At 34.8% G+C, this 57,705-nt stretch overlaps 1 protein-coding gene and 1 long non-coding RNA gene across 2 annotated transcripts in view; both read left to right on the forward strand.

Moving 5' to 3' along the window:
• The window catches only part of LOC129924065 (macrophage mannose receptor 1-like), a 13,616-nt gene extending 3,347 nt beyond the window's left edge, over nucleotides 1-10,269 (forward strand). Inside the window, exons 2-4 of the mRNA XM_056017826.1 lie at nucleotides 6,321-6,485; nucleotides 7,203-7,382; nucleotides 10,054-10,269. Of these exons, the coding sequence (XP_055873801.1) occupies nucleotides 6,321-6,485; nucleotides 7,203-7,382; nucleotides 10,054-10,181 (473 nt within the window). The 3' untranslated portion in view covers nucleotides 10,182-10,269. The remainder of the gene's footprint in view (nucleotides 1-6,320; nucleotides 6,486-7,202; nucleotides 7,383-10,053) is intronic.
• Nucleotides 10,270-23,425: 13,156 nt separating this feature from the next.
• On the forward strand, nucleotides 23,426-32,739 carry LOC129924067 (uncharacterized). The gene is made up of 2 exons (XR_008775982.1): nucleotides 23,426-23,595; nucleotides 32,124-32,739. It is a non-coding gene; the product is annotated as an uncharacterized LOC129924067 (long non-coding RNA).
• The last annotated feature ends 24,966 nt before the right edge of the window (nucleotides 32,740-57,705 follow it).

Genomic DNA, 57,705 nt, shown 5'->3' on the forward strand with positions numbered 1-57,705 from the left:
AATATCTCTTGTAGGTATTTTGTCAACTATACGTAGCAGTTGGTCATAAAATGTATTTTTGTCGGTATCACTTGAAGGTTCAAAAGGAGGATGGCACATAATGATGTGAACATTTTTAAACTTAGACAAACATTCGGTCTAATATTCTTTCTGAAACTGGTTTCCATTCTAAAAGACTTTTAAAAGCTTCCTTGTTTAGAAGAATAGCATCACTATTTTCATGGAAATCTTGTTCTTTTTCTTTTCCTAAGAAGAGAAGGGTTTCTCCTGATTGTAGTCTTGTTTCTCCAAAAAGTTCCATCGAACTTCTTACATTCCCAAGATCTGTAGTTTGTAATTGGACATTTCCTTGGCAACGTGTGCACATCTACCTGGTTACAGCACATACATTCAATGTTCCCAAGTTTAATGATGCCTTCTGAATAAGGAAGTGTTTCTCTTTCATTGGTTTAGTGGAGTGGTTGGCCTTACAGGATTCGTTCGACTTTCCCTGCACAGCTTCATAAGTCTCCATTGTGGAGCTCTACTTTCGCCTCTGACTATGTTTAGTGTTTGTTATTTTGCAATGGTTTCTGTAACAGTATTTTTTTCCAAGAGCAGGTTTCTGTCCCGGTAAGGGTGATGCACCTTTTGTCTGGCCCCTTTCCTAACAGACCTGCCTGGCTTGGTAGTACCTGCCAGGAGCGATGAGCTCCCACCCGTATAGCTCTGAGGGTCATTGAGGCTCGCAAGATGTCACACGGTTTGTGCATCAGGTGACTGAGAAACGATTTGGTCTACAATTATTTTGGTGGCATCCAGGTTTATTATTCTGGTAGTACCTGTTTTGAGGCGCGGTGGTTGAGCGGTAAAGCGCTTGGCTTCTGAACCGAGGTCCCGGGTTCGAATCCTGCTGAAGACTGGGATTTTAAATTTAGGGATCTCTGGGCGCCTCTGAGTCCACCAAGCCCTAATAGGTACCTGACATTAATTGGGGAAAAGTAAAGACGCTTGGTCGTTGTGCTGACCACATGACACCCTCGTTAACTGTAGGCCACAGAAACAGATGACCTTTACATCATCTGCCCTATCGACCACAATGTCTGAAAGGGGAACCTTACCTTACCTTACTTTAGTACCTGTTTTGTCTATCATTATTATAATAGTGTCATCCTTAATTAGGACTATAAATAAATACAATCTCTTGACTGATGACTGTTTCTTTTGCTATTCTTTTGTTATTCCAATTATTTTTAGACCTTCTAATTGAGGTAATGATAGATGTACATTCTCTTTTTAATAGTATTACACTTTGGTTTGTTCTGTGTTCTGGTCTTGAAGAAATTGCAGTGGAAAATGTACGTTACTTGGAGAGCTGACTGTGAAATTGCATCAATTCTGCCACTAACTACGCTGTCAATCACAAACAAGTCCAAAAATTATTTTGTATCTTGGATATCAATTTCAGCGTCCTGAAGCCAACGAAGAAGACTAGAATATGATATTATAGGAATCTTTGCTTTTATCCAGGCGAAATGAATGAAAAGTAAGCAGTGGCCATCTTCAGATGTGCCAAACAAATTATATCAATTTATTTCTGAGACATGAGTTATCTTTCCTCTTCTTTTCATTCACACGAGATATTATATTACAATTTTTCTCTATCATTGTCACCGCAAAAAGAACAAATGCAAGCTGTTACGTGCTCAGCACAGCGTGAATGTGGAATGGTGCGGGTGCGTGTTTAAAGGGTAAGATACTAAGAAATCCGAAAATGGTGTAATGTAAACAAAGTTATTATTGATTTATTATTAATTGTTACTCAAGATTATATATAAGGCTGTTGGTGTATAATTAGAGTCTCACCTACTCGTAACACAAGCAAATGGCACTTCACCAGTAAGTTTCGGGAAAGAGGAGCTTGCTATTTTTGGCTGGTTACCCAAATATTAGAAGGATCATTCTGAATTTAAAATCTCTGCTGTGGTGAGGCAGAATCTGCATCGCAATGTATCTAAAACTAACGGATATTAGCCGTACTTATGGATACCTCGGCTGTTTAGAGAGAGAGGGGGGAGGGTAACTCTTTCTGCGTGTCTCACCGTTCCGACCATAAGTAACGCCCAGGCTTTCAGCTCATTCGGTTCGCTCTACGCCACCACCCATCGTTACGTTACGACTGAAGGAGACTATGAATTTGAAGAATATTTCGCATAGCAAATTTTGAGTAATTCTGTGTGGAGAAGTAGACGTGAGACATCCAAAACCACCTCATAGACGTATGTAAGTAAAGTAAAAAGTAAAGTTCTCTTTTCAGATTTGAATTCTAAAGGGCAGAAAATGTAAAGGTCATTTGTTTTTTTAACTGACGAATACGAGGATGTCATGTGGCCAGCACAACAACCAACCCCCTTTACTTTCCCCAACTAATGTCAGGTACCCATTAGAGTTGGTTGGATGGTCTCAGGGGTGTCCTAAATATCCCAAAATTCAAAATCCCAGCCTTCACCTAGATTCAAACCCGGGTAGACTCGGTTCGAAAACCAAGCACTTTACCACTCAGGCTGAATCAGCCACCACGCCTCATGTAGATGTTTCTATAAACATAATAACACAAGAGAGTCCAAAAACCATGTTCGCATAGTGTCATGACTTTGAATTTATTTTTAATTAATAATTATTAAGTTGTCTAGTCATTGAAAAATATATTTTGGATTGCAATGTCCGTGTGTTTTATAATAAATTTATAATTTCTTATTACTTAATAAATATATCAGTCCCAAGGTTCAGCTTAACAGACACACCAGTAGGTTTCTGTCCCGAGAAGGGTGATGCACTTTTTGTCGACACACCAAACACACCATACACACCATACACACCAAGCACACCATACACACCATGCACACCATACACACCATGCACACCATGCACACCATGCACACACCATACACACCATACACATCATACACACCAAGCACACACCATACACACCATGCACACCATGCACACACCATGCACACACCATACACACCATGCACACCATACACACCATGCACACCATACACACTATACACACCATACACATCATACACACCATACACACACTATACACACCATGCACACCATACACACCATGCACACCATACACACCATACAAACCAAACACACCATGCACACCATACACACCATGCACACCATACACACCATGCACACCATACATACCATACACATCATACACACCATACACACCATACACACCAAGCACACCATACACACCATACACACCATGCACACCATACACATCATACACACTATACACACCATGTACATCATACACACCATACACACCATGCACAACATACAAACCATGCACACCATACACATCATACTCACCATACACACCATACAAACCATACACACCATGCACACCATGCACACAATACACACCATAAACACCATGCACACCATACACACCATACACATCATACACATCATACACATCATACACACCATGCACCATGGGCGTAGCCAGGGGGGGTTCTTGGGGTTCAAACCCCCCCCCCCCCCACCCCGAAATGAAATCCCCCCCCCTTGCAAGGGGGGGCGGAATTAAGTGACTGATTTTGCTTTCATTTTGTTTATTTTAGGTGAGATTTTAATACTAAATCATCACTTACCACAGCACAGCCGAGGGGGTTTTGAGTTAAAAACCCTCTACAGATGATTTGTCGAAAAAACTTTCCTTTTCGATATAAAATCTAAAGCAAAATACAGGCATGTAATTCCAAGAGCGTAGTAAGAAAGGTTACCAATTTCTACCAGTGGCCTGGGCTCCATTAATAGGCCTAAAGTGTGAATAGTCTTCTGCCGAAATTGAAAAACATTAAATGTGGCTCAACAAAGACAGATTTTAGGAGTCAGTTATAGAGATCGGGTCTAAATCAAAGAAATTATATGCCGAACTGTGAGTCGAATCCTTAGTAAGGTTGTGACAGATCGTCGCATGAGGTTTTGCGGGACATGTTCTCCGACAAAATGAATTACGCAAAATAAAAATTGCGGAAACAGCTTGCCGGAAAATGCGCCGAACCGTGCGAGAGGGTCTAAGTCAGTAAGAATAGCACATTAGGTTTTTGAAATAAAACTTTTTAATAGCAAGATAATGCAGTGTAGATACCTTAGATTATGCATTTTGTTGGCTTTCAATACCAGAAAAAGTGCTCAGCGGCGGGGCGGGGAGTCTACAATAAACAATAAACGTCTTCCGAAAGGGTCAGAATGTAATAAAGATTAATTATGTACACACACACATATATATTTTTTTCCGCGGGGGGGGGGGGGGGGGGAGCGGGGCGAATCACCCCCCCCCCAAAACCCCTCCCGAAAAAAAATCCTGGCTACGCCCATGCCATGCACACAATACACACCATACACATCATACACACCATGCACACACCATACACACCATACACACCATGCACACCCAGTTGTACATACATTAATAAACGATGTATGATGATTTATAATTAAACTATAAATTTATTCCAATGATATTTATATAATAAAATAACAAATGACTAATGAGAATGAAAATGAATACAAGTACATATAGCATGATGTGAAAAATTAATAATTCATAGTACAGTTCAATTAAATACTTAAATAGTATTTAAAACAAAATAACCCACTTAAAGTGTGATCTCCAAAAAATATATTTCTCAACAATATTTCATTGCAAGCCAAAGATTCTATGATAGGTTCAGTTCACTTCATATAAAAAAAAATGTTCATGGTAACACAAGTATCTTCCAGCCAAGACGAATGTTCACCAACGATGAAGATAACTAAAGTTCATAGTAGCACTAAAACTCACAAAATTACAATGTAACACCAAAACTGAACTCTGAAACCTGAACTCTGAAATCTGAAATCCACAACCGGAAACCCTATATATAGAAAGATTCTTCTAATCTTCTAATCTAACTACAAAATACAAATACGACCGAACCCATATTAAAATAACTTTACAATTGGAAATAAAACTCACCCTTAACAGGGGTCAAATAGTCATTCAAGAAAATAACCAAGGCAATCGCTAAGGCTGTCCAGTAACGTAAAGCAAATGGAAAATTCAGGAACTCAAAAGATACAGCTTGGCTCTGTAGTGCAAGATGAATGCACCAAACGTACAAGAAGAAACAAGATTACAAAGACAGTTTGTGTCGAAACACAAACTCAAAATCGGCCCCCGAAGTGATTCACACAGGCAGGTATAAAATGCCGGTATCAATATTTTCAAAAAGAATATCATAATTGAACTCTATCAAAATCAAATGACAGAGAAGAATGGAGAAAGAAGGTTGACAGATCTTGTGTGGTGCCCCAGCGGTCCAGCAGACCAAAGGATAGGTGAAAGTGAATGTGAAATTAAATGCGAACCTGGCCTAACTGATGTTTTGTAATGAATATCTAATCGATCTAATTGTTTTGTAAAGGGTCCATCTCTAATTCAAATCCTCAGAAAAAGAAAAACAACATTGTCGTGGAAAAGAATAAACCTTTAGTTAAGTGTCATTTCGCTTAAATGTAGCACTGCAGTTCAGGAGATACTATGAAAACCTACTTATTAATTGTTGTTTTAAATTATCTTAAACATTATTTTTGGGTAAACTATGTAGTTAGTAGGACAGAACTTACAAAACGTAGCAATACAAATGTAAAAAAAAAAAGAAAAAAAAAATTAACAAAAGTCTAAAACTATTAGCATAAATATGTTACAATTATAATATAGTAACATCATCCCTACTAAAGAGCCTCGCGTATCTATAAGTATTAATAGTGAAGCGGCACTATTAGATTGTGTACAGTTTAATCACATAGCTAACTAGCTGTGACATATAGTATTGCTTTAATACACTGAATGACTACACAACACACATCTGTAACATTTCGTGAACACATACTCACAGACGAGTTACAGGCACATGTAAACATAAGAACCACAACCGATACAGTAAATATTTTTTATAACAGACTTATGTATGAGCTTTAAACATACGAGTTTCAATTTTTGAATCCTCTTTTCTCCAGTCATTAATCTCAATTTATTTTAAATAATCCTGTTTTGAATTTCTAAATCTTTTGTTCTTGCCCTTGACTTTCCACTCGTGTCCCATTTTAGAAACCTCGCAAGTAGTGTAATTGAAAGCAACTTCATCATTAGACATGCTTTACAATTAATTAAACATATTCTATAATAACTGCACTTATTGTTTCATCACGCAACTGTTTTAAGAGAACAAAAAAAAAAGATAAATTCACAAAGCATTTCACTTTTTCAGGCAAGTGTAGCATTGACCATGTGAATGTAGTCCCAAAGAAAGATATTTACATTCCTTGTGAGTTCGACAAAGGTTTTCAATTCGTCACAATTGGAGGTGCAAGAGAATGTCTTTCAGTGTCCACAAAGAAATATGATTACATCAGGGCCAGGGATGACTGTAGAAGTAAGTAAATCTAATTACATATTGGCCGTCATATGATACATGACTGTAGATTTGTTTTAATTTAATTACCTAATAACCAAATATATCTAGACATATGTAAATCTGAATAAATGAAGGCCAGGAATAATAAACCGTATTAAGTGATGGTCATTGATGATTATCAATGTAAGTAATCTGTTTACATAATGGCTTTTGATGACTGGTGTACACATAGGTTAATCTGATTACTGAGACATGTACATATTTAATTGTAAATATATGTAAATTCATACAAAATATCTAGATTCAGCTGTAAATCAAAGTTAACCAAATTACATTATGGCCAAAGATGACTTCTGTAAAGGTAAATACATCTGATTGCATAATGGCTAAATATGAAAGTCATGTGACTTTGATTCCATAATATTCAGGGGGAAAGCTAGGTTGAAGATAATCTCATTTTGTAATGAAGAAATAGACGGATATGTATGTACATTAGACTACGAGAAGGACTTCAACGATCGTCAGTTATGTAACTTTGATTGCATAATGTTAATTGATGACTTGAAATATTGAGGATAACAATTCCTAAATACAAGACAAATATGTTCAAGTTTGTTTTTTTAGCTTAAATTTATCTTCAACTAAAACATGTTATCGACTAACACTGCAGTATGTCAATTGGATCATTCAAGTACATTTGAAAAGTTATATCTTGAAAATTCTGTTCTTATCTAGGTAAATCATCTAATCTTTACACCATACATAATTTGTCTAAACTCACCTGGTTGCAACGTACATTTGGTAACACCTACTTCTGGGTGGGACTCAATGATATCGATGTGGAGAACACTTTTAGATGGGAAGACGACAACTCTGTGATAAGTGATTTCCTCAAGAGTTCCACATTCGCTCCAGGCAAGTTGACTTGTTACAAAACTTATAGCAACTAACTCTTGTCTGTCTGCACTAGGGGTGCACCGGATAGTACTTTTTGATATTCGGCGGGAGCCAGATATGACCGGATAGTAAAATTTTATATTGGGACGAAGCCGGAGCCGGATACCTACATAACTTAAACAGCTCATTCTAAAGGAAGATTGTGTAAATCTTCGAAATAACATACCTATATTTATATTAATTGTTGTTTCTTTTATTTACCTTCTTGTTTAAACTCTATTACTGATTGATAAATTCCATTTAAAAATGATTTATTAACACATATGCCTATGATAAACTAATATTTGTAGCATATGAGATGGTGTGTGTGTTTATGCATGAGACTCCCGAAGATCACAAAATTAAAAATCCCAGTCTTCAACACGATTCTATCCACGGAGCCCGGTTCGGAAACCAAGCGCTTTACCGCTCAGCCACTGCGCCTCCGAAATAAATAAATAAATAAAATAATTAGATATCAATAAAAGAAAATTTTTTGCTACATCTAGATCAAGAATCTATTTTGTTTTAGTTTAGAATAAGTTCTCTTTTTTTTAAGTTGTTTAAATTCTGAGGCCAGCGTTTCTCAAATTCCCCCCCCCCCAGACACACACTTTCTAGGGTGCTGACAAAGGGGCGCGAAGTTGGTTTAATTTATTTTTTTAAGACAAAAAATGTTGTAGTTATAATTCAAATATCAGTATATCAGTCAAGTAAAAATGATTATTATTATCATTGCTTAAAAATAAATTATTACATTAAGTGAAGTCGTATTATCTACTTATTAGGACCTTTCATACTGTTTATGTGAGAAGCGTGTGCAACAAGATCAATTCAAAAAGATCTTTGAAAGAAGACTAACATTTTAGTGAGCAGGCCTTCTTTCTTACATGCCACTGTGATGTGCCATCGTTCAGTTGACACTTTTTTAACGCAATTAGGCACGCCACAAGACATCGTTCTAAACGCAAGTATGATCTTTCGATCAAGCCCACTAGCAATGTACGAGATCGAATGCATAGAATATATCTTACAATTCAGTATCAACCTGTCCCAAGCTTCACTTTGACTGTGATTCGCTTTTCGTCCAAAGAGTAAAGTGTGGTATAGACCAAAACATAATGAATTTCGAAAGCTTACAATGCAGGATGCTTATAATGCAGGATGGTTACAATGCAGAAAGCTTACAATGCAGAAAGCTTACAATGCAGGAAGGTTACAATGCAGGATGCTTACAATGCTTACAATGCAGGAAGCTTACAATGCAGGATGCTTACAATGCAGGAAGCATACAATGCAGGAAACTTACAATGCAGGATGCTTACAATGCAGGAAGCTTACAATGCAGGATGCTTACAATGCAGGAAGCTTACAATGCAGGAAACATACAATGCAGGATGCTTACAGACTTATTAACTGGATACGGGGGGAATCGAAAACGTATTTTGTAGGCGGGTGGAGGCAGTTGTGGTAAAGCTACAATTAAAAACTATGAGAAACTTCTTTTTAGGTTTGTGCTCTTCTTACTTGCTCTTCTTAGTTATGCACCAATTACAAATAATGATTTTTTTTCATAGTTCTTAATTGATCTCAGATATGTAATATGAAATCAGAACTGTATCATCATACTAGTGTGATCTACAGCTTATTAATGAACTATGATAGGAAATTACATAGGTTTTGTGAAGTACTGTTAGGTATTTCCGCTAGGTATTTTTATAGTGGAATGTAGATTGTGCAGATCAAAACGACTCTTTAGGCGTAATGGAGATACTGTAAGCGCTATAAATTTCAACTCAGGTGCCATTTTGCCCTCACTGGCAAAGAGAAAAGTAGCTGGCAGCAGATGGCCTCTAACAGAAACAGTTGGAGGGCTCACACGAAGGCGCGGGACACTCATTTAGTCCCCCCCCCCAAAAAAAAATGCCCTTGTACAAGACAGGCGCAGAAGACGGAAAGAAAACTTAAATAGACCACTAGCGGACAACGGCCCTCGAAAGCTGTGACCTCTAGAGAGCGTCAATACGCTGACATTAAACCTACGTTTATCGTATTTAACTTGTGGTCATGCTTATAAAGAAAACTCAATGTGATGGACTAAACAAATAAAAAGGGGTGGAAGCTGTTCATCTCTACCTCTAGAGATATACCCGCACAGCTAGACAGACGTCAAGGAATGTAGCATTTTAACATGTTAACTTACCTACTCAAAGGTCAAGACAAATTGAAAAAGTGCCAGCCATTGCTGCTCTGTATGTAAAGCGCATTTATGATGTAAAGTTTCATTTTTATTTATATTAAGTTATGAACACGCCTTGTTTTTATAATAAACGATGTTTGGTGCATAATGGCTCTATTTTTAAGCCCATTATTTTGATTTAATATAAACTTTCTACAACAGACATTAATGGAACGAGGTCAACTTTATGCATATTAAATAGGTGTACTTTTAACTATCCGGTTTGCTATCTGGTAGTGATATCCTGCCGGAGCCGAATATCACCGGATGGTAAAAAATGCCGGATATTCGGCAGAGGCCGATGCCGGAGCGACTATCCGGTATATATATATATATGTATATTAAGTATTCCGCCTTACATTTTAACACCATGTCGCCATATTTAACTATATTATTAATGAAACTTTACAGGTGAACCAAACAATGGAAGGGATGGTAACTGTATGATCTATTATAATTATTACCAGCTTCTCTACGACAATACTTGTAACTCTAATTTTTCGTATGTTTGTGAAAAGCTTCTATTCAACTTTCAATGATAGCGACTGTTGAAATTTCTTAGTTAGCGATCGCAAGATCAAAAACTGAATAGGAAAAGAAATATCAATAAATCAATACTTGATACTTAATTTTGAGTTTTCGTTGGTGTGTTGTTGTTTTTTTATGTTACTTTCGTCAATCACATTTAATTAGATACAAACCATTGCCAAACAGATTAACTTACATAAATGAATCGATACGATAAAATTCAGAAAATGTTTTATTTTAGTAAGAGACTGTAGTAAAGTCATTGAAAGTGTTTAAAATGCATAAAATATGAACATAAAGTGGTAGGACTCAAATGTGTCTAAAGATCTGAATTATTTTTGTAATACTAAAAAACTGTCTATATGTTACTATGTCATTATACTTTAACGTCTGTTTTTAGTAGTATTTATGAAATATAAAACAAAGCAGTAACACTTCATTGACATCCTGTGGAGAGATACGCGACCTTTAAAATGTTATGTCATTCTATAAATACTTAAGTCTTATTAATATTTCCAAAACCCAAGTTTTTTTTTGATTATTAGAACCACAAGAACCATCACCTTTAATATATCTTATATCGGTTTTTAAAATGATTGCTTACAATCATATTGCAATCGTTTAAATTGTACACACCAGCTACGACTGTTGTTTTGTTCCCTGAAGATCACAATATGCTGTTGTTTCAGAATGTCGCAAAACATGGCCTGTTTAAAAGTAAACCCCAAAATGTTGGCCCAATTAAAGAACGGGTACCGACATTAGTTGGCAAAAGTAAAGTGGTTTGTCGTTTTGCTTGTTACATGATATTCTCATTAAATGAAAACATAGAAACAGATGCTCTTTACAACATGTGCCCCTATAAAGAGCAAGGTCTTAAAGGAGAACTTTACTTCTCTATACATTAAACAAGAAGAGTAAAAAAAAATGTGTACTATAGTTCAAGTTATAAGGCAAACAGAACAAAGGTGTTTATTATTACATAGGAGTACATTCAATCAGAGTAGCCAAACAGCTCAATATATTTATTTCAAACAATTCTCTTACAAATGACATGGGTACAAAAATTCAAATCATGGTCTCCTTTTGGTTGTCTAAAGTCTGAATTAATAAAGATGCAAATAATTATTATTTACATTGAAGAAAAATCTGAAAAAAAAAAAACTAATTATATACAAGATTAAAAAAAGAGTTTGTGTTATCACACAAACTCAGAGGCGGCCCCCGTAGGAGTCGGATCCCTGTCGGATCGGCCTATCCGCAAGGAATATTCAAGACTCCATTTAGGTTTGATTGTCAAAAGTAAACATGTTTCAAAGATTCATTTGACGTTGTAAAAAAGGTTTTTCTTCTGTAAAATGTTTTACAAGTTTTGAATGTTCCTTCAAACTTAAAGATAAATTACTTCCTTATCCAAATCTCCCTCTGGACGACAAGGGATGTCGGCGAGCAGGGTATGAAACCGGTACCGTCAAGATAATCAGTCCAGCGCGCTAACTGCACGACCAGGCATTGCTGTTAACTTAATAACAAACTAAAAGCCTATTATTGATAAAAAGATATATTACACATTACAACTACTGGATATGTACAATATGTTAGACAAGCGATTTTAGATAATCTTTTGATATTGATTTGTACTTCGAAAAAAAAAAAGAAAAGAACAAGGCATCGAGCTTGTACTTCGGCAACGTCTGCTCGACGTCCCAGCACAGTTACCAACAGAGCTATTGGCATTTTCCTTAAATGGAACTAGAATGAGGATGTAGATCTACCTAAATTAAACTTCTGATTTAGCACTCTTAAGATCTATATCAACAAGATCTAGATTTAAAATATAAATTTGGAATAATGTAGATGTAATTTAGATTAGATTTATGTAAACAAAAAATTAGATAATCTATTAATAGACTGAATACAATGTTAAATTTAAAAATAGTAGATTAGTTTTAGTATTTTATTACTTTGCAATATTGATCTAGACATTTGGAAATAAAATTCTACACTTTAAGTCTAGAAATTGAAATTATAGATCTTGATCTAATCTAAATCATGGCTACCTGGTCGTACAATTTGATTGCTGGACAGTCGTTCGGATTTATCGATGGTCCCCCAGGTTCAAACCCTGCCCGCTACCATCCCCCATCGTCATGCGGGAGGTTTGGACTAGGTAGTAAACAACTTCAACTCTGAAGAAACATCCGAAACATGTAAAACAACAAACATTCTAAACTAGATCAAAAAATTCTAGATCTAGAATCTACAATGATTTAATTAGAATCTAAATCTAGTTTAAAAAATCTAGCTCTAATGTAAAAAAAAAATCTAGGTCTAGTGTAACAAATATAGCTCTAATGTAAAAAAATCTAAATATAGTGCAAATAAATCTAGATTTGATCTAAATCTAGATATTATGTCTTTTTTAAATACGAGTCAGATAACGAGGTTTAATAAACATTACTATACCGAGTTGTTTTAGCAATTCATTTGAAGAATTTATTTCACATGACGCCAAAGGAAAAAAAATCCACTACGTCACATTGTCAACTTAGACTAAAATGTCTTCATCAATACGAGCAAGTTTTCGTGGGTTTATAGACATTAAAGAATTAACTACATATTACGTCAAAGGAAACAATCCATTACGTTACAATGATACGTTATGTTACGTTAGATTAAATATGTATGTATGTATATATATATATATATATGCATATATATAAGGATTAAAGACGCATTTTTGGGCGTTTTGACTGTCAGTCTGTCTGTCCGTCATGTTAATATCGAAAAAAACAACAACTAAAAACTATTGAAAATCTGATTAAAATTTAATTTTCCTTTCTAAACATCGCAATCAATTTAATTATCTATAATAGATTGTTCCGAATGTTTGTATATATAGTAAGAGAAAAAGAGAATCCTAGATAAATCTAATACCGTTAATTAAATTTTGGGATGGTCTCGTATGAAAATTAGATGTAAAACAGCCTTGTGGAGAGATTTTCAAACCATACTTTAGAGTTAGGAAGTTGTTTTCCTTAAAAATCAGAACATTATATGAACGATAATTAGATTTTGTTACGTTTTAGCTAGAAAATTAAATGTAGTATTTAATAGGAGTGTGATTTTACATAAATAAAGTTAAAAACCTTTTTATAAAAAATCCGGAACAACCAATTTTCGTAAATGAGAAGAAGATTATTTGTTTTATTAATAAGAAGAGGAATTTCAAACAGTTATTTTGCGTTAGTAGATTTTTATTTTTCATATAAAATTCAGAAAATTTTGTAAGAAAATTAAGGTAAAGTAGGTCGATTTCTTTTTCTTCAAAATCCGGAACATTTGTTACCGATAAAACAGCTTTTGTTAAGTTTCGGCAAGAAAATTAACTGTAAAATAAGTCTAAAAAGTGTTTTTTTTAATAATCGTTGCTAGTAATAAATTACTTTCTTATTTTAAAACCCTTAACAACCTATTGTCGATATTTTTGAAAAAAAAAATTAAGTAATTTGACATAAATTTGTTTTAAGTTGCAAATACGAACAATTTGATATCGATAAATAAACTATTGTGACGTATTGTCAAAGAATATAAGTGTAATATTAGTCAATTATGAAATTTCAAACAATCATTTGACATAATTTATTTTTTATAAAAATAAGTCCAGAACAACTTTATAGTTAATGAAATATATGTCAGTAAAGAGATTTTGATTTAGCATTTACATGCAATTTACATTAAAAAACCAAAACAACATATATTGATCATGTGTTTTTGCAACGCTTAAGCAAATTAAATGTAATATAAGTTAGAAGAGCAAACAAACATTGGTTGGCATTGATTTTATTTTCACAAAAACATTCGGAACAATCTATTATATATACTTAAAACTTTTGAGATGTTTCGGAAAGAAACATTAAAGGTTAAATAAGATTTTCTAAACATTTTAGAGTTTTTTTGTTTTGTTTTTTTTGTTGTTGTTTTTGTTATCTAAACCTGACAGACAGACCGACCGGCAAACAAAACGCACACAAATAAGCGTCTTTTATCCTGATGTGGGCACTAAACAAAAAATAAATAAAATCTGATTATTTAAAAATTTTGAGGAAACTGATTAGTACCATGTTTTCCCGCTACTTGTTACGCTACTGCACGAAAGTCGCTGCACAACAAGTCCGTTAAAAAAAATGTGCGTGATATTTAAAAACAAAGTACATTCTTAGCTTTTATAAACAAACATAAATGTTTTCTTTTAATTTTAACAGATAGTTGATCAGAAAAAACACCTTTAACTAAGATTTATATTTGTTGTGAACATTTCTTGTACATTTTATAAATATATTTGACTTTGTGATACTGAAAATACACAAAAAATAGTCTTTCTTTAGTAACATATTGTAACATTACCTCTCTTACATTTATGTAATTGTTTTACAATTGGTGTGTTTTTATGAAAAAAATCGCTTGCATAATTAATTTTATAAATAAAACGGTTTGCTTTTAGAAAACCAAAAGTAGCCGTTGCACCTAAACTTTTTAAGCTGCATCGCATGTTGAAAAAATATTTCTCATCTAGTTTTCGAGATATGAATGGTACAGACGAATAGACGGACAGACTGACATTTTGCACAAACCTAATAGCGGCTTTTTCCCTTACGGGGGCCGCTGAAAATGAAAAGAAAACTAAAAATCAAATATCGATTTCAGAATATCTATTGACTTTGTTTTTAATTTCAAATTGAATTGATCATGCAAAAAATCTCACTTTTGTTCACTGCAACAATCATCGAGATCTAGAGCCACACTTTCAGGGGAGAAAACAACAAACATTAAGATCTATAGCCTCACTTTCAGAAGAGTCAAAAACAAACATCGAGATCTAGAGCCATACTTTCAGGGAAGCCCATCCACAAACATAGAGGGGAGATATAGAGATCTAGAGCAACAGTTTCAGGGGAGCCAGCAACAAACATCAAGATCTAGAGCCATACTTTTAGGGAAGCCCATCCACAAACATAGAGGGGAGATATAGAGATCTAGAGCAACAGTTTCAGGGGAGCCAGCAACAAACATCAAGATCTAGAGCCATACTTTCAGGGAAGCCCATCCACAAACATAGAGGGGAGATATAGAGATCTAGAGCAACAGTTTCAGGGGAGCCAGCAACAAACATCAAGATCTAGAGTCACACTTTCAGGGGAGCTCAGTAACAAACATAGAGGGGAGATATAGAGATCTAGAGCAACAGTTTCAGGGGAGCCAGCAACAAACATCAAGATCTAGAGCCACACTTTCAGGGAAGCAAAAACAATATCGAAATCTAGAGCCACACTTTCAGGGGAGCTCAGTAACAAACATTGAGATCTAGAGTCACACTTTCAGGGAAGCCCATCCACAAACATAAAGGGGAGATATACAGATCTAGAGCAACACTTTCAGGGGAGCTCAGTAACAAACATCAAGATCTAGAGCCACACTTTCAGGGGAGCTCAGTAACAAACATCAAGATCTAGAGCCACACTTTCAGGGAAGCCCATCCACAAACATAGAGGAGAGATATACAGATCTAGAGCAACACTTTCAGGGGAGCCAGCAACAAACATCAAGATCTAGAGCCACACTTTCAGGGAAGCAAAAACAATATCGAAATCTAGAGCCACACTTTCAGGGGAGCTCAGTAACAAACATTGAGATCTAGAGTCACACTTTCAGGGGAGCTCAGTAACAAACATTGAGATCTAGAGCCATACTTTAAGGGGAGCCAGCAACAAACATGAAAATCTAGAGCCATACTTTTAAGGAAGCAAGCAAAAACATCAAGATCTAGAGCCACACTTTCAGGGGAGCCAGCAACAAACATCGAGATCTAGAGCCATACTTTCAATGGAGCCCAGTAACAAACATCGAGATCTAGAGCCATACTTTCAGGGGAGCCCAGTAACAAACATCGAGATCTAGAGCCACACTTTCAGGGGAGCCAGCAACAAACATAGAGATCTAGAGTCATACTTTCAGGGGAGCCCTGTAACAAACATAGAGATCTAGAGCCACACTTTCAGGGAATCAGCAATATTCATCGAGATCCCTAAGTCACTAATCAAGACTTATCTCTTTGATGAGATAAAAGAAATAACATGATATTTTTAGGACAAAATTCAGAAGCTATCAAGTACAAACTACCTTATAAAAATAGACGCGTACATGATGAAAGTGTTGCCAAAGTGATTATATATTCGTGCTGGCAGACATTGTTTTATTATTATTTGAATATTAGAGTGTTAATATTCTTAAGTATGATTCATTGTCAGCATAAAATTTTAAAAAATTGAGAAAGGATCATCGAATTAAAGCTTGAGCTACAACTAAATGGCCAAAAACCTTTTTGTTTTAGAAAAAGTGGGATGTGTGTGTGTGGTTGAGACGCATAAACGAATTGGCAGCCTATCAAGATGCTCAAGTCTGAAACTTGACTTGATCTAAATTGTTTTTGCTTAGTCCCTAGTGCAGAAGGGTAAGCTTCTCTCAGATACCCCTCTGTCCCACAAAAGAGATTGAACCAATTCGCACGAAACATGCCATAAGCTTGAAAGTTGCTATACCCAAAAGCACTTTTAAAACAAGGTTACAAAGACAGTTGTGTGGAAACACAAAATGAAAATCGGCGCCTGAAGTGGACTACCCAGGCTGGTAAAAAGGCAGGTTTCAATATTATCAGAATGAAATTCTATCAAAGACAAATGACAGAAAATAATGGAGAAAAAAAGTTTTGATCAATAAGAATATTTGAAAACATTTTCGACAAAAAAATCTACAACCATTTGCATAAATGCGTTAAAAATATGGTAAATAGTCACCTCCCCTAATAGAGAGACTCAAGTGTTTGTTACTATTAATAGTGAATAGTTATAATAGTAGTGTATATTTATGAAAAAAATGCTTGCATTAGTGATTTTAAAAAATATATTTTTCAATTTCAGAAAAGAAAAAAAAGTAGCCGTTGCATTAAAACTTTGAATGGTCTAAAATATTGTGATGTCGGATTTTTACTATCATTTCTAGGTTACGAGATCTAAACGGGACGGACGGACAGACGGACAGACAGGCCACACAGAACTAATGGCGTTTTTTCCCCTTTCGGGGGCCGCTAAAAACACCTAATAATGTTTTTTCGACGTTCGAAAGACGTAAAAGAAGAACGTATTAATGAAAATACTTTGCAACATTATGAAAGAAACAACATACAGAAATCTGAACTCCAGTAAGAAAGAATGTTTCTTTTAACTGAGAGTTACTGTCCTGAGAGCTGACGTTACCGAACTTGTAAAGCCAATATTACATAAAACCCAGTTGAAGTCTCACATTTCACTCCAACTACAAACGTAGATACAACGATGGCGTCAGTACAATGTTTAATAATGAAGTAAATTGACTGAATGATACTGAACTCAACACTGCTCCCAGCGATTTGTCACTTGGGCTGCGCCAGAAAGCGTTCTGCCTTTCGTTTCATTCTGTTATTCTTTTGACATTCGATAAAAAACCAGTGAAACTTATTCTTAAACGTAGAAGAGTACTCAACATTGCTTAGTAATAACAATATTAGTAATGATATAGTAGAGCATTTATTATTTTTTATATTGTATCATCTGAAAGGTGACCATTTTTATTCAGACTGGTAGACAGCACATTTTGATTTAAAATATAACTGGTCATTGGTCACTGGTCATTGGTCACTAGTTACTGGTCAATACTAAAACGTGTTCAGTCCAATGAAGAAAAGCTTTTTAGGCTTTATTCAACACTGAAAGTTAAAGTTTCAAAGAACCGATTATGGGCCATGTGTCGTTATTTTATGCATCACTGTAAGTAAAGAATATTATTATCTTAATAAAAAATACCAGGTGACCAAGCCTCGATCGGTTGAATTATTTCTTAAGGATCGACATATACCCAAAGTCGTTTTGGGAATATTTTTGTAATTACGAAAATGAACGATCGGGTAAAGACTACCAATCTAAAGAGTTGCTTTAGTGTTCCGTTAGTTCTAAATGTAATTGTACATGGCGATTGAAATAGAAAGTTTCTTAAGTCACCCCAACAGCGTAGAAAAAAACGCAGCTCACAGAGTGTGATGTTAGATTTTCAGAAGTTCAGACATAACGCAGTAAGCACATCATTCCCAGAGACCAGACAGGTCATGTATTATTCCATCATGGACAAAGTCTCTGGCGTAAAGAAGAAGATACAACTGTTGCTGTTACATATCGTGAGTACGCATGTTTATCAAGATGCTATTAGTTCTTTTATTTAATCCTCATGCAAAGTAAATCACCTCTTCGAAATATTAAATAATGCTCGGTCAGATGTTGTAAAGAAATTCGTATAACTACTAGGAGGACAACTACATTGGTCGCGCATGGTCGAAACCACTGACTGACTCCAAGATTTCCGACAGCATTATAGAAATTTAGATATAGAGTACAGGATAATCTACCAGAAACAAACAATTCAGTGGAGGGATGGTATGTTCCAAGCTAGCAAGTATCGTGTGTATTTAAATAAACTCGATACTAGATTGGCTCTAACATGTACTATATAGATTACTTATCATTGAGTCTTATAAAATCTATATATTGATGTGGTGCGATGTTCTTACACTATAGAACACATCTAGGTAGACTAAAGACTCCTTAATAATTAAATATGCCTTTACTGGGACATGCCGAATAAAAATGGCCCAACTCTGGAAGCTCACTCGGACTAAAATGTAGAGATATACTTTGCACTGAGGTGTAGGCGGCGACCACGCAGAATATGTTATCTTAATCATCCTCTTCTCTCTCTACAACTTTAGGAATAAAGTTTTCACAAAGGGAAATGCTTGATTAATAATTGTAAGGCTTTGAGACATCAATTGTAACCAATTTTTATAAGATACTCCAAATACGCGTATGACGTTACACTTCAAGGCATTCAATATCTCCAATAACTGTCCCTAGTAAGACTTCATTTAGAGTCCTTGTTTTTTCTGTACTTGTCATTGATCAACTCAAACATTTATGTCAAGGGTACACCAAATTAAAAACAATTTCTACATTTCATTTCTACGATTCATTCACCATTAACCAATTTAGTTCAAAACTTTTGTATGGATATTTAATCATGTGTATCTTTCTGCACCAAACTCTAAATCCACATAATCACACTTTATCATTTAATTTCCAAGACGTTTATGACATTAAAATAGCTTGAAGGGATTGCGGCATCGGAACAGTTAAACATCAATGAAAAAATTCATTGATGGCGCTATCATGAAATGTCAGATTAGATTATAATGCTTATAAACAAAAAACAAATTTTCAATTGTATAATTTTATGCCTCATGTAATCTTGTCGTGTCGTCATGAGTCACAAACTACTATTCGTTAAACCAATATAAATTTCCCAAAAAATCTATTTTTTTTTCTTATTTCGCCCAAGGCTTCTAATCGGTTTAATTTTTGAAAGATTTAGTTGACGAAAATCTATTACGAAAAAGTAAAAGTCTCATTAAAACACAGTATAAAGTAATCTGAAATGTTTATATCTAACTAAAGACGCATTCCTTTGTTGTTGCTTTTGCTTTGTCTTCACGTTATAACTTTCAATTCAAAATAGTAATAATAGGGCGAGAAATAAGTTGATCCACTCTGTAACTTATAAAATTTCTCTTTAGTTCTATTTTAAATGAGACTGTATTTACGTTGACAAAACTAAATACATACTTATAATGGAGAATGATACTTTAGCTTTACATTTGGACACGACCACCACAGACAACTTGGCCTTGTTTATTTGTGGACTGGTGAGACCGAACAATGCCAAGTATAAATTTTTCCACGTATTTTTCTGTTACATCAACCCGATAGTGGCAATAGCTGGCTTGATCTTTAATACGATTAGCCTGGAGATCCTTCGGTGTAGTGGACTTAACAAGCCTTCTACCATTCTCTTATTCAGCCTGGTCCTAACAGACAGCTTACACCTTTTAATCACTTTGAATTTCTCAAAATTTGTTCTTTATTTCGGACCCAAGGGTGAAGCAGGCTACGATCGTTGCTACTACATTTATGGACTGGAGTTAAACTATTTTTTAGCTTTTTCATCCAACTTATTTGAGTTTCTAGGTTCCTGGGGTCGCAACGTTGGATCATGTATTCCCTTGTTCATTACAATAGAAAGAATTCTGGCCATTTTTAAGCCAATAACATTTAAAAGTTTTGTAACACCAAAACGAAGCATCATTGTGGTGATCGCTCTATTTCTATTTTGGTTGCCTTATTCAATTGTGATTGCCTGTTACTATAAGATATTACCGGAAACCTTTAACGGCGTCAGCTATGTCAGTCTATATTATAACGACTTTCTCTTGGAGAATTTGGCCTTAATTGAAGATGTCCAGCATTGGGTTGCTGATCCCTTGTTGTCATGGTTTCCACTGACTTTTGTCACGCTTGGCTGCACTGCTTTAATCATCAAAATCAGACTGGCGTTGTGAAAGAGACGATCCTTGACCTCGACCCAAAAGTCGGTCACGTGGTCTCCTCGAACGACCAGAACGTTACTTCTGACGTGTCTTATCTTTGCGACAACTCATTCCGTTGCATCGTTCTTTTTGTACTTCTACTACCAACCTGGACAACTGGCCATTGATCTCTATAATCGAAATAATCTTATTTTCTTCTTTCTCAACGTGAACGCCTCCAGCAATTTGATTGTGTACATCTCATCGAACCGGAAGTTATTTCTCATCATGCTTAATATATTTCACATAAGAAAGAAAACCAAAAGTCTTAAAGAATGATTATAAGTCAAATGGTTTTATGGGAAAAGCTGGTCGCATCAAGGTCGCAAGAGATGTGTAAACGGGAAATTTATTTACACTTAGCTTTGGAAAATATTTCAGCCTCTAAAAAGAATACTGGAGAATGAACAAGAAAACATTAAAAATACTTTTTTATATTAATAACCATACCTCTTTTATGCTATTGTTTTTGTTTTTTTTTTGTATTCTTTTTTTTTAATGAATGAATGTTGGATTACAAAACAATGGAAATGTTTTTTTCTACTATGCCCTTTCCTCCTTTTCGTCGAGATCTAATAAACTTATAAATATTCCAACAATAAGTATTTAGAATTTTAGATACAGGACTGCCAACACTAAGGGTAACTAAGCATAAGTTTCGTTCAACTCCACAATGTGAGACGAGGTACTTCCGGTATACACTTATTTTATGACATTCCCGATGTTTGAATGATGATGCCAACTTGGATAATATATTTCTCTTTTCATCACATTTGACAATTTCTTTTTACATTGTTATCTATTAATATGAGTTAAATAAGCGGTTAATGTTTTAAGAGTGTCATTTATTACTTAAGTAGCCTATTGGCCTATAATGGGTGATAGAAGTTAAGTCTGTGAGTGAGTCAGTCTAAAAAAAAACAATAGTGAGTCCCTGAGCCTACACACTGACATCTTTACCAACTTTTATTTACATCTAGATTCTATACCTATTTTTTTTAAATTTATTTGTAGTTTTTTTAAAGATAGCATGCAGTATTCATTATATATATATTAATATATTTATATTGTTACGAATCTCACTATGCAGGCTCTCTGCAAACTGCACCATACACCACCAACTTAAAGAACTTGACAACTCAGGGCTCCAAAGTAACGTAACACTTTAATAGTTGAATAAATAACAGCCAATACTGTACAATTGGCAACACGTACACTGTACAAATATCTCTCTAATAACACCGTTCCGCTGTATCAATTCTTGCACTGGTCTCTCCGTCTCGTTCCGGGCTTGCACTGGGTTCAACAATCCAGGACTGACTTCACACACTAGGCTCGTTGCGTCGGACTCGATCGCAGAGCAAGATCAAGACGCCAGTCGTCTCAACTGTACTTGACAGTACTCCGCACTGAACCGTCGTAATGCTCCGTACAGAACCACACCGTTGAACTCTTATCTTCTTCTTATATAATACAGACGTTACTTCAAAAAAGAAGATGATTACGTCCTACGCGTCATGCATTTAGTCATGCATATTAACCAATGACTTAAATTCTGCCAAGTCACTGGTTTTCCTGGCTAGCTCAGTGCTGAACTGTAGTTGACCGTGTTCTGAGCCCCTGTCGTGAACCACTTTTCTGAACCGTCTTGACTGCGACACCTCCGCTCTTATATAGGGTCCCTACTGGCCTTCTCGAACCGGACAGAACGCCGCTCGGCTTTTCTAGGTGGTCAGATGACTACAACTCTCGTGACGCCCTGAGCTCTGTTCACGACGGCGATCCTTCCGTAACCGTCCTGTTGACACTCGACTCGGCTGACCGTCGTAACTCGTCACGGTTGACCGCTGGTCTAGCGCTGGTTGACTACACACACACCACCACCCCCATATGTGCCACCACCAGGTATATAACAATATATATATATATATATATATATATATTAATGGAGAATGATGCCATTAAAAATTACAAGCAATCGTGTATTTATGACTAATTGAAAAATATGCATAAAACTTTCAGCTCTGCAAGTTATTAATTTTTTTAACTAATTAAATCCTTGATAACATCCAATTAATCTAAAAGCCATAAAAAAATGATTGTTCCAAATTTTTCTTCACCTAATAGAATTCTAGAATCATTGTTTCTACTTCAATAAAAATTAATTGTACACGTAGTAAACATGTCAACTTTGACCCAGACTTAGTGACCTACGGCTATAAACTATATCTACATATACGACCATACAGACTACTATAATTTGTTTTTGTAAAAAAAAGTGCTTAATGGGTTTTTAATTATATATATCAACTAGTTAGAACACTATCTATGTAAATGCTCTTTTTTAAAGTTGGTAAATCAGATTTTGTTGTTATAAAAATCTGGCTATGTCTATCGCACTGCTACCAAAATTATGACTAAGAAATATTTTGAACGTAGTGTTTATCTTTAGTGATGGTTTCTTTCTATAGTAAACTAATTCACCGGAAGTTATTCTTCTAACACTACACTGCAACCAAGGACGCCTCGGTGTACGGGACTTATTTAATTGAATAATATAGGCGTGGAGCGCACAGTTGGCAGTTCTGTATATATATATAGTCTCTTTGATCTAGACCTAGAAGACGATGCGCAAAATTTTCCTGAACAAAAAGTAATGAACTCAGAACAGCCTTGCATTCGGAAATTCCCGAAAGCTACTGTCATTTAAAGAACGCGATACTCCTTTCAAAACAAATTTTGGATCTAGACCTTTAGATCAAGATGTCTAACCAAATTTAAATTTATTTCATTTTTAACTTGAAAAATTATAATGGTCAAACTAGAGTGCTCCTCTCTGGCCAGCGAGCTAGTAAACCTTGGTAGGTCTAAATGATTTCACGGGTCAGCCATCTTTGTTATTGTTTTGACTGTAATCTTAAATCTTGGGCTTTCTCTCAGACTTGGTTGTTTTTTTTTTAGTTGCTAAAAAAATAGGCTAGATCTAGATATACCGGTATCAGCTTGTCTTAAGTCTATTAATTAGACTCGGAATATAACTGTGAGAACTAATTTATTTATTGATATGACAAGGTAATTAAATGTCAATTTTGATAATAAACTAGCTGTGCTGATATATATTGTATGTGCATGTAGCGAAATTTAGATTATCTATAACCTATGTATATTGTATAGTTTTATTTAATAGTTACTTATATTGTTAAGTGATCTGACACAGTGGCGTAGCTAGGGTGGGGGAGTGGGGGAGGTGAAGGGAGTTGAGAATCCCCCAAATCCCAAAATGAATGTTTTTTTACATTAAAAAATTAAATATTTGCAAAAAACAGGATCCCCCCAAAAGGTCAAGCACTTAAGACCCCAAAAGATGGGAAATTCTAGCCATGCCCCTGGTATTACAAATTATTTACTTAGCACTGAAAATTCTAAAAAGTATCTATATACTAAGAAAAAAAAACAGATAATTAAACTTGTTGATATGTGAACAGGAACTAATAAAAGTTTCAATTTTATAGTTTATAATAAACGACTTTGTTTTTTTTTTCTTCTCTTTAATGTAGTTATAATTACAGGGTGAGTAGCACTTTTCCATGACAAAGTTTTAGGAGATATCGGAGTTTTTGAAGGATGAAATGTATGATGTGTGTGTATATATGTGTATATATATGTTGTGGCATTTAGCACAGCTGCGGTCGCATACGTATATACATATATATGTGCGTGTGTGTCCCGTCCGTTTGTGTGATACATTTAGAATACATTCACAAAACTATGCACTGATATGCATTTATCAAATCAATTATTGTTACTTGAATTTGGGAATAATAAAAAAAAATATCTTGCCATCATCCCACTCAGAACAGAAACAACGCCATCAGTTGTGGTATGTCCAAAACCTCAACTTTTTTTGTCAAAGATTTATTAAAGAACATTACAAATGGTTGCTATTAAATTAAAAAAAAAAAAAGAAACATTCTTAGAGATGTCTTCATAATGTATATTTTCTCTGTGGTGGAAAGGTACTTTTTTAGTTCCAATTTGTATCTTATAGGCCTAGATACTAGAGTCATAGTGTGCATATGAGGTAATGTTTTATTCTTTTACTAACTGTGCTTAAATCCACCTCATAAACAGAGAATGTAATATGCAGGACTATTTGTATGTTTACTATACTAAATAATGACTTTTAGATTGGGGGTGTGGGGTATTAGACTTATTAGCGTTTTTTTTTCAAACACAATTTCTATTTCATCTATGAAGTTTTCCTGGTTTTTATGGTCGAAATAACTTTTACGACTTTTCACAGCTGTGTGCGAAACATTTTGATTGTATCTACAGTAGATCTAGAATCGTGATATGTCACTAAAGTTCACGGACTTTTCAAGGTGTTTGAGATGTATCTTCATTAAATTTACAGTAGATCTAAAGTATAGTCAATAAAATTCGGGGATTTTTACGGCTGTGAGAGAATTATCTTCATTAGATTCAAGTGATTTTTATCGTAAATCTAGTCTAGATCTAAGTCACTAAATCTGCGTATTCTTCACGGCTGTGTGCGAGTTATCTTCACTGAATCTACCGTAAATCTAGACTGTAGATCCAAGTACTTAAATTTGCAGACATTTCGCGTCTGTTTGCAAATTATTTTCATTAGATTCTAGGGATTTCGCGTAAATTTAGAATCTAGCGTATTTCTAGAGTAATGTAGACATTAGACTATCGAGATCATTAAATTGATTAAAATTTATGGAGTTTTCAGGTTAGGTGCGAATTATCTTCACTAAATCTAACTTAGATCCAAATTTATATACTATTTCTAACTAGATGATTTACGGACTTTCTACGCGAAGTTATTTTTACTGTTACTACTTAGTACAACAAGAAGATTGTAGGTGAGGGCACGTAAGGTTGTAGTCTACACATTAGGCTGGTAATTGTTCTAATTATAGACAATAGTCACTACAGACTAGATCTAGCGCTAATTCAGTCGTAACAAGAAAGAAAACAACCATTTCTACGCTAGCTTAAGGTGACATGCTTGCTTGAGCCAAGGTCATATTCAATCACGAGGTCTTGCTTCATAAGTGGCTGAAAGGCGGTGAAAACGCGTCACAGGTCAGCTCATTAACACAGCCAGCCCGTAACGTCACGCGATCAGAATGCCTAGTTACGCTGTTGTTTTTCCCCTTATTTGTTTAGCAAGAAATAAGCACAATTTTATTTTTTAAAATATATCGGCGTCGCACTCTGTGCCAGAGTGTATTAAAAATATTTTTAAAATGCAAACATTTGTTGAAAACAACTAAGCTAACAACATATATATTAGATCTATACATATATAGATCTAGATCGAAATTTATACATCTTTACATTTAGATATTATGAATCGTTTCAAAAGACATAGATAAAGGAAGGTACAAACACATCAATCGTACTTTTTTAAAAAAAGGAAAATAGTGGTAAAAAAAATCAGAATAGACAATATATATATATATATATATATCATGGGCGTAGCCAGGATTTTTTTTCAGGGGTTGGTGTTTGGGGGTGATTTTTGTCTCTCCCCCCCCCCCCCCCCGCGAAAACATTTTTATATGTATGTATGTGTGTGTGTGTGTGCATAATCTTTATAACATTCTGACCTTTCATTCTTTTGGAAGACGTTTATTGTGCCCTAGAATAGGCTCTTCCTGGAGTTAGTGGAAAAATTTTTGACTCTACGCCATAGCTAGGAAGGGGGTCTGGGGGAGCGTTAGGAGGTCCCCCAGCGCGGGGCGAAGCCCCGCCGCCAAACACTATTTCTGGTATTAAAAGCCAACAAAATGCATATTCTGCGGTATCTACAGTGCATTTTCCTGTTAATACAAAGTTTTATTGCAAAATTTAATTTGCTATTCTTACTGACTTAGACCCTCCCGCGCTGTTCGGCGACTTTTCCGTCAAGCTTTCTCCACAAAAATCTGTCACTGGTAATGCCTGAAGCCTCTTCCCACCTGCTCTGAGGACCTCCATGAATGTGTGGCGCCAAGTTGTACTAGGATGTCATCCCATTTCTTTTTGTCGGAGAACATGTCCCGCAAACCTCATGCGACGCTCTGTCACAATCTTACCAAGGGGTCGACTCCCAGTTCGTCATAGGATGTCCTTGATTTAGACCCAATCTTTATAACTGACTCCAAAAATCTGTCTTAGCCATCTTTGTTGAGCCACATTTAGTGTTTTTCAATTTCGGCAGATGACTATTCACTGAAGTTTAATAATGGAGCTCGGCCACTGGTAGAAATGTGTAACCTCTCTTGAATACGCTCTTAGAATTATGTGACTGTAGTTTTTTTTAGATTTTATTTCGAAAAAAGATGTTTTATCGTCAAAATCATCTGTTGGGGGTTTTAAACTAAAAAATCTCTGGAGTTATTGTATTTTTTTAAAATTCAAAACCCCATTTAGCTACGGTCATAGAATTAGGTAACTGTAGTTTGCTTTAGAATAATACTGAAGATAGAGGTTTTCTACCTCAAAACGTTCTAAAAGGGGATTTTAAACTCAAAACCATCTGGAGGGGTTTTAAACTTAAAAAAAACATCTATTGGAGATGGGTTTAAACTCAAAACCCCCAATTGGCTTGGCTACACTCAAATAATTTTAGTGTGTAATTTGCTTTTTTTTTTATATTGAAGAGGTATTTTTTAGCATCAAATCCCTCTGAAGGGGGTTTAAACTCAAAACCCCTTTTGGAACGCTCATAGCATTTTGAGTGCGTAGTTTATATATATATATATATATATATATATATATATATATATATATATATATATATATATATATATATATATATATATATATATATATATATATATATATATATATAGATAGATAGATAGATAGAGAGAGAGAGAGAGAGAGAGAGACAATAGTCACTACAGACTAGATCTAGCGCGTCTTCAGTCGTAACAAGAAAGAAAACAACCATTTCTATATCTATATAAACAACTAAAATGAAAACAAAATAACATGAAACGTATTTTATTGACACCAAATCAAAATTAAAAGAAAATACATTGCTTTGAAAAAACGGAAGTAATGTTAATTCTTGGCATTTTTTAGACACTAACTTGGGATTTCTTTGGAACATAAACAATAACAAAATAGTAACAAAGATTGCTGACCCGTGAATTCCTTCAGAATTACCTAAACCTTTTCTAAGCGATACAAATCAACTGTAAATTTCTGGATACATTTTTTGTTTAATAGAATAAACAGCTAATGAAAGCCAATTTAGTATCATCCAACTAATTAATTGACACCTATTGTTGACCCGAAATCAAATGTTTTAGAAGGGCTGAACACTTAGCTGCTAAGTGAAAACTTTCTACAGGTTTCTACATCGCAAGTCAGATTTCCAGCCTTCTATAAAGTTTGGTCTCAGTTCCACACTGTCATGGTGTGTCTTTTATTAAGAATTTCTCCGAAAGATTGCATTTCTGAATATTGTTCTAAAGAATATTATATGGATAAGACAAAACTAGAAGCCTCTTCATCGTTTGCACTTAAAATAGCAACTGAAGCGTTTGAACAAATATTTTTTTTGTTTTTGCATGCAACTGAAGAACATTTGTAGTCGGATACCATTGCTTAAATTTTGACTGTCAAATTTTCCTTCGGTCAATGAGTCTTGAGGCAGGGTAGAGGTTCGGTTGACATGATCTTTGTAGTCCCCAACTCTAAGAAAAATAATGTAGACCGCATACATTCAAATTTCTATATTGCATTCATAGATTTGAACAAAACTTTTCCTAACGTCATTCGTGAAGATTTTTGACAAATCATGACCAAATAGGGCTGCCCAGATTAATTAATAACAATGATGCCCCAATGTCATGATGACATGCAAGCAATAGTTCAAGATAATAGAGTCTACTTCAAGCTTTTGTCCTGTCTCAAAAGGCGTGAAGCGCTGTTGTGTGTTGGGTACAATGTATTTTGAAAACTTTAAAAAGAAAAAAAAAAGCTGCGCGCTGGGATTCCCATGGGTTTTTCTGTACGTGCCGACTCCCCCTCATGTCTTGAATTTTCGCGGGCTTTTTGCAATATTGGTTTTGAGTCGAATAGGCGCCCTCTAATTGGATCTAGATCTAGACTCTAGTTCCTAGTAAGTAGAAAGTCAACATTAAAATATTGTCACTTTTATTTCAGATGGCTGTTAGTTGAGAGTAGAATATATTTTGCCGATTAGAGAGTGTAGATATATATCTACAATAAGTTCATTTGTGTTCTAGTTTAAATAAATTTTAATTATCTTCTATTAAGTGATTTATTTTTAAAAAATTGTGAAGTATTCCATATTGGAATATTATCAGTGGCGTAGCAAGGGTGGGGGAGGAGGGGGGAGAAATGTAAAATCCCCCCCGGGTCCCCATTTGAGGGGGGCCCAAAAGAGTGTTTTTTTACAATAAATATTCAATATTACGCAAAATGCAGGGGCCTCCAAAGAGGTCCAGCCCCTCCCAGGCCCCCAAATGATGAAAAATTCCTAGCTACGCCCATGAATATTTTTACTATTATTCTGTTTTGCATTATTGATCATCAGTATTTTTAATGCAGCGTTTCTCAAACTTTGGGTCCTCCCAGGTGGGTGGGGATGGCGAGTACCTTGAATTGGGGGATGGGGAGACGCAACTCCTGACAAAAAGGGGTGTCATAGAGTGTGTGTGTGTGTTTCCTGGTGGCGGTAAGAAGAGGTTAAGCGATTGATTGGTGTTTATGCATTGAGGATGATGAAATTAGCGTAATGCAAATGTGAAGCGGCAGACAATCTTGAGACATGAAAGAGTTAAGACGTTGTTTAGTGATGAGCTAGATTTTGTTTAAATATCAGTATATTTCATTAATATTACATCTCTATCTCAAGCTAAATATGAGAATATTGTAATAACAATTAGGCTATATTGAATTGTTCACATACGAAATTTATTCTAAAGCGAATTCAACGTGGGCTGCCTCTGAGATAACACAAACTATCTTTGTAATATTGTTTCAAATATGTTTATCTTCAGTTTAACATTGCACAGTTTGAAAGTTTGAAACACATCTTTGTTGTAATTTCTTTATAATGTTCTTTTCGTTAGGAAAACATTTTCTACAATGTAAGTGTGACGATACATAAACGCTTGCATATAAAAGTTTCATTTGTGCTTTAAAAACGTTTGGGAGAAAAGTTTGCTGTTAGAATTTTTTTTTTTCTTTTTATTACCCATCCCCTGACCAACTTGTCCAGGAGTATTAAAGTGATAAAAGTCATCCAGTGTGACCTTCGTCCAACTAACTATCCCCTCCCCGCGTCTAGCGAGCTGAGCGTCTGCTCTGTCCCATTCTCCTCAGGCACATCCGCCCATAAAAAGAATAACAATAGAGTCAGGTAGTGACATCTTCCCGTCCAAGCAGTTACTGGGGAAAATATAACTTTCCAAATTGCCATCTTAGTAACTCCTGACCTGATCACAAGTTAGATAGGGCCTTTGGGTTAGATTAATACAAATTCAAAGTTCAATTCTACTGGTCTCGGGTAACTTAGAAATTTAGAAGCTTTAATCCCATTGGGTCAAGCATGAATGTTATTTTAAAATAAAATTCAAAATACCCCGAATCCATTGGCCCGGCACGACTGACTATGCTAATGAGTTCAAGTCCCAATCTATAAGAGTGGACTTAAACTCTAACAGACGCTCACACCCGCCAGACAGATTTCTGTATATAATAGGCAAGGCTGGAACTTAGTTTCTCTCGTAAAGCCGCCTATAGTTTAAACAACCGTGGTAGGTTGCTCTTGTTTATATAAATCTCTATGTGTTTATTATTTTGTGCATTCATTAATACTATGTAAGTATGTAACCCTTTTATTTTATCTTCAACACATTGTTTATTATCAATGGGCTATGTTCACGCCTATTTTAATTATTTTCCTCAACCTAGCGTTGAGATGATTTAATCTAGATCTACTGGAATGATCGGATCTTTTACAAGATATCCGAATCATATACTCTCTGACTAGATCCATGAATGTGTTTTGCTGTATAACATGTCAGCTTATTGTAGTGACGGCATGTGATATACCGCGTCTGTCTATGGCATTTACAGTCTTTATAATTTTACTTATATTCAACCTCACTATGTTGTGAATAAGATTTAATCTATGAGCATATCATTCCCTCCCCCTGTATATCTACATATTGTTACGAATCTCACTATCCAGGCTCTCTGCAAATTGCACCATACACCACCAACTTAAAGAACTTGACAACTCAGGGCTCCAAAGTAACGTAACACTATAATAGTTGAATAAATAACACCCAACACTGTACAATTGGCAACACGTACACTGTACAAATATCTCTCCGATAACACCGTACCGCCGTATCAAACTCTTGCACTGGCCTCTCCGTCTCGTTCCGGGCTTGCACTGGGTTTAACAGTTGAGGACTGACTTCACACACTAGGCTCGTTGTGTCGGACTCGATCGCAGACCAAGATCAAGACGCCAGCCGTCTCAACTGTACTTGACAGTACTCCGCACTGAACCGTCGTAATGCTCCGTACAGAACCACACCGTTGAACTGTGCTGTAGTCGACCGTGTTCTGAACTCTTGTCGTGAACCTCCTTTCTGAACCTTGCTGTATTGAGCCCCTTTTCTTAACCGTCTTGACTGCGACACCTCCTCTCTAATATAGGGTCCCTACTGGCCTTCTCGAACCGGACAGAACGCCGCTCGACGTTTCCAGGTGGTCACATGACTACAACTCTCGTGACGCTCCTAAGCTCTGTTCACGACGTCGATCCTTCCCGAACCGCCGTCGATCCTTCCCGAACCGCCGTGTTGACACTCGTCTCGGCTGACCGTCGTAACTCGTCACGGTTGACCGCTCGTCTAACGCTGGCCTGGGACGATTTGCGTCGGCTGACTACACTCACACGACTACCCCCATCTGTGCCACCACCAGGTTTATAACAATATTTACCCCGTTAATCATAAATGATTTATATAACATTGCCGACTAGAGATGCATGCAGCTCTCTTCTTTTATGCTGGTTTTATTACCATATATTCTTGTTCACTTTTAAACATTTTGCTTAGGTTATCGCCCTTATTTTTGTTTTGTCTTTTATAATATTGAAGTTCGAAGTTCAAACCTGTGGTTTACTTGTATGATCTTAACATCATGGCTAATAGCCTCACGTATTGCTTAATGTAGTTATTTCCCCTGTTTTACTTTTGTGAAATGTATTCATTGAACGGAATGAGCTGTATGCCTCACATGCACAATCTGATTGATTGCATGGCATACGAGTTCCCACCTAGTGCCATGAGGAAGTTTCTAAGTGCTTCTTTTTTTTCAGCCTGGTTGTTATTGGTGGTGCAATATCACGCTCACTAGACTCGCGGTCTTTTCACCACTAGATCTGCAATGTCTACACCTGTTAGATCATCAGCTTCGACTGGATCAGCAGCGTCACCAAACCTGAGCCTACAACGCCTGAACTCCCCCCCCCCTTCTGTCAGCGAGAAGGAATCTCAGTAGTGCCCACTATAAACGACCTAAAGCTCAGTGCCCACTACCAATTACCTACGGTCCAGTGCCCAGATACTTGCCCAGTGTTCAGCGCCTACTGTCCAGCATAAGCTGCCCAGTCTATGCTCCAGCTGTCCGCTGCCCAATATCTATTGCCAACAACCTACGGTCCTGAGAATACCCTTCCCACCTTTCGCTACAGACGTACTCCTTTTCGACTCAAGCCTCATCCCTCTACTAGAAGATTCAGCTCTTGCATCTACCAAACGAGTCCAGCGGCCAACCGACCAACGAAAAAAGATTAGAACTAAAAATAGAAACACTTATCCACTCCTTCATATGCAATCAATGATGAAATTAATCCACCAGAATCCTTTTTGACACACTACCCAAGCTAGTAGTGATATTGTTGTAAAATTAAATTGTTTTTTTTTTTTATTCAACATATAGTCAATTCATTTGTTTCTAATTGTTGCTCGTAGTGTGCCTGTTCAATATTTAATTATGTGAGCGGAGAAACACAAAATTACTTCCCCTAGAGTAACGAACGAAAATCATTTTAAAATATTAAAAACCTCGTCACTGTAAGCTACTGTCTACGCATTTTAACAGGAACTACACGACTTATGCACCTAATCGATGCTCATGTAAGCCACCTATTACTTTTTTATATGGCTTATGGTAGATATTTTTATCTCTACAGTAGCTACCAGACTATGTGTACGCAAATAGTACAGCGAACACTTCTTGATTTACGTATGCACTACACAAGCTATGACTAGCCAGCTCCCCCACATTGTTCGGAGCTAGCGAGTAGTGTCTATATTTAGATACATTTCATCTACATTCGCTCTAACCTATATCATCTGGACTTGATAAGGGCTCGAAAGCTCTCTTAAGTTGGAACTTCATTAAAATCTATATAGGCCTATTGGCCATGATTTCGTACATTATTGAACACTTCTAGGTTGACTTTGCAAAGACGTTGAAAGACTTGTTAATGGGATAAGTATTGACTGCTACATGCGAAATGTAAATCGCCCAACTCTGGAAGCTCACTTGGATTAAAATGTAGAGATATACTTTGCAAGAAGCTGAAAGACTTGTTAATGTAATAAGTATTGACTGGTACATGCCAGATGTATACCTCCCAACTCTGGAAGCTCACTCGGACTAAAATGTAGAGATACACTTTGCACTGAGGTGTAGGCGGTGACCACGTAGAATATTTTAACGTAGTCATTCTCTTTTCTCTCTACAAATTTAAGGATAAAGTTTTCACAACGAGAAAAGCTTGATTAATAAATGTAAGGCTTGGAGACATCAATTGTAACCAATTTTTATAAGATACTCCAAATACGCGTTTGACGTTACACCTCAAGGCATTCAATATTACCGAAAACTATCCCTAGTAAGACTTCATTTAGAGTCCTTGTTTTTTCTGTACTTGACATTGATCAACACATTCATTTAGGTTAAGGATACACCTAATTAATTATTTCTACGATTCATTCACCATTAACCAATTTATTTAAAAACTTTGTATGGATATTAATCGTGTGTATCTTTCTGCACCAAACTCTAAATCCACATAATCACACGCTATCATGTAATTTCCAAGACTTTTACGATATTAAAATAGCTTGAAGGGATTGTGGCATCGGAACAGTTTAACATCAGCGAAAGAAGTCATTGATGGCGCTATTATGAAATGTCGGATTGGATTATAATGCTTATAAATAAACAAAACAGATTTTATATTCCGATAATTTTATGCCTCATGTAATCTAGTCGTGTCGTCATGAGTCACTAACTACTATTCGTTAAATCAAACAAAATAAATAAATGCTGGTTTAATAATAGACTAAAGAAGCTTTGTAAACAGAAGGAAAACCTCTATAGAAAATTTAAAGAAACTAATGCAGAAAGAGTTTACAAAAAGTATATAAAAATTAAACACTTAACCCAAAAAGTAAGCAGACAGCTGCAGAGTGAATACATAAACAATGTAATATCTAAAGATAACAACAAAAACCTATGGTCATACATTAAGTCTAAGAAAATGGAAACAACAGGCGTAGCGCCATTAAAAGATGAACATAACATAATACATAATGATAATGAAACTAAAGCAAACATTCTAAACAAATACTTTGCATCAGCATTCTCAGCCCCAGGAGACAAAGACATATTACTGAATTTGAACCAAGTAGACAACATAGAAGATATAGTAGTACAAGAAAATGGAATTCAAAAACTATTAGCCAACACCAAACCAAATAAAGCTTCTGGACCTGATGGTATTCCAGCTAGATTACTCAAAGAACTAAGTAATGAGCTAGCCCCAGTGTTCAAAATACTCTTTCAGGCTTCACTTAACCAGGGCAGAGTACCAAAGGACTGGAAAGAAGCTAATGTCACCCCCCTATTTAAAAAAGGAGAAAAATCTGACCCAGGGAACTACAGACCAGTATCACTTACCAGCATCACATGTAAAATCCTAGAACACATAATATGTAGCAACATCATAAACCACTTAGACAAACATAATGTCCTCACACCATACCAACATGGCTTTAGGAAATATAGATCATGTGAAACACAACTAATAGGACTAATTGATGATTTTTCAAAAGGTTTAGATTATAGTGAACAAATAGATGCTATCTTACTAGATTTTTCTAAGGCTTTTGACAAAGTTCACCACCATAGTTTGCTTAAAAAATTAAAATATTTCGGCATTAATGGTCCACTGCATCAGTGGATTAAAGACTTTCTGATAGGGAGAGAACAAACTGTAATAATAAATGGCTCTAAATCAACACCGATAACAGTAAACTCAGGAGTACCTCAAGGTACAGTCTTGGGTCCACTACTATTTTTAATTTACATAAATGATTTACCAAACTGCATTAGTTCAGGAACAAAAGTCAGATTATTTGCAGACGATTGCATAATATATAGAACAATAAAAACAACACAAGACACAGATATTTTACAAAGAGAATTAGATGAATTACAGAAATGGGAATCAAATTGGAGCATGTCTTTCCACCCAGAAAAATGTCAGTTGTTAAGAGTAACAAAAAAACTAAAACAAATTAATTCCACTTATCTTATTCATGGCAAACCAGTATCACAGACTAAAAACGCAAAATACCTAGGTGTTATAATAAATGAAAAACTATCATGGAATCCACATATTGATGAAACTACAAAAAAATCAAACAAAGCTTTAGGATTTATTAAAAGAAATTTCTATAAATCAAATAAGAACATAAAACTAAAATGTTACTTAACCTTGGTTAGGCCAATAATAGAATATGCATCCTCCGTTTGGGACCCCTCAACTCAAGAAAACATTAAGAAACTGGAACAGACACAAAATAGAGCAGTGAGATTCATAACAAACGAATATTCACATTTGACTAGAGTAACACCTTTAGTAAAATCACTAAATTTAGAAAGCCTTCAGGACAGAAGGCTCAAAAGTAAAGTAGCAATCATACATAAAACACTGAACCATAATCTTCAAATACAAAAACAAAATTTAATAAAATACTCTGAAAGACACAAAGATAAAGGCACATTCCTCGTCCCATATGCTAGGACAAATTTGTACAAATACTCCTTCTTCCCTAGTGCTATTAGAGCATGGAATGGGTTGCCTGAGTTAGCCAGGAAAACCAGTGACTTGGCAGAATTTAAGTCATTGGTTAATATGCATGACTAAATGCATGACGCGTAGGACGTAATCATCTTCTTTTTTGAAGTAACGTCTGTATTATATAAGATAAGAGAAGATAAGAATCAATATAAATTTCCCAAAAGAAAAAAAAAATCTTTTTTTTTCTATTTCGCCCAAGGCTTTCTTCTACATGTCTGATTTTTTTAAAATTTAGTTGACAAAAATCTATTACGAAAAAGTAAAAATCTTATTTAAACAAAGTATAAAGAAATCTGAAATGTTTATATCTAACTAAAGACGCATTCCTTTGTTGTTTTTGCTTTGTCTTCAAGTTATAACTTTCAATTCAAAATATTAATAATAGGGCGAGAAATAAGTTGATCCACTCTGTAACTTATAAAATTTCTCTTTAGTTCTATTTTAAATGAGACTGTATTTACGTTGACAAAACTAAATACATACTTATAATGGAGAATGATACTTTAGCTTTACATTTGGACACGACCACCACAGAGAACTTGGCCTTGTTTATTTGTGGACTGATGACACCGAACATAGCCAAGTATAAATTTTTCCACGTATTTTTCTGTTACATCAACCCGATAGTAGCAACAGCTGGCTTGATCTTTAATACGATTAGCCTGGAGATCCTTCGGTGTAGTGGACTTAACAAGCCTTCTACCATTCTATTGTTTAGCCTGGTCTTAACAGACAGCTTACACCTTTTAATCACTTTGAATTTCTCAAAATTTGTTCTTTATTTCGGACCCAACGGTGAAGCAACCTACGATCATTGCTACTACATTTATGGACTGGAATTAAACTATTTTTTAGCTTTTTCATCCAACTTATTTCAGTTTCTGGGATCCTGGGGTCGCCACGTTGGATCATGGATCCCCTTGTTCATTACAATAGAAAGAATTCTGGCCATTTTTATGCCAATAACATTTAAAAGTTTTGTAACGCCAAAACGAAGCATCATTGTGGTGATCGCTCTATTTCTATTTTGGTTGCCTTATACAATTGTGATTGCCTGTTACTATAAGATATTACCGGAAACCTTTAACGGCGTCAGCTATGTCAGCCTATATTATAACGACTTTCTCTTGGAGAATTTGGCTTTAATTGAAGATGTCCAGCATTGGGTTGCTGATCCCTTGTTGTCATGGTTTCCACTGACTTTTGTCACGCTTGGCTGCACTGTTTTAATCATCAAAATCAGACTGGCGTTGTCAAAGAGACGAACCTTGACCTCGACCCAAAAGTCTGTCACGTGGTCTCCTCGAACGACCAGAACGTTACTTCTGACGTGTCTTATCTTTGCGACAACTCATTCCGTTGCATCGTTCTTGTTGTACTTCTACTACCAACCTGGACAACTGGCCATTGACCTCTTTAATCGAAATAATCTTTTTTTCTTCTTTCTCAACGTCAACGCGTCCAGCAATTTGATTGTGTACATCTCATCGAACCGAAAGTTGTTTCTCATCATGCTTAATATATTTCATATAAGAAAAAAAACCAAAAGTCTTAAAGAATGATTATAAGTCAAATGGTTTTATGGGAAAAGCAAGAGATGTGTGAACGGGAAATTTATTTACACTTAGCTTTGGAAAATATTTCAGTCTCTAAAAAAGAATATTGGAGAATGAACAAGTAAACATTAAAAATACTTTTTATATTAATGACATAGGCGTAGCCAGAAATTTTTTTATGGGGTCGGGTTCTCCTCAAGCCCCCTTCCCCGCAAGAAAAAATATATGTGTGTGTGTATATACATATTTAATCTTTATTACATTCTGATCCTTCATTCTTTCGGAAGACGTTTATTGTATCTACAGTGCATTATCCTGCTATTAAAAATGTTTTATTTCAAAAAACTAATGTGCTATTCTTATTGACTTAGACCCTCCCGCGCCTTTCGGCGTATATGGCGGCAAGCTGTTTTCACAAAAATCTGTCACTGGTAATGTCTGAAGCCTCTACCCACCTGCTCTAAGGACCTCCATGAAAGTTTGTAGCCAAGTTGTACTAGGATCACAGCTCTTATTATGCGTAATTCATTTTGTCGGAGAACATCTCTCGAAAACCTCATGCGACGCTCTTTCACAACCTTACTAAAGGGTCGGCATAGGATTTCCTAAATTTAGACCCTATCTCTATAACTGACTCCCAAAATCTGTCTTAGCCATCTCTGTTGAGCCACATTTAGTGTTTTTCAATTTCGGCAGATGACCATTCATTGCACTTTATTAATGGAGCCCAGCCTTTGGTAGAAATACGTAACCTCTCTTGACTACGCTCTTGGAATTAGGTGACTGAAGTTTTATCGTCAAAATCATCTGTATGGGGGTTTTAAACTAGCAATTTAAATCTCTTTAAATTCAAAACCCCATTTAGCTACGATCATATAGTTTGGTGACTGTAGTTTGCTTTAAAATAATATTGAAGAGATAGGTTTTCAACCTCAAAACTCTCTTTAGCGGGATTTTAAACTCAAAACCACCAGGAGGGGTTTGAAATTTTTAAAAAGCCCTCTGGAGAAGGGGGATTTAAACTAGCTATGTTCATAGAATTTTGAGTGTGTAATTTGCTTTTTTTTATATTGAAGGGGTATTTTTTAGTTTCAAGCCCCACTGAAGGGGGGTTTAAACTCAAAACCTCTTTGGTTAATCTCATAGTTTTTTTGTGTGAGTGTAGTTTGCTTTTTTATATTGAAGAGGTATTTTTTTTAGCTTGAAACCCCGCTAAAGGGGGCTTTAAACTGAAAACCTCTTTGGCCACGCTCATAGATTTTTGAGTGTGTAATTTGCTTTTTTATATTAAAGAGGTATTTTTTTAGCTTCCAACCTCACTGGAAGAGGTTTAAACTCACCCCCCCCCCACTCTTGGCCTGGCTACGTTCATAGAATTTTGAGTGTGAAATTAGCTTTTTTTTATATTGAAAAGGTATTTTTTTTAGCTTTAAACCCCCGACAAAGGGGGTTTAAACTCAAAACATCTTTGGCTACGCTCATAGAAGTTTGAGTGTATTATTTTCTTGGAGGGGGAGTTAAACACAAAACCCCTCTTTGATACGCTCAAAGAATCTAGTGACTGATGTTTTATATTGAAGAGGGGGGTTATCGTAAATTTCGGAGGGGGTTTTCAATCAAAAACTTCCTTAGCTATGCTCTTGAATTTTTTTTTTGTTGGTTTTGTTATATAGAAGAGGGAATTTGACTGCAAACCCCCTGGTTGGGAGTTTTAAACTAATAACCTTTGGCTGCGCTGGTGCAAGTTTTGGATTTGTATTAAAATCTCACCTAAAATAAACAGAATCAAAGCAAAAAATCAGCCACTAAATTCCAATCACCATGCGGGGGGGGGGGGGTTATTTTGGGGGGGGGGAGTATAACCCCAAACCCCCTATGGCTACGCCCATGATTAATGACAATACCTATTTTATGCGACTGTTATTTGTTTTTTTTTTTTAATCTTTTTTTTTGTTTTTAATGAATGAATGTTGGATTACAAAACAATGGAATTTTGTTTTACCTTGCCCCCTCCTCCTTTTCCTCGAGATCTAGTCAACGTAAAGATATTCCAACAATAAGTATTTAGATCTAGACCTAGAAGACGATGCGCAAAATTTCACTCAGAGCAGCCTTGCTTTCGGAAATTCTCGAAACCTATAGTTATTTCAAGAACGCGATACTCATTTCAAAACACATTTTGGATCTAGACCTTTAGATCTAAATTCTAGATGTCTAACGAAATTTAAATTTAATTTATTTTTAACAGTGGCGTACCTAAGGGGGAGGGGGGAGAATTTTAAAATCCTCCCGGGCACCCACATGGGGGAACACCAAAATGGGTGTCCGAAATTTATTTGTAAATACATAATTTAATATATTTGATTGACAAATACGATCAACGGGTGTCTTTTTTTCAACATTTATGGATTAAAGTTGTAACAAAGACTAAACCTAGATCTAGGTCTATCAGTACGTTGACTTTGTTCACATTTTTAAAATATTTTTTCCCACAGAGATCAAAATTGATTTTTAAAGTTAGTTTTACATTTTAAACTTTGTGGCCACGAATAAAACTGCATGATATGCAGCGAATTCCAGTTATCTTGTTACCTTTACTAATAATAGATCTAAATGGCGAGTATTTACGGCTACACTAATTAACCTTGAAGCAAAATTTACAGAATCGAGTATAACAGATCCAAAAGTTATTCTTAATAATGCTAAAATTATCCATTATTCGGGTTTGGCGTCTATAATTTCTGAATTAAACTTCACACTCGAGTTATTACCCCTCTATTCATCTTTCCTCAATCCAATGAAAACTCTGTTTTATTTCCATCTAATCCTTTTTCTTTTGCACAAAAGATAAACAACAAACAATGACGTAATATCATATAAAATTAGAACATCCTTCCTTTTGAGGTTATTATCACATCCTTCCTTTTTAAGTTCTTAAGAGTTATATCTACTAGGAACTTTAACAACTCGTCCACTTCTGGTTGTCTTGACTGGCACAAGTTCTCTAGACGTTGTTCAGTTTGCAGTTCATTGTCTTCATCGGTATCATAGTACCCAGAGATGTCTTCATCGAAACTCTTATTCAAAAAGCGTTGATTTCTTCTGTATGTTTTTCCATCGTTTGTCTTTTATGATGTAAGATCTGGGTGCTGAATGTTTTGTTATGACAACTACTTTCTGCCATGTTTGACTTAAACGAAATCTCCGACAGAATAATCTTTAGGTAGTCATGCTTTTGCATCGTATTTCACTTTGCTTTTCATCTGTCGTTAGTTGAGTAATGTCTCTGCATTTTCAGCTACCGATGGTTTCAATAGTTTGGGATCAGTTGGAATGATTCCATGAGTCTTCTACTCCACAGCAGTTGTGATGGTGAATACTGCAGTCCGCTTATCTATACTCGAGCATAACGAGATATGGATCACTTTTGTATGCTTTGAATACTTTTGCTTTCGCACAAAACATAAACAACCAACAATGACGTAATATCATATATTAGCACAGAATCTTCTTTATGCAGTGGAAAAATACGAATTTGCTGCCTATCTGGAATTCTGGTCAAAGCTCCTGCACCCAATTAATATAGTTCAGAAGAAACTATAAAAGTCTGGACTTTATATACGGGAAGCTGCTAAAGAAATTAGTACCCTTTCATGCTTTCTGCAAAATGATGAGAAACTGACAAAAACCCAATCCATCGAAAATGCAAAAGAAGGTAGTGAATACTATGGATTCCCTGTAATCAAAACAACCAGAAGAAAGAAAAGACTTGATGGGAAATTGAATTCTAATAGAGAACTGTAAATTGAACTGCAATTCAAACGTGTTGCGACAGAAGTGCTGGACAGATTTCATATGGAGTTGAAGGGAAGATTCCAATGACTGGAAAGAAAATGTATATCTTAGTAGGGTTTCTTCTTGAACCAAGACACCTGTTAAATGAAGACATGCTTATGACAAACTGTGCTAATTTTCATGTTTGTATGAAGAAATAAATGGCAAATCGCTTTTTCAATGATGTCATTAATGCACGAACACTTTTCACCAACAAACCAGTAATACAATCACAAATAGACATATTGAGGAAACAGGCTTCATATGGTAATTACGTGTGCTCAAACCTTGCTACCTCCTCCGAATACCGCTAACTCAGGCCACTTCCATTACGTCATGTGAGAGATCATTCTCAAAGCTCAAGTTCATCAAAAACTATCTCAGGAGCACAATGACGCAAGAAAGGCTTATCATAGCTTTAATGTCACTAAAGTCACAAATACGGGAAAGTATCGATGTAGATGATGTTAAAGATTTCTTTGCTGCACGTAATGCACGACGTGAAGCGATATGAATTGAGATTTGTCACTTGTGCCTTAATTAGCTAATTAACAACGGTATTATTCATTTAAAGAGTCTTAATGATTATTTTTTGTTAAGTTTACTGATATACTGAACCAATTTGATTTTGGGCTTATATATTTTTGCGTACATTATCTCATGTCATATGTCAAATTGCAAGGGGCCCCCAAAGAGGTCCATTCCACCGGGCCCCCAAATCCCTAGTTACGCCCCTGATTTTTAACTTGAAAAATGATAATGGTCAAAACAATGGAAATTTTTTTCCACCTTGCCCCCTCCTCTTTTTCCTCGAGATCTAGTAAACTTAAAAATATTCCAACAATAAGTATTTAGATCTAGACCTAGAAGACGATGCGCAAAATTTTCCTGAACAAAAAGTAATGAAATCAGAACAGCCTTGCTTTCGGAAATTCCCGAAAGCTACTGTCATTTAAAGAACGCGATACTCCAAAACCAATTTTGGATCTAGACCTTTAGATCTAGATGTCTAACTGAATTTAAATTTATTTTATTTTTAACTTGAAAATGATAACTGTCAAACTAGAATGCTTTCTCTCTGGCCAGCGAGCTAGTAAGCTTTGGTAATTCTGGATGATTTCACGGGTCAGCCATCTTTGTTATTGTTTTGACTTTAATCTTAAATCTTGGGTTTTCCTGAGATTTGGGTTGTTGTTTTTTAGTAGCTAAAAAAATATGCTAGATCTAGATATACCGGTATCATCTAGTCCTAAGTCTAATTAATTAGACTGATGATATAACCATGAGAACTAATTAATTTATTAATTATAGGTCAAACCAGCTGTGCTGATATATACATGTAGCTAAATTTATATTATCTATGACCTATGTATACTATATAGTTTTATTTAATAAATACTTATATTGATTAGTGATCTGACACAGTGGCGTAGCTAGGGTGGGGGAGAAGGGAGGAATTTGAAAATTCCCCAGAACACAAAATGAGTGTTTTATACATTAAAATTAAATATTAGCAAAATGCAGAATCCCCCAAAGAGGTCAATCAACCCAGATAGCAAACGATTGGAAATTCTTAGCTATGCCCCTGGTACTACAATTTATTTACCTAGCACTGAAAATTCTAAAAAGTATCTATGTACTGAGAAAAAAAGTAGATAATTAAACTTGTTGATATGTGAACAGGAACTAATAAAAGTTTCAATTTTATAGTTTATAATAAACGACTAGGTTTTTTTTTTACACTGTAAGATATATCGGTTGTAATTACAGGGTGAGTAGCACATTACCATGACAAAGTTTCAGGAGGTTTTTAAGGATGAAATGTATGATGTGTATGTGTGTATATATATATATATATATATATATATATATATATATATATTGTGGCATTTTACGTTTCAAAATGTAATCCGTTTCTTTTGCAACTTTTTGTGTGACTAAAGAGGCCAATTCTTGATACACAGCTGCGGTCGCAGGTAGGGCATATGTAATATATACACACATATATATGTGCGTGTGTGATACATTTACAATATATTCACAAAACTATGCACAGATATGCATTTATCAAATCAATTATTGTTACTTGATTTTGGGAATTATAAAAAAATATCTTGACAACATCCCACTCAAAACAGAAACAATGTCATCAGCTGTGGTATGTCCACATAAAATGTAATGAAAAGTTATCTTTTAATCAAGTAACAACTTGGCTGCCATCCCAAAACCTCAACCTTTTTTTTTTCAAAGATATATTAAAGAACATTACAAATGGTTGCTATTCAATTTAAAAAAAAGAAACATTCTTAGAGATGTCTTCATAATGTATATTTTCTCAGTGGTGGAAATGTACTTTTTTAGTTCCAATTTGTATCTTATAGGCCTAGATACTTGAGTCATAGTGTGCATATGAGGTAATGTTTTTTTCTTTTACTAACTGTGCTTAAATCCACCTCATAAACAGAGAATGTAATATACAGGTCTATTTGTATGTTTACCTTACTAAATAATGACTTTTAGATTGGGGGTGTGGGGTATTAGACTTATTAGCGTTTTTTTTTCAAGCACAATTTCTTTTTCATCTATGTAGTTTTCCTGGCTTTTATGATCGAAATAACTTTTCACAGCTGTGTCCGAAATATTTTCATTGTATCTACAGTAGATCTAGAATCGTGATATGTCACTAAAGTTCACGGACTTTTCATGGTGTGTGAGATGTATCTTTATTAAATTTACAGTAGATCTAAAGTATAGATCTAAGTCAATAAAATTTGCTGACTTTTCACGGCTGTGAGAGAATTATCTTCACTAGACTCAAGTGATTTTTATCGTAAATTTAGAGTTTAGATCTAAGTCACTAAATTTGCGCACTTTTCACGGCTGTGTGTGAATTATCTTCACTGAATCTACAGTAAATCTAGACTGTAGATCAAAGTCACTAAATTCAAGATCGAAAATATAGATCTTTACATTTAGATATTATGAATCGTTTCAAAAGACATAGATAAAGGAAGGTACAAACACATCAATCGTATTTTTAAAAAAAAAGGAAAATAGTGGTAAAAAAATCAGAATAGACAATATATATATATAGACAATATTCACTACAGACTAGATCTAGCGCGTCTTCAGTCGTAACAAGAAAGAAAACAACCATTTCTATATCTATATAAACAACTAAAAAGAAAACATAATAACAAGAAACGTATTTTATTGACACCAAGTCAAAATTATAAGAAAATACATTGCTTTGAAAACACGGAAGTAATGTAAATTCTTGGTATTTTTCAGACACACTTGGGATTTCTTTGGAACATAAACAATAACAAAATAGTAACAAAGATTGCTGACCCGTGAATTCCTTCAGAATTGCCTAAACCTTTTCTAAGCGATACACATCCATTGTAAAGTTTCTAGATACATTTTTTGCTCAATAGAATAAACAGCTAATGAAAGCCAAATCTGTATCATCCAACTAATTAATTAATTGTTGAACCGAAATCAAAAGTTTTAGAAGGACACTTAGCTGCAAAGTTTGAGCCTTCTACAGGTTGCGACTTCGCGAGTTAGATTTCCAGCCTTCCATAAAGTTTGGTCAAGAATTTCTCCGAAAGATTGCATTTCTGAATATTGTTCTAAAGAATATTATATGAATAAAACAAAATTGAAGCCTCTTCATCGTTTGCACTTAAAATAGTAACTAAAGCGTATAAACAAATATTTTTTTTTGTCTTTGCATGCAGCTGAAGAACATTTGTAGTCGGATACCATTGCTTAAATTTTGACTGTCAAATTTTCCTTCGGTCAATGAGTCTTGAGGCAGGGTAGAGGTTAGGTTGGCATGATCTTTGTAGTCCACTAACTCCAAGAGAAAAGTAGAGAGCAAAAATTCAAATTTCTATGTTGCATTCATAGATTTGACCCAAACTTTTCATAACGGCATTCGTGAAGGTTTTGGCAAATCATGACCAAATAGGGCTGCCCAGATTAATTAATAACAATGATGCCCCAATGTCATGATGACATGCAAGCAATAGTTCAAGACAACGGAGTCTAGTTCAATTTTTTTCCTGTCTCAAATGGCGTGAAGCACTGTTGTGTGTTGGGCTCTGTGAAGAAACAAGTCCCTTTACGTTTAAAGTGCCTTTTAATTGTGAAGCATTTTAACATAACATATAGTAGATTCTTATATTAGGCACACCGAATTCGGGAACTAGGTCAAATTTTTATTTTATTTTTTTATTTGGTGACGGTTTAACTTACACAAAAACTGAAAGCAAATTCTTATTCTGCAACTAAAGGACTATAAAAATAGCTGTGTTTATTTGAATTACCACTCATAGTCAAGATTTTATTTTAAAATAAATCAGGTCACTTCATGCTCCTATAATAAACACAGTTTGCGTGCTTTCTCCTTTAGTGCACATCGAGCACCGTTAAGAAACACCACTATGTTATTGCTAATAAATTATATTTGTGTTAATAAAAAATTATTTAGATTGTATTAAAATAAGTAGATTCACTTCTGCATTATGTATTTATAGAATATTGCCTCTCTCTCTCTCTAGATATATATGCCTACCTATATAATCTATGTGTAGATACAGACAGAAATAAATCTATATAATTATAGATCTATAAATTAATTATTATCTATATTATAAAGTAGAATGTAAGGCGTATGTATGTATGTTACTTATAGACATCAAAACCGCTTGACCAATCTTGATAAAACTTGGCAGGAATGTTTCTTGGGTACCAACTTAGACCGTAGTGTATGTATTGTAGCGCTAAAACAAACTTAAGACCCAAAAAAAAAAAAAATTAAGTTGTCCGACTCTATTAAAGCTATAGTATTTATGGATCTAGACCATGGTTAACAATGTTGACATGAGAAAAGATAGAAAGGATTTAGACCTAGATCTAATTTTAAGAAATACACTTTGCGCAGATAGTTTTTTACTTTGACACATGAAAATACAAAAGAAGATCCATTGATTTCATTATATAATAAAATTAACCTTCAATTTTGTGTTTCAAAAGCATTTTTTACATTAATTAGTTCCTTATATCTGTGATTACAGATTTCCTGACGAACATTCTTTCATTAGACAATTCCGTAATGAATCGCGTACTAAAAATTAATTCGTTTAATTGTTTACTTTATAATCCCATCCCTAGATCTAAAACTCTAATTCAACTCTAAGATGATAAATCTTCTCTTCGCACAGATAGTTTTATACTTTAACACATAAACATATTAATTAAAGTCCATTAATTTCATATTTTGATCAAATAAACATTCAAATTTGGTTTTCTAAAGCTACATTCATTTACGAAAGCTGCGAAGCCGAGTTGAGATAGGCCTAGATCTATATTCATTCATGAATCGCGTACTAAAAATTATTTCGTTTAATTGTTCACTTTATAATCCCATTCATTTAACAAAGCTATCGCTCTTTTCGTTTTTAATAGATATTTTCGCAAAACTAATTTTATTTTCGTAGCGAAAGAGAAATAACGTGAAAGAATCATTAGCTACGTTTAACATACATCTAAATCCAATCCACTAGATTATCCAAAAGCATTTTATACATAAATTAGTTCCTGATATCTGTGACTACAGATTTCCTGGCGAACATTATTTCATTAGACATTACCAAATGGTTACACATTAATTAACACATCTGTCTACTGAGTCTATTCTTAGGCCTAGGTCTAAAACTCTTATTGAACTCTAAGATGATAAAACTTATTTTCGCAAAGATAGTTTTATGCTTTAACACATAAACATACTAATTATTGTCCTTTCATTTCATATTTTAATCAAATTAACATTCAAATTTGGTTTTCTAAAGCATTTTTAATATATTCGTTCGCTGTTCGCTAAAGCTGCGTAGCCGTGTTGAGATAGGCCTATATTCATTCATGAAAAAAAGGTTCACGCATGCGCAGCACAGAATGAGCTCAATAGTCTATTAAAGCCAATTTTTAACTCTAGATTAGTGTAGATTTAGATCTATGTCTACCTCAGGATCTACTTTATACTTTATACACATGAACATACAAAATTTAGTCTATTCATCTCAAATTTTAATCAAATATATGTAGGCCTACAAGCAAATGTTTTAATTTGAAAAAAAAATGGATTTAAGCCTATAGCTTCATTCACACTATTTTTACATTGACACATTCGCTTTACTTATTACATTATTATTTCGTTTAATTGTTTACAAAACACTCTCAGTGACTATATCGACAGTAATGCGCAAATAAAGACCCGCGGGTCGCGGGTAACATATGTCTAGTAATTTAATAAACATGATATTTTCAACTAGGCTACATGTAATCTCTGTCTCTTTCTTTTAATTCCCATCCAAGGACCCTCTTCTTTTCATAATTTGGATGTTCGTTTTGTTACACCTTAACATCCCCTCCCTCCCATAGATGCTTATAATTCTTTTCATGACTCTCTCCCCCTTCCCTCCACTGCCTGTATGATAGGTTGTGACACTACACGCTTAGTGTATATCTCTCCTCACCACCAGCGCTCGCCTGGCGTGATCACCTGCAGTGGGCATGGTCTCTGGCTTCAAATTAGCAGCCCGCACTTTTTCTTTCATTCATAAATTATATATTCTAGATATCTCGATCTAGGTCACATTTATTTATTGAAAAAATCATAGATTTATTAATCCCAATAATATTTCTTATTACGATTTTGCCTTGTGCACTATAGGAGAATGTGTTTAATTCATTTTTATTCATTGAAACACCTCCTTTTTTAATTTTATTTAACAGCTAACAGTATGAATGTGATTGGAATGTCTTTCTAAAGATGTTTGGAAGCTTATTTTGATAGATCCACCAGCTTACGATCAAACAGGCTCATAATATAGCCTTCATCCCTTATATGGGTATGAATTGCCGGGGGAGGTTAAAACAATAGCTTTACATACTTGGTTACCGAGAATCTAAAAAACTACCATCTGCTTTGGAAAAGCGGAACAAAAATACAGGAACTTATCTAAAATTGGACATGCACTGTCCCGAAACGTCGTTTATAGCTCCAAACTAGTCCGTTTCGTTTCTTTGATTAAAAAGTATTGAGCCGGAAGTCGCTTTTTTCCCTATATATCTTTGTATTTTTCAGTTCTCTTTTTAAATTAAACTGACATTATTATGCTATAATTTTAAGTGTACCTGATAGAGAAAAAAATTCTGCACAAAAATACGGGTAGTTGGGATTTAACCCGATAGAGGCTATAAAAAGAAAAGACCTGAAACTAGCGCGTGAAACTATACATTTACAGTACTTTATTTGATGAGTATTTTACCCAAGATCTGTGTTGTTTTTTTTAGGACTAGCTTATTTCATGTACCCGGCATTTTCCGATACACAATTTCATACACAAAATAATTGTTGAAAAAAATTGTAGTGATTTTAAACTTTAAATGATTACTTAAAAAGGTGTTACTCTAATAAATTTTGAATATTCTTGTTCTTATTCTTGAATGTCACTGTTTATTTTGTGTCTGTTCTAGTTTCTTAAATTTTTCTTGAGTAAAGGGGTCGTTTTTCTTCTAATGGGTATACCTGATTTCTCCAAGCAACCTTTGTAAAATATTGGTCCTAAATAATGCTATGTTTATAAACGAAAAATTGCATGGCTGCATTATGATGAATGTACGTGTTAGTTCAATATATTTTATATTACTAGGTAACTATAAATAACCGCATAAATAGACGTAAGTTTAATTTTTTTTCTGTTAGATAAAGTCATATGGCAATTTTTTGTTTATATCATAATTCTAAAAAGGAATAATAATAGAATTATACATTAAAAATAATCACTAAGTTATTTTTTTTATAATTTTGAAAGTCTAACTGATAAGATTACAAAGAGAGTTTGTGTTTTTGCAGATGTACACAAGCTACACTATGAGTCAGTCCATCTCTTCTAATTGTTTAGAAATGAGTGTAAAAATGTAGGCTTCGATATGTTTAGCCTGAATTTAAGAAGTTACAAACTTCAAACAACTAATATATTGCCTCTTCCATACAACTTTGTATTTAAAAAATAAATTTATCCAATGCTCGAAATCCTGATTGTATACTTAGGCCCTATTTAAATCGATCCGGTATCAATGTATTAAGTAGCAATAACCCAGCGAAAAAAAATTAAATGAAAGAAGATTGAGAAATACATATATTTTTGTGACGGTACGCACCGGTACGGGGTACCGGCACCTTTTTTCAATGTCGGGAAAAATGATTACTTTTCTTGTAATTCAACGTTAATTGTTAATTTATTATTAGTTGAAAGTTAAGCAATCTACCACTGAGTACCGGCACCTTTTTTTTTATTTTTACAAAAAAAAAGCACTTTATATACTTTCAGCCGACATGCCGTATTATTAACAACACCTATATGTGAACTTCTCAATCATCTAGAGTCTTAGACAGTCATTATTTTAGACTAGATTTAAGTAGAGTCTAGACCTAGATCTAGTAGGCCTATTACTCTAACATAATAATAATAATAATCAGTCATTATAGACATCATTCGCAATTTTATTATTAGGTCTAGGCATTGGAAAGTAAATCTATTAATAAACTATAATAGATCTAAGTACTAACTTATTAAATAAGCCATTATAAGTAGAAGTATTATAATGAATATTGTATAGATCTAGATTGACTAGATTATAGATAGATCTCTAGTCTAGTAGATTAAGTATAGAGTATAGTAAACGTATTACAGTATTACAGTATTACTAGATCTATGTCTTATCTATATCTAATAATCTAATAATTAAAAAACTTTAGTTTTTATTAATATCTAGACATTTTTCTAATAAAAACTGACTATAAGCATAGCATAGGCTAGACTCGGCAATCTAGTCTCAAGATAAAATCTATACTATAGATTTATAATTAGATTAGATTTAGATATATTTAGACAATAGGACTAGATCTATAATAATAATAATAATAAATAAACAGACCTCATTTTAACCTAGCCTACTGTTACGATTCTCTCCTAATCATCACTTCTGCACACACTGCTCAATACAACGCAAGGTAACTCATGAACTAGACAAAGAGTTCCAAATAATCTCGTACTTTACTCAGTGAATAAATAAATAACAGCCAATATAAAGGGCAGATTTATTTTTCTTTCTCTTGACTAAGGCAGCTTCGTTCCTTTTGCTCTCGGCGCGGTTCGTACCAGCTACGCCACAGTCTGTCTCCATGCTGTCCGGTCGTTTATGCCTGTGGTAGAGAAACTGAATGTTTTTTATTTTAAGTCATTGCTTCACGTAGCAGGCAAAGCAACTTTCATTCTTATGTGTGCTCAGTGCGCTGTACTCCAATTTCTTAACCAAAAACGTATGTGAGAGGTTTCCCTACTGTTGTTAGGTGATCACTTCACGCAGCTCTGCTTTCAAGATGCACGATTTCAAATCTCGATTCCAAAAGAGTCTTATAATTGAAGACGGATTGCACCGTTTGCTTTTAAGTAAAATATAACGCTAAATGATTTATTGAAATTTTTAATAAGTTAAACAACCAAACAAGACCATGGCATGAATATTCCAAAACCATAAGCGAATTCGACGTGGGCTGCCTCTGAGTTTGTGTGATAACAAAAACTATCTTTGTAATCTTGTTTCAAATATGTTTATCTTCAGTTTAACATTGCACAGTTTGAAACACATCTTTGATGTAATTTCTTTATAATGTTCTTTTCGTTAGGAAAACATTTTCTACAATGTAAGCTACTGTCTACGCATTTTAACAGGAACTATACAACTATACAACTCATGGGCGTAGCCAGGATTTTTTTTTTCGCCCCCCTCCTCTCGAAAAAAATATTTGTATATATGTATGTGTGTGTGTGTTCATAATCTTTATTACATTCTGACCCTTCATTCTTTTGGAACACGTTTATTGAGCCCTAGAATAGGCTCTTTCTGTAGTTAGTGAAAAAATTGTTGACTCCCCGCCATTGCCAGCAAGGGGCTCTGGGGGAACTCTAGGAGCTAACCCAAGCGCGGGGCGGAGCCCCGCCGCCAAGCACTATTTCTGGCATAGAATGCCAACAAAATGCATATTCATAGGTATCTACAGTGCATTTTCCTGCTATTAAAAAGTTTTATTTCAAAAATGTATGTGCAATTTTTACTGACTAAGACCCTGCCGCGCCGTTCGGCGCATTTGCCGTCAAGCTGTTTCCACAAAAATCTGTCACTGGTAATTTCTGAAGCCTCTTCCCACCTGCTCCGAGGACCTCCATGAATGTGTGGCGCAAAGTTGTACTAGGATGTCATCGCAACTCTTATTATGCGTAATTTATTTTGTCGGAGAACATGTCCCGCACACCTCATGCGACGCTCTGTCACAATTTTACATAGGATTTCCTTGATTTAGACTCAATAACTAACTCCTAAAATCTCTCTTAGCCATCTTTGTTGAGCCACATTTAGTGTTTTTCAATTTCGGCAGATGACTATTCACTGCACATTATTAATGGAGCCCCGCCACTGGTAGAAATGTGTAACCTCTCTTAGATACGCTCTTGGAATTGGGTGACTGTAGTTTGCTTTAGATTTTATATCGAAAAGTGAAGTTTTATCGTCAAAATCATCTGTTTGAGGTTTTAAACTAAAAATCTTAGGACTTTTTTGTTGTTTTTTAAATTCAAAACCCCATTTAGCTACGATCATAGAATTTGGTAACTGTAGTTTGCTTTAGAGTAATATTGAAGATAAAGGTTTTCCACCTCAAAACGTTCTGTAGGGGGATTTTAAACTCAAAACCATCTGGAGGAAAGGAGTTTAAACTCAAAACCCCCAATTCGCTTGGCTACGCTCAAATAATTTTAGTGTGTAATTTGCTTTTTTTTTTATATTGAAGAGGTATTTTTTAGCATTAAACCCTTGTGAAGGGGGATATGACCTCAAAACCCCTTTTGGCAAAGCTCATAGCATTTTAGTGCGTAATTTGCTTTTTTTTTACATTGAAGATGTATTTTTTAACTTCAAACCCCGCTGGCGGGGGGTTTAAACTCAAAACCCATATGGCTACGCTCTTAGATTTTAAAGTGTGTAATTTGCTTTTTTTTTTTTTATTGAAGATGTATTTTTTGCTTCAAACTCTACTGGAGGGGAGTTTAAACTTAAAACTGAATCAAAACCCATTTAGCTACGCTCATAACATTTTGAGTGCATAATTTGCTTTTTTTCATATTGAAGAGGGGGTCTATCGTACATTTTGGAGGGGGTTTTTAAATCAAAATCTTAACTGTGCACTTGGAGTTTGGGGATTATCGTTTGCATTTTTTGTGTGTTTGTTCTATAAAATGGGGATTTAACTACAAAAACCCCTGGAAGGGGGGATTCAAACTCAAAACCCCTGGTAGGGGTTTTAAACTCAAAACCCCCTATTAGGGGTTTTAAACTCTAAACCCCCTGGTAGGGGTTTTAAACTCAAAACCCCTATAGCTGTGCTGGGGCAAGTGATGGTTTAGTATTAAAATCTCACCTAAAATTAACAAAATCAAAGCAAAAAATCAGTCACTAAAGTACGTCTCCCCCCCCCCCCCCCGAGGGGGGGATTTCATTTCGGGTGGGGGGGTTGAACCCCAAACCCCCCCCTGGCTACGCCCATAATACAACTTATGCACCTAATTGATGCTAATGTTTGCCACCTATTACTTTTTATATGGGTTAATGTAGATACTTTTATGTCTACAGTAGCTACCAGACTATGTGTACGCAAATAGTACAGCGAACACTGCTTGATATACACTACACAAGCTATGACTAGCCAGCTCCCCCACATTGTTCGGAGCTAGCAAGTATTGTATATATTTAAATACACTGCATCTAGATTGGCTCTAACATATCGTATATATTTAAATACACTGCATCTAGATTGGCTCTAACATATCGTATATATTTAAATACACTGCATCTAGATTGGCTCTAACATATTGTATATATTTAAATACACTGCATCTAGATTGGCTCTAACATATTGTATATATTTAAATACACTGCATCTAGATTGGCTCTAAAATTTATCATCTGGACTTAATAAGGGCTCGATAGCTCTCTTAACTTTGACCTTTATGAAATCTATATAGGCCTATTGGCCATGATTACATACAATGTTCTTACATTATTGAACACTACTAGGTTGACTTTGCAAGAAGCTGAAAGACTTGTTAATGTAATAAGTATTGACTGGTACACGCCAAATGTAAATGGCCCAACTCTGAAAGCTCACTCGGACTAAAATGTAGAGATATACTTTGCACTGAGGTGTAGGCGGTGACCACGTGGAATATGTTAACGTAGTCATTCTCTTTTCTCTCTACAACTTTAAGGATAAAGTTTTCACAAAGAGAAAAGCTTGATTAATAATTGTAAGGCTTGAAGACATCAACTGTAACCTGTTTTTATAAGATACCTAAAATAGGCGTATGACGTTACACCTCCAGGCATCTCCGTAAACTGTCCCTAGTAAGACTTCATTAAGAGTCTTTGTTTTTTTCTCTACTTGTCATTGATCAACTCATTTAGGTCAAGGGTACAACAAATTAAAAACAATTTCTACATTTCATTTCCACGATTCATTCACCATTAACCAATTTATTTCAAAACTTTTTTGTATGGATAATTAATCGTGTGCATCTTTCTGCACCAATCTCTAAATCCACGTAATCACAGGTTATCATTTAATTTCCAAGACGTTTACGACATTAAAATAGCTTGAAGGGATTGCGGCATCGGAACAGTTAAACATCGATGAAAAAATTCATTGATGGCGCTATCATGAAATGTCAGATTGGATTATAATGCTTATAAATAAACAAAACAGATTTTCTATTGGTATAATTTTATAGCTCATTTAATCTAGTCGTGTCGTCATGAGTCACTAACTACTATTCGTTAAACCAATATAAATTTCCCAAAACAAACAAAAATCTATTTTTTTTCTTATTTCGCCCCAAGGCTTTCTGGTACACGTTGATTCTAAAAGGTTTAATTTTTTAAAGATTTAGTTGACAAAAGTCTATAACGAAAAAGTAAAAATCTCATTAAAACACAGTATAAAGAAATCTGAAATGTTTATATCTAACTAAAGACGCATTCCTTTGTTGTTGTTTTAGCTTTGTCTTCACGGTATAACTTTCAATTCAAAATATTAATAATAGGGCGAGAAATAAGTTGATCCACTCTGTAACTTATCAAATTTCTCTTTAGTTCTATTTTAAATGAGACTATATTTACGTTAACAAAACTAAATACATACTTAAAATGGAGAATGATACGTTAGCTTTACATTTGGACACGACCAACACAGAGAACTTGGCCTTGTTTATTTGTGGACTGATGAGACCGAACAATGCCAAGTATAAATTTTTCCACGTATTTTTCTGTTACATCAACCCGATAGTAGCAATTGCTGGCTTGATCTTTAATACGATTAGCCTGGAGATCCTTAGGTGTAGTGGACTTAACAAGCCTTCTACCATTCTCTTGTTCAGCCTGGTCCTAACAGACAGCTTACACCTTTTAATCACTTTGAATTTCTCAAAATTTGTTCTTTATTTCGGACCTAATGGTGAAGCAGGCTACGATCATTGCTACTACATTTATGGACTTGAATTAAACTACTTTTTAGCCTTTTCATCCAACTTTTTTGAGTTTCTTGGATACTGGGGTCGCCACGTTGGATCATGGATCCCCTTGTTCATTACAATAGAAAGAATTCTGGCCATTTTTATGCCAATAACATTTAAAAATTTTGTAACGCCTAAACGAATTATCTTTGTGGTGATCGCGCTGTTTTTATTTTGGTTGCCTTATACAATTGTAATTGCCTGTTACTATAAGATATTACCGGAAACCTTTAACGGCGTCAGTTATGTCAGTCTATATTATAACGACTTTCTCTTGGAGAATTTGGATTTAATTGAAGATGTCCAGCATTGGGTTGCTGATCCCTTGTTGTCATGGTTTCCACTGACTTTTGTCACGCTTGGCTGCACTGTTTTAATTATCAAAATCAGACTGGCGTTGTCAAAGAGACGAACCCTGACCTCGACCCAAAAGTCTGTCACGTGGTCTCCTCGAACGACTAGAACGTTACTTCTGACGTGTCTTATCTTTGCGACAACTCATTCCGCTGCATCGTTCTTGTTGTACTTCTACTACCAACCTGGACAACTGGCCATTGACCTCTTTAATCGAAATAATCTTTTTTTCTTCTTTCTCAACGTCAACGCGTCCAGCAATTTGATTGTGTACATCTCATCGAACCGAAAGTTATTTCGCATCATGCTTAATATATTTCACATAAGAAAGAAGACCAAAAGTCCTAAAGAATGATTATAAGTTAAATGGTTTTATGGGAAAAGCTGGTCGCATCAAGGTCGCAAGAGATGTGTAAACGAGAAATTTATTTACACTTAGCTTTGGAAAATATTTCAACCTCTAAAAAGAATACTGGAGAATGAACAAGAAAACATAAAAAATACTTTTTTATATTAATGACAATACCTCTTTTTTTTTCGCAATGGTTTTTTTTTTCTATTCTATCTTTTTTTTTTTAAATGAATGAATGTTGGATTACAAAACAATGGAAATTTGGTTTCCTCCTTGCCCCCTCCTCCTTTTTCTCGAAATCTAGTAAACGTAAAATATTTCAACAATAAGTATTTAGATCTAGACCATAGACATAAATAAATATAGACTGGAAGTAGGAAGTTATTTTTATTTGGGGGAAGTCAAATATGTTTTATGTACTATATCTATGTGAAAAAAATGGCGGCAATTGAGCTATAAATTCTAGGACTAACATTTCAGCCAATATATAATTATGATCTTTAGTTTTGAAAAGTACAAAACTGCCATATTCCCAATATTTTGCCTTTGTTTCATAATCATAGACATAGGCAAATATATATAGGTTTGTGATGTGGATCTATGTTTGTTGACATGGCTTCTTTATTAATGTATGGCGGTCGTCTTATCGATTCAAATTGTTAGAATTAGTTTTTAGTCAAAAAAGTCAAAGAAAATGAGCAGAACGTGCTCTAATGTTCGTAGTACGATAGGCCAAGGATAAATTCTAAAGGTTGAAAAAAAAATGAATATTATACACAGTAACTTTCAGTTTCAGTAAGTCAGAATAATTCAGTATCACTGTGACTGACTAATTTAATATTGATAGAATCTAAATCAAATAAATATGACTAATATTTGTAATAACTAGGTCTAATACTTTTCATACTTTTTACTACTAACTATTAAACTAGTCAGTCTATCATCTATGCATGCAGACTATAGACTAGATCTAGTATAAGTATAGTTTAGACTTTAGTAAAATCACTAAATTTAGAAAGCCTTCAGGACAGAAGGCTCAAAAGTAAAGTAGCAATAATACATAAAACACTGAACCATAATCTTCAAATACAAAAACAAAATTTAATAAAATACTCTGAAAGACACAAAGATAAAGGCACATTCCTCGTCCCATATGCTAGGACAAATTTGTACAAATACTCCTTCTTCCCTAGTGCTATTAGAGCATGGAATGGGTTGCCTGAGCTAGCCAGGAAAACCAGTGACTTGGCAGAATTTAAGTCATTGGTTGATATGCATGACTAAATGCATGACGCGTAGGACGTAATCATCTTCTTTTTTGAAGTAACGTCTGTATTATATAAGATAAGATTATAGATCTAGTGACAATCTAGTCTAGACTATTTATGTACTAACTAAAGACTATAGACTAGACTAGACTATACAGATTACAATTATAGTTTATAATATAGACTATAGTATAGTAGTATAGTACTAGTAGTAAGTAGTATTTTTTTTTACTATAGTATTTATATAGACTAGATCTAAATCTAGTATTTAAAACTATGTAAATTTAATAGTAAAAATAAAAACATGGCATCTATTAACGGATTTTTTTTCAGCAGAAGACCCAAATAAGCTAAAATGAAAACATTTTATAACAAAAGATAATCAGAATGCTCGCCTGACATAGATTTGGTAGGCACGATTAGAGATATAATAATACAGAAGGGGTTCTATCAATTATATAGGTTATGGCTGAAAAAAAAAACAACTATAAATACTTTTAATTTTACACTGCTCATAACTGCTGTATAGCTCATACAAACTTATCTTTTCCCAAATGTTTCCCATAATAATTTTTACTTTATTGTCCAGTCTATATATATATATATGTCTATGATCTAGACCGAGAAGACAATGCGCAAAATTTCACTCAGAGCAGCCTTGCTTTCGGAAATTCCCGAAACCAA

Source organism: Biomphalaria glabrata, chromosome 18, assembly GCF_947242115.1.
Source record: "Biomphalaria glabrata chromosome 18, xgBioGlab47.1, whole genome shotgun sequence".
NCBI classification, from domain to species: Eukaryota; Metazoa; Mollusca; class Gastropoda; family Planorbidae; genus Biomphalaria; species Biomphalaria glabrata.